Here is a 72,089-nt window from a genome sequence, read left to right as displayed (position 1 = left end):
TAAAAATTATTTTCTTTTCATTATTATTTTTTAGAAAATTAGAAATTATAAAATGATTCATTTTTTGAAAAATTAGTTATAATTCTCGATTTATTATTAAATTTTCTAAAAATTAGGAAATAATGTTAAATTATTATTAATTTTTGTAAAAATAATCTTTTTTTGAAATTATTTACATATTGCTTGGTAAATAAAAATCACAAAGAATTAAAAAGGTAACAGTAAAAAATAAAAATATTTAATTAAAATAAAATAAATAAATTTTTCTTGTAAAAAAACTTGGCGCTGCTAGACCTTGATATTTAATAAAGTACTAAAATTTTGATTGAATTTAATAAAGCATAAAATTTTTGATTGAATAAGAAAGCAAAACATAATTTAGAGAAGTATGCAGCGGGAGTAAAAAAGCAGCGCCAAGTTTTTTTACAAGAAAAATTTATTTATTTTATTTTAATTAAATATTTTTATTTTTTAATGTTATCTCTTTAATTCTTTGTGATTAAAATGATTCTTTGTAATATTATAATTTTGTTAAAAAGAATTAAAGCTTGGGTTGGAATGAGAAGACCCTTGAATGGGAATACAAAGATACGTACTACTTGAGTTTTATTTTTTTAAAGTAGTTGCGCAACAATTATTTTTTAAAGCAATATATATATATATTGCTTTAAAATGGAATGCCCCATATATATATATATATATATATATATATATATATATATGGGGCATTCCATGTGCCAATTCGCGAGGGGTCAAACCTCGACCTTTTTATTTTTAAAGGCGGTTCGTTTTTTAGCAGGTCTTTACGAGTACTAAACCCATGTAAGAGCGTTTCTATAATAAATGTAGCGTTTCCGAAATAGAGCCTGCGCAAAATGAGGACTGCAAGATTTTCAATGAATTTTTTCGCCTATTAGACAACGTCTAAGAAAAAAATTTATTGAACATAAAATACGCTATTTCGATCATATTTTTTAAAAAAATTACTAAAAAATTTTATAATAATATTGTTAAACAACTAGAGTAAAAAAACACAAAAAATTTGATTATCTTAAAAACCCCATTTTCTATTTTTTGCTTCCTCATAGAGGAAGCTTTGTTTTCGTCAAAGAATTTTTTTTTCAAGTATCTTTAGCAAAGTGTTTAGAATGTTCTAAAACGTCGAAAAATCACTTTTGTATAAAATGTGTATGTGTATGTGGTATGTATGTGTGTGTGTGTGTATGTATGTAACGCTTCTGTTGTCCGTTAATGCTCTAACTTCCGTAATTTTTTAGATATCGGGATGTTTTTTTTTTAATCGATAGAGTATCATTCAAGGAAGGTTGGTATTGAATTTGGCGATGATCGGTAAAGGGGTTTCTTTTTTTTAAACTTTGAATTTTTTTAGAAATGTTCGTGGTTGCTCTAACTTCCGCAAATTTGGAGATATCGATCTATTTCTAATTTTATTATATTTTTCAGTCTTTTCTACCCCTATTTCATATATAATTTTTTAAGATTTGGTTGATTAGACCCAGTTTTATACGCGATCAAAGGTCCATAATTTTGCTCGCATATAAAGCTAAGTCTAATCAACCGAATTTAAAAGAAATATATATATGAAATAGGGGTAGAAAAGACCAAAGTAAAAATTGTTTTTTGAGTTTTCGATGACAATGTGTTGCTTATGTTCGAAAACGTCGAAAAATCGTAGAGTATCATTAAAGATAGGTTGGTGTTGAATTATCTTTTTTTTTGTTTATGGTATAACGTTTGTAATTTTTTAGATATCGGGATGTTTTTTTTTAATCGATAGAGTATCCTGTAAAGAAGGTTGGGATTGAATTTGGCGATGATCGGTAAAGCGGTTCTTTTTTCAGAAAATTTTGAATTTTTGTAGAAATGTTTGTGGTTGCTCTAACTTCCGCAAATTTGAAGATATTGGGCTGTTTCTAATTTTAGTTTATTCTTCAGTCTTTTCTACCCCTATTTTATATATAATTCTTTAAGATTTGGTTGATTAGATCCAGCTTTATACGCGATCAAAGCTTCATAATTTTTTTAGAAATGCCTGTAATAGCTTTAACTTCCGCAAATTTTATGATATCGGGCTGTTTCTTATTTTATATTCTTCAATCTTTTCTCTATTCCTCTTTCATATATAATTCTTTAAGATTTGGTAACTTCTAACAAAAAACCAAAATAAATCGATGTTGACTTTGAGAGTTCAGGCTACATGGTCCATATATAGACTTCGCATATGGACCTTTAATCGCATATAAAGTTGGGTCGAATCAACCAAATCTTAAAGAATTATATATGAAACAAGGGTAGAAAAAACTGAAAAATTTAATAGAATTATAAATAGCCCAATATCTCAAAATTGGCGGAAGTTAGAGCAACCACAAAAACAATTTATAAATTTTTATCAAAATGAGAGTAAATAAAAGAATTGTACTACCTTACTTGAGTGAAAAATACAACGCGATACAAAATTAGAAAAAATAATTTAAAAGTGTGCAAATTAGAAAGTTGCACATTACTTCCGTGGAAGAATTAACTAACCGATTGAACCAAATAGAAATAAAAAATATCCGCAATTAGCAGAGATCATTTTAGTAAAAACATTAATTATTTAATTGATTTTTGTAATAGTATATCATAAATTAGTATAACAGATATTAGTTACAATAAAACTTATCACAATAAAAAAATGGTGCAAGTAGAAACTTGCACATTGCTTCCTCATAGTTTTTAAGTGTGCACATAGAAACTTGCACATTGCTTTCTTACAATTTTTAAGTGTGCAAGTAGATACATGCACATTGCTTCCTCATAGTTTTTAAGTGTGCAAGAGAAATCTGCACATTGCTTACTTATAGTTTTTAAGTGTGCAAGTAGAAACCTTCGCTCACAAAGCTTCCTCTATGAGGAAGCCAAAACAAATAAATAAATACTAATAATTATGCATCGAATAAAATAAAAGCTTCCTCATAGAGGAGCTTTGTGAGCGAAGGTTTCTACTTGCACACTTAAAAACTATAAGTAACCAATGTGTAGATTTCTACTTGCACACTTAAAAACTATGAAACAATGTGCAAAATAATTTGCATACTTAAAAATTGTAAGGAAGTAATGTGCAAGTTTTTACTTGCCCACTTAAAAACTAAAGCAATGTGCAGGTTTCTACTTGCACACTTAAAAACTGTGAGGAAACAATGTGCATGTATCTACTTGCACACTTAAAAATTGTAAGGAAGCAATGTGCAAGTTTTTTGAAATTTATAAAGAATATTCTGGGGAGTATTAGAAAAATTTTAAGACCGATCCGAAGTTGCGCAGAAAATTTGGGAATTTTTTATAGATTTTTTTGTAAAGCAGACAGAGGTACCGTTCGCACGGACTTGCGCGCGGCCTCGAGCAGATTCGTGCTTCAACACAGTATAACCAGTAAGTCAACTTGACTAATTATTCTGCTTTGCGCCGATCTATACTGCGCATCGACATGTTGGGTAACCGTCATTTCGGTTTCCGGAACAAATCTCCCCATCAAAAAATCTCCCCCAGAAAAAAACTCTCCAAAAAAATTTCTCCATCTAAAAATCCAAAACTATTTTTGGTTTTAACCACACACACACACACACACACACACAAACACACACACACGTGTGTGGGTGGTCCACCCACGCAACAAATGGGTTGGGTTAAGGGGTAAGTTAGTTTTTTTTGTGGAACCTCCCGCAGGGGGGCGGAACCCACTGCAACCACGCATATACTTTTCCATACAATACTTTACATCTATCTCTACTATAAAACTTTTAATCATTTTTTTCTGACTTGGCTCCACTACCGTTAAAGTATTCCACATTAGTGTGGAATAAACCTCGCTTCGCCTTGCAAACCTATTTTCTTAGAGGGAATGGAACCTACTACCTCCACGCATACACTTTCCACGTAAAACGAGGTTCCACATGGGTTTACGACTTTCCACGCGTGTAAACCCCATGCATGTACTTTGCAAGGCACACTATGTGTCTAGTTTAACGGTAGTAAAGCGCCACAAATAATGCCACACAATTTAAAATACAGTATTACTGTGTTTTTGGATGGGGAGATTTTTTCCGGGGGAATTTTTCCGGGGAGATTTTTGGATGGGGAGATTTTTTCCGGATAGATTTTCCCAGGAGCTCATTTCCGGGGAGGATATTTCCGGAGAGATTTCTTCCTAGGACCACATGTTGTTGGGCACGCCAATCGGAGGATTTTTGTATGTGTAATAGTGCAAAGTCGGTGTAACGCCACAGTAGATTTTCGTACGTTTTAGGTCAAATAATGGAAAACTCTGTGAAATCAGTGACGTGAAAAGACGCTAAGTAATTTTGTACGGGTATTTATACTTTGCGACCCGTTTTCCTTCGGTCTCGCTAGCCGAAGGGGCGCTGCCGCAAATTAACTGCCAATAGACGGTAGCTCCGCGATATTATTGGGTGTACAACTTAGTTCGGTCCACTTTCAAAAGATGGCTCTAGGTGCTATAAATGGTTGACGGCGACAGCTGATTTTTGCTGTATCGTGAAGTGTCAACATCTGTCAACCAAATATTGTTTACAAGCCTTTGAGTTTTGCACAACAAGTTTAATTTTTACTGCGTTGAAAATGTCGAGTTTCGTTCCAAATAAGCACCATTTGCGGGAAGTTTTGATTTTCTGTTTCAATTGGAAGAAAAGTGCAGCTGAAGCGCATCGAATGCTTGTGGAAGTGTATGGTGAATCTGCACCATCGGATAAATCTTGCAGAGAATGGTTTCGACGATTTAAAAGTGGTGATTTTAGTGTTGAAGACAAAGAGCGTTTGGGTCAACCGAAAAAGTTTGAAGATGAAGAATTAAAAACATTACTCGATCAAGATTCGTGTCAAACGCAAGAAGAGCTCGCAAAAACATTGGAAGTTACTCAACAAGCTATTTCGAAACGACTCAAAGCCGCGGGATACATCCAAAAGCAAGGAAATTGCCCAGTGAGAAATACCTCATCAAAACGATATCAAATTGACGTCAAATAGATGAAATTCTCATTTATTTGACGTCAATTTGATATCGTTTTGATGAGGTATTTCTCACTGGGTGGGTCCCATATGAATTGAAACCGAGAGATATCGAACGACGATTTTGCATGTCCGAAATGTTGCTTAAACGGTACAAAAAGAAGTCTTTTCTGCATCGAATCATTACCGGGGACGAAAAATGGATTCACTACGACAACCCGAAACGCAAAAAATCGTATGTAAAGCCCGGCCAACCGGGAACATCAACGCCGAAGCCGAATATCCATGGTGCCAAGGTAATGCTCTGTATTTGGTGGGATCAGAAGGGTGTGATCCACTATGAGCTGCTAAAACCTGGTCAAACCATCACGGGAGACTTCTACAGGCAACAATTGATCCGTTTAAAGCGAGCTATAGCCGAAAAACGTCCAGAATATGTGACCAGACACGAATCCATAATCTTTCACCATGACAACGCTCGGCCTCATGTTGCTGTTCCGGTTAAAAACTATTTGGAAAATATCGGATGGGAAGTTCTGGCTCACCCGCCTTATAGCCCAGACCTTGCCCCTTCCGACTACCATTTGTTTCGATCGATGCAGAACGCTTTGACTGGAATACGCTTCACTTCAGAACAGGGTATCAAAAATTGGCTCGATTCATTCTTGGCTTCAAAAGATGAACGCTTCTTCCGCGACGGAATCCATAAATTGCCAGAAAGATGGGAAAAAGTAGTGGCTAGCGATGGACAGTACTTTGAATAAGGTATTAATTCATTTTATCGTTCAAATAAATGCGTTTTTCAAGCAAAAAAACGGACTGAATTAAGTTGTACACCCAATACTTTCTCGACGAAACTCGATTCCCGGCCCACACGCATGTAGATATCACGTGAACGCTAACTCAGGGTGTCGGTTACGGAAGGAAGGGGGAGGGCGCAGCGCAATCAACACAGATAAAATAATAAAAATGATAATAGTATATTTCAGATAGAGTCCTGTGGGAACGTCATACATCCTACTCGCGAAACCGTGACTCTCGATAATCACGCATCTCACACTCTAAATGGGTGCCAGGTGCGATTATGCGCATCACGTTTCAACAGATTACACACGATGTTGGCGGCGGCTTCCACGCGGCCGCAACAACGCAATACTTCCGCGAGATTCCCGTCCGAGCGAGCGCGACGACATTAGCCCGCCCGAATAACGACTCAAAACATACGCGAGACTTCCAACACGCAATAATACACAATAAGACGAGTACAACGCAATATCTCACTCGATACGTCCGCGAGATTCCCCATCGAGCGAGTGCGACGATACTTGCCCGCACGATAACGACGCAAAGTATCCGCGAGGCTCTGCACGAGTACACGCAATATCTCACTCGATACGTCCGCGAGATTCCCCGTCGAGCGAGCGCGACGATACTTGCCCGCACGATAACGACGCAAAGTATCCGCGAGGCTTTGCACGAGTACACGCAATGTCTCCCGCAACGTACCGCCCGCGACACGCTTCCATTCGCGACACGCATCAACACTTATCCCGACAAATTCTCACCAACGCATACGATACACGCAACAATACCCGATAAACACGACATACGATACACGCAACAATACACGATAAACACGAATTGACTGTCGGCCGCATAAGAGTTTCCGAGGAGGGCTTTCTAATAAACTTCCGGGCTCTATCTCGGCCGACCCCGCAACCACACGTTCTACCAAAATGCAAAGTAATCGGCATTCGCAAAAACGGGAATCGGTAGCCACACGCAGAAGATAATCTAATCGATACAAACGATAATCCAATCGATATCTGCAATCATCAATATCGGGTCTTGGCCGAAATCGAGCCTTAATTACCGCGGTAGTACCGGAGTGGAGATCTTACAAATTGCTGCCCGCTGCTGCGTCGGCTGCGTCGGCTGCGTCGGGACACTTTTCCGGGGGTGGCTCCTCGACGACGGCTGGTTCGACAGTGACGAGTGGCCGGCCCGGCGCCGCGGCGGGACCACGCTGGGCCCCAAGCTCGCAGTTTTCCGCCCCGCCGATTGATCGCGCGTGCCGCCCTGCTCGCGGCGCCGCTCACAATGTCCGCCGCTTTTCCGCGGCACTTTCAATCGGCTGTCACGTATGTGGGCCCATCTCAGTTTTAGCCAGGTTGGCCAGGCCATGGCTATGCTGCTCGGCGCCCTTGGTACCGTCGGAGAAGGCGTCCGGGGTCGCCCACCCGCTCTGCATCGCGGTGTCGCACCCCTCGTTGTGCTGCGGCGGGGCCAGGGATGTGCCGTGCGAGACATTCCATGCGCTTCCGCGGCGGCGGGTTCCGGTGACCCGCCCGTCGGCCAACCACTCCGTCCAGCGTCCCCCAAGCGTCCTTCCTTCCCTCGTTGCGACACACCCTAGCGAAAATAGAAAGTTTCATAAGCGTTTGTTAAGCGTTTACGTGAGCGTTTGCGGAAGTTTGTTGAGCGTTTAGAATCGGTCAGTAAAACGTTTAAAAAGCAGAAATTGCAACGCTTTAGCGTTTGAAAGACGTTTGTAAAGCGTTTTGAAAGTTTGCACAGCATTTTCATAGCGTTTGCACAGCGTTTACGGGAGTTTGTTGAGCGTTTGAAAACGGCCAGTAATCCGTTTGAAAAGCGTTTGAAAAGCGGAAATTGTATCGCTTTAGGGTTCTTCTTGCGGTCGAAGAATAATTAACTGTGATTGGCCAATTCTTACGACTTACGACCTACAATACATCCATTGTAGACCGGGCCTAAAACATTTAGAGATCCTCTGTTAATAAGTCGAAAGCGTTTGCTTTCATCATTGGAAACTGCGTGCAGCCTCTATTAAGCGTTTAACAGGCGTTTACTCTTGTCGTTAGAAGAAACGGCGGAAAGAGCGTTAAATGTTAAAATCTGCTTTTCGCCTCGCAGAGGGTCTGCTTATATACGCGGCTGGATGTATTTTAAATGCGAGAAAGATGCGCCGCCTAGCGGCATTGTTAGAAGAACGTTTGTTGAACGGAAGGAAAACGCTTGTCTTACGGCGCCAGATAAAGCGTTTCTTAAGCGTTCTCAAACCGTTTGCACAAACGCCCTACAATTCGCCGCATTAAAAGAGCATTTGCTGAGCAAAGGGAAAACGCTTGTCTTACGGCGTTGGGAAAAGCGTTTGATAAACGTTTGTAAAGTCTGACAGCAAACTCTCTATACAAAGTTGTATCAGCGTTCACTAAGCGTTCTCTGAAAAGCGTTGGCTTAGCATTACAGAATTTTCACGAAACGTTTTATACAGCGTTTGATAAGCGTTCCGAAAGCGTTTACAACCCAACAGCGTTGTGTAAGTGTTCTTACAACGTTTGAAAGCGTATAAACGCTCAGAAAACCCTCACCAAACGTTTGTCAACGCTCTATAAGGCTTCTTATTTTCGCCAGGGCAGGTCGTTACATTTTCGTGTCGTCGCCAATCACACGCTCCGGCACCACCTGGCGTACCTACGAAATCTAACTTACAAGTAATTAACGCAAATAGCCCTCCCCCACTCACGTCGAGGCGCCATCCCCGACTTTCCCCTCGGCCGAGCTACCGTCTGGGCGGTGGACGCGACATTGTCACGTCACAACTTATAGGCCCTTCCTAGTAAGAATGTGAATAAAACCGGGACCATAGCGCGCCCAACATGTCAATGCGCAGTACGGCGCAAAGCAGAATAATTAGTCACGTTGACTTACTGGTTATACTGTGTTGAAGCTCGAGTCCGCTCGAGGCCGTGCGCAAGTCCGTGCGAAGCCACGGTACCTCTGTCTGCCTTACAAAAAAATTTATAAAAAATTCTTAAATTTTCTGCGCAACTTCGGACCGGTCTTAAAATTTTTCTAATACTCCGCAGAATCTATATATATGTATAAGTATCGTCGTCTGTATGTATGTATGTCTGACCGCGAACTACTCATTCGTTAGTGGACCAAATTTTTACCAAAAGTATATGAAGTAGGGGTAGAATTTCCCGGGGAGTGCCATAAAGTGTATAGTTTTTCGTTACCGATTTTCTGGAAACCGGTTTTTTTAATTCTTCCAATTTTTCGGGAAATAATTGACCGAATCTTAAAGAATTATATATGAAGTAGGGGTAGAAATTTCCGGAGAGTGCTATAATCAAGCGGAGAAAGAACTTCAAAAGCAAGCAAAGAAAGAGAAAGAGTATAGTGATGGAATAGAGGCTGAAAAAAGTATTTATATATTACATACAATGTTGATGTAATGATTGTATACATTTTTTACTTTATATATTTAGTAACCTATGAAAAGAATCAAACGGAGAAAAAACTTCAAAAACAAGCAGAGAAAGAGTGTAGTAATGGGATAGAGATTGAGAATAGCAAGCAAAAAGAAGACAAGAATGAGGCTGGAAAAAGTAATAAACGTAAAGGAAACGATGAAAAAGATAAAGACAACAAAAAGAATAAAATACAAAAAATGTGAAGACAGATTAACATTTATTATATCTTATATACAAAAATATTGTAAATTGTTTTGCTTTTAGTTTATATCGTTAATTTAAAAGAATTTGTTTTTATAGAAAATAAATGTAACGTACAATAAAAAAGTGATGATTTTAATGGTTCGTCGTTTCAATATTATCATCAGCTATTGCATATGAATGCGCAATCTATCTACGTAAGTCTATAGATAAAAATATATTCGACACCAGAACGTCTCTGCTACATAAGTTTATTTTAATTTTCGACAAAAACATTTCGATACAATAATTACATCGTTAATTTCAGATATTTTCAATAGAAAATTGACAATATTTTACGAGATATTGCATCAAATAATAATGTGAGTGTATCGCGACGATATAATGTATGTATGTATGTATGAAAGAGATGGAGAGATGGAAAGAATTTAAGATACATACCTTTTTTCGTTGTCTCTCTCTCTCTCTCTCTCTCTCTCTCTCTCTCTCTCTCTCTCTCTCTCTCTCTCTCTCTCTCTCTCTCTGAGTATCATTGCTTGTCTATTCTCTTTGCTCCTGCTTTAAGTGAATCTGTTTTCTGCCGTAAGCCGCCTTCGGGCCATTTTGTTGCAGGTATTAGCAGGTTTTTTTGTTGCTTGTCACGTGCTATCATTATCTTTCTGGTGCTTGCTACCTAATTAGAAGCATTTCTGTGCCAAATATCAACGCTTGTTCTAACCTAATTGTCGGCTGTCTTGTGGAAGACGTTGATCTCAGCTGCGCATGCGCCTATCGTTGCCGATCTTCCCTATCTACATGCTATTTTCTGAACACGTGCTATCTAAGTGACTGCTGACTCTGCGATATTTCTTGTGATCTATACGGAACACTCTGATCGCGGATCGATACTACAGAACTCTACTTTTAAGTGATTAAGCGATTGTAGATAACTCATGCAGCGTACGTGTGTTAAGTGTACTAAGCAGATTGCTGGTAAATCTGCTTCATGTGTTGAGTGTCATAGAGCATTTCATCCGGGTTGTGTCAAAGCTTACGTCGGTACGAAGTCTGCTAGTGCTTGTTGTAAATTACAATTTTTAAATATGCCTCTGAGTGAGGATCGCCGTGTACTTTCCTCAGATTATTGTGATAAAGTATCTAACATTGTTGATGCCTCACTCGGCGGTGCACGTACGCATTCCACTACGCATGACACTGTGCATGACACTGCACATGACTCTACCAATGATCTTTTGCCAAAATCAGTGACTGATGACACGACGAATGCGCTTTTGCGTCAGCTTGTAGAGCAGATGAAGTTGTCCGAAGCCCGATCTGAGGCGCGATTTTCCTCTCTAGACGACAAACTCAATCAACTAAATAACCTAGCTAATAGTGTCGACCGCAACAGTCAGCGTATCGCGGAATTGGAGCACCGGTGTGCTGCTCTCGAGAATGAGGTGCGCGATTTAAAGAACGGTTTAAAGAGCGACCTAAAGAATGAATTGAGGAGTGAATTGGAAGGCGACCGGAGTAGTTCTCGTCCTCCGCGATCTCCTTCGTCTCGAGTCTCACGCACTTCCGATATTATCATTTTCGGGATACCAGGTTCTCTAACCGATACATCCGAACAGCTCGTTACTAGTGTTTTTCGCGCGCTGGGTACACCACAGCTTGTTTCTGATGTTCTTGAGGCTCGAGAGGTGGGGGTTAGCAACGTGTCTGCGATGCACGATGTGGCGCCTAGCACTGTCTCCGCCTCTGATCGTGCTGCTAAACCACGATCAATTATAGTTATACTTAAGTCGCGAGAGATTCGTGACTACATTCTTGGTGCTATGCGCCGTAAGCGTCGACTGACTGTCTGCGATGTTTTCTCTAGAGATGTCCCCGGGCACATTTATATTAATGAGCTACTTCCTACGGATATTTATAATTTGTTGCGCCGGACTCGCGAAAGGGCTAAACTGTTATCTTTTAAGCACGTATGGTGCAAAGATGGCCAGATCTTTGTCCGCAAAGACCATGGTCAATCTCCAATTCTTATCACTACTGAGACTGATTTGGCCAAGCTTCAGTGACTTGTTGATTCTGTCCCTATTCCGTCTGCTTCGCATGACTGTCTCGAAATTGCTTACTTCAATGCTAGCTCCCTATTCAAGCCTTCTTATCGTTCAAATTTTTTCATATTATCTCGATTACTAGTTCTTACTTGAGAGCACGACTGAATTCCGTTGATTTTTACAGTACAAAATTACCTTTTTCAAAAAAGGTAAAAAAAAGGGCGCCAAGTACACGCGTGGTTGTTACCTCGGAAAAAAATCAAGTGGTAGTATCATTAATTTTAAATGCAAAAAAAATAAAATTTATTCTAACCTAGGTGATAGTAGCTTTAATTTTTCTTAACAAAATTATTACATTACAAAATTGTTACTTTGTTCTACCCAACTGGCCTAATAATTAATATATTTAAACTCACAACGTTTTGAAAAATTATCTCACAAAATTGTCTCACAAAAGTTGTCTCACAAAATTGTCTGACAAAAATTGTCTCACAAAATTGTCTCACAAAAATTGTCTCACTTAATTGTCTCACAAAAATTGTCTCATAAAATTGTCTCACAAAAATTGTCTCACAAAATTATTAAATTACAAAATTGTTACTTTATTCAATCCAAGTGATATCTACCTCGAAAAAACCTAAATAACAAGTGGTATCTATTTAAAAAAAAATATGTGAAATCTTTTAATACTGCGCCAATTACAAAGAGAGAAATATACCTTAACAAAATTATTATTATATCACGAAATTGCGTTACCAAAATCAATCCAAGTGATATATATATATACCTTAACAAAATTATTATTATATCACAAAATTGCGTTACCAAACTCAATCCAAGTGATACGTACCAATAACCTAAGTGGTAGTAGCCTTATTTCTCCTTAACAAAATTATATCACAAAATTGCGTTACCTAACTCAACCTAAGTGATATGTTATTTCAAAAAAATATATGAAATCTTTAAATTGCGCCAACTATAAAGAGAATATATATATTGCTTTGAAAAATAATTGTAGTGCAACTACTCTTAAAAAATAAAACAAAATTGTGTTACCTAACTCAACCCAAGTGGTATGTATCTTTGTATTCCTGAGGATCTTTCTATCAACCCAAGTGGTAGTAGTTTTAATTCTCCTTGATAAAATTATAATATTACAAAGAATCATTTAATTATTTTAATCACAAAGAATTAAAGAGGTAACATTATAAAATAAAAATATTTAATTAAAATAAAATAAATAAATTTTTCTTGTAAAAAACTTGGCGCTGCTTTTTTAAGGTTAATCCAGACAAACTTGCATAGGTGCATAAGCATATGCATAAAGAGATGGATTGGTCTATTTCTTTTTGCACATATATATGAACCAATCAATTTCTTACGCTTATGTTTATGCGCGATGCAAATTTGTCTGGATAGACTTTAAAAAAGCAGCGCCAAGTTTTTTACAAGAAAAATTTATTTATTTTATTTTAATTAAATATTTTTATTTTATAATGTTACCTCTTTAATTCTTTGTGATTAAAATAATTAAATGATTCTTTGTAATATTATAATTTTATCAAGGAGAATTAAAACTACTACCACTTGGGTTGATAGAAAGATCCTCAGGAATACAAAGATACATACCACTTGGGTTGAGTTAGGTAACACAATTTTGTTTTATTTTTTAAGAGTAGTTGCACTACAATTATTTTTCAAAGCAATATATATATTCTCTTTATAGTTGGCGCAATTTAAAGATTTCATATATTTTTTTGAAATAACATATCACTTAGGTTGAGTTAGGTAACGCAATTTTGTGATATAATTTTGTTAAGGAGAAATAAGGCTACTACCACTTAGGTTATTGGTACGTATCACTTGGATTGAGTTTGGTAACGCAATTTTGTGATATAATAATAATTTTGTTAAGGTATATATATATATCACTTGGATTGATTTTGGTAACGCAATTTCGTGATATAATAATAATTTTGTTAAGGTATATTTCTCTCTTTGTAATTGGCGCAGTATTAAAAGATTTCACATATTTTTTTTTAAATAGATACCACTTGTTATTTAGGTTTTTTCGAGGTAGATATCACTTGGATTGAATAAAGTAACAATTTTGTAATTTAATAATTTTGTGAGACAATTTTTGTGAGACAATTTTGTGAGACAATTTTTGTGAGACAATTAAGTGAGACAATTTTTGTGAGACAATTTTGTGAGACAATTTTTGTCAGACAATTTTGTGAGACAACTTTTGTGAGACAATTTTGTGAGATAATTTTTCAAAACGTTGTGAGTTTAAATATATTAATTATTAGGCCAGTTGGGTCGAACAAAAACGACTTCTGTTTTTAATAATTTTGTTAAGAAAAATTAAAGCTACTATCACCTAGGTTAGAATAAATTTTATTTTTTTTGCATTTAAAATTAATGATACTACCACTTGATTTTTTTCCGAGGTAACAACCACGCGTGTACTTGGCGCCCTTTTTTTTACCTTTTTTGAAAAAGGTAATTTTGTACTGATATCATGCATTTTGTAGTGTTACGCATCCTCTTCTAAAAAGGGCATGTCATCCATACTCGAATCTATCGAAATATTATTGTCGCTTTTCCGCAATGCGGATTGGTTCTCTTGTGCTTACTTCATGACCGGCTATCATGGCATATTTTGACAGTTGTGTGGTTAATAGTGTAATAGTAACAGTGAAATATTAAAGTTAAATAGCGCGCGTGCATGTCTATATAATACAAGAAAAATTTATTTATTTTATTTTAATTAAATATTTTTATTTTATAATGTTACCTCTTTAATTTTTTTTGATTAAAATGATTCTTTGTAATATTATAATTTTATCAAGAAGAATTAAAACTACTACCACTTGGGTTGATAGAAAGACCCTTATTAGGAATACAAAGATACATACCACTTGGGTTAAGTTAGGTAACACAATTTTGTTTTATTTTTTAAGAGTAGTTGCACTACAATTATTTTTCAAAGCAATATATATATTCTCTTTATAGTTGGCGTAATTTAAAGATTTCATATATTTTTTTGAAATAACATATCACTTAGGTTGAGTTAGGTAACGCAATTTTGTGATATAATTTTGTTAAGGAGAAATAAGACTACTACCACTTAGGTTGGTACGTATCACTTGGATTGAGTTTGGTAACGCAATTTTGTGATATAATAATAATTTTGTTAAGGTATATATGTATATATATACCTATATATATTCTCTCTTTGTAATTGGCGCAGTATTAAAAGATTTCACATATTTTTTTTAAATAGATTCCACTTGTTATTTAAGTTTTTTGAGGTAGATATCACTTGGATTGAATAAAGTAACAATTTTGTAATGTAATAATTTTGTTAAGAAAAATTAAAGCTACTACCACCTAGGTTAGAATAGATTTTATTTATTTTTTAATTTAAAATTAATGATACTACCACTTGGTTTTTTTCGAGGTAACAACCACGCGTGTACTTGGCGCCTTTTTTTTACCTTTTTTGAAAAAGGTAATTTTGTACTGATATCATGCATTTTGTAGTGTTACGCATCCTCTTCTAACTAGTCTTATAAAGAATATATCTTACAAACAGTATGTACAGATTGTAAAGCTAAAGGTGTTACAGACTATTATTTCTAAGAAAATAGATTTTTTTAAATAACATGTAGACATGATACAAATAAAATAAATTTATTCTTTATGTTTTTTTGTACTTTTAAGTACTCTGCATTTAAAAATAATTTACATTATTTTCATCCATTTGTATCATGTCTATTTGTTATTTTAAAAAATTTGGCAATTATACCGTTCAATAAAGCAAAGTTTCAGCTTTAAGAATCTGTTTTTTGAATTGCAATACGATGATTTTTAAGGAAGTTATGAGCAATCAAAGTCAAAATGCTCATTTCTTATTCAATCCACGATAAAAACTTTCAAAAGTAGAGATTTCAAGCTTTAAAATCCTTTTTTTAAATTTAAATTTTGTTCATTTTTAACAAAGTTACAGCTGCTTGAATTTTGCCTATTTTTAAAGACAAATTTAGTGTTCTTTTAAAATACCTGACACATTGAAGATAATGAAAGTGCTTCTAGCATGCTCGGATTTTAGATTTCGAATATGCAACAAAATCAATATGTAAGTATTTCTTCAGAAAAATGCATCAACATTGGTTAGCGCTTAAACGTTAAATTTTCTTTTCCTGCGTTAAAAACTAAAGTTACGATTTATTTAAACATTATTGGTGCAATAACTAGGTAAAACATTAATTTAAACATACATGTGTAGTTTAGACAGGATATAAATCCAGGTCAGAATTACAAATTTCTTGAATGTACCAGCATTTAATTATACAGTAAATAATATATTTATTTACAGTTACAATAGATTATACATATTAAATAAAACTTGATTTGGTAAGTATGAAGTAAATAACAACAATATAATAGTTTTATTAAATGTTTATTTAGCAATTATGTTTTCATGTATGTATAAGAAACGTAGCATATTCACATATTCACTTTGTATGTGTGTGTTCATATGTGTATGGTCAGAGGTACGAATATATAATACTGACGGGTTATATTACTGCTTAAAAATACGGCTTAAAAATAATTATGTTACTGTCTCGGTCTTCTGCCTCGTCTACCCCAATGGTAGTTAGCTGACGACATCTTTCTTCTTGTCGTCGTATCCCCGCGGCTCTGCCTCTTGGTCTTCGAACTGTAAATATGCTCATGTACCATAGCGTTTGGTCCAAAGCGTTTGGTCTGCACTATGCGATCGTGTTCTTCTCTATTTTAAAAAAGGTAATTTTGTACGAATATCACGCCTTTTTGTAGTATTACGCATTTTATAAACAGTATGTACAGGGTGTTATTTCGAGGTATAATACTACCACTTTGTTTTTTTTTTTTCGAGTATTATTGACAATGCGATCAAGTGCGATTTTTTGCGCATTTTTATTACAGACGTTCATCATTACATTAACATAACAAAGTCTATACTTTCAAGGTACATGATGATCGTTTTAAAATGGTATCTACCTGTGAGATCTTTAAGGATTATGCGCAGTGTTCAAGCTCCCGCACGGAGCACATTAAGCTAAATTAGTCTTCGTTATTTTATTTTTATCTTGCAAATTGTCTTTATTTGTTCTCTCTCTCGCGAGCTTACCGATTATTAATATCGAGTCGCCGGCGCCGCAAGCGCTTGGACACTTCGATAAGATTAAAGCGATCACAGACAGAGGCATTCCGGTAAACGAAACGCCGCGAACACCCCAATAAATACAGAGGCTAATACTTCTTTTTTTTTAAGGATTTCTAATGATATCCGTACCGCACGTAGGGCGTTCCCGTCGTTGCGAAACCGTTTCACGACTCGGAGGCTGCAAATGTAGCGAGTCGAGTTTGTAACGCAAGCTCCGTGTCCCAATTCGTTCTAGATACGCTTCTCTCTACCTAATGTAATACATTACTCGCGTAAAGTATCGCGCAATTGTAATTGTACGTTATAATAAATGTAGTACAAATAGAGAATATACCGCGCGCGCGCGTGATGTAAAATTGTAAGAGTAGACCTAAAAGGTAGTAAAATCGTAAAACGTAAATATCGTAGAAAAGTTTCGCGAAAAAGCAAAGGCTCGTTCCAAAACAATAGCGGAAGGCTTATGAAATAGAATAAAAAGAAAATATGATAAAAAATTTCCTCATACACATTCTCCGTTAAGCTCTGATATTTGTATGATTCTTCGTCCTTATGTTAGTTCGTCTATCGATTATTGTCAGTAAGAAAGCATTTATACTTCTAGTAGACCGTCGTGTTATAATTCTGAAGGCACTGTTCAAAAGTTTATTACATTTCTTGGAATAACGGGTCTTCGCAAAACACCTCTTCGAATGGTGCGACAAGGAGAGTCGTTATAAACATCGACATGACCATTGCACACGCCTCCTTCGGTCTATATCACAAAATTCAAAATAGAGTAGTCTCAACTTGACAGCCTGTGCCACAATGCCAATGCCGTATTTGTCGGGTCTGTGATCGGTTAGGAATTATCGTGAGCTAGCAAAAATCGATGGTCAGAATTCAGGCTTATGATACGCAATGGCCGGTGCATTTCCATTAATTATGTCATATCAATATCGTATCATTATATTACACAAACGCTTATTAATTTAGAGGCACATTGCTAAGGGTCTCGGTTTTTTTTCTTTTCATGTTGCTCCCTACATTAATGAACTTATGACAATTAGCTAATTACGATTATTCAATATGAATATGAAAAGATACATGTACAATAAACATGATTAATCTAATTCAATATCATCCTCACTTCCTTTTGCTCTTTACTTTCATTCGTTTTCTCACTCCAATAGACTGTTCTGCGTTGTCATCTTCGTTGCCACCACCGCGTCTTCGTTTACCCGACTTTTTGTTCTCTTCAATGTTTTTCATGTCCTAGGGTGTTACAATATCCTGAAAATAATTTTAAGTAATATAACAAAAGCCTAAAAGTTAAACCTATGGTTAAAATAATATATGGAATTTTAAGTAAAAATGCATTCAAATTTATATATCTAAAATCTACTTACACGTAGGAGTTGATAATAATCTCGTTGATTGGAATGTGGCTTGGATCAGTCAACTCGCGAAACTGTAATATAATAATAAATTGATTCAAATTTTCGGATACATCACTTCATACGATTCTTTCACACGATGACGGTTAATGTTAATTTCCTTACCTTATTATTATGTTTCGCGTGTTCTATACTTGTCGTCATAACGAAACATCTGACCGAGACATTGCGCTTCTTGGCTACCTGTATCTCTTTCTCGAAACTGGATCGGGATTGGTATTGTCTATAACTATACTTTTTCCTTGATTCAAGTATATTGTTGGACTGCGGCAATGCACTTCTGCCAGCTGCCTAAAGTGTCTCTGTTGACGTATCCGTATTCCTTCAGATAATTCTTTGCAAAATGCGATTTTTCGGAGTCTGGACTGCCGATCATAAGTACCACCTGTTAATGGATATCTATAAGCACGAGGAAAGAGCGGGCCTCTGTTCACATTTGACGTTCACAATGATATTCGTGTTATGCACGATGCTTCTGTCGAAATCGAGGAATCACATGCCGGAAAAGTTTTACTTAGGTATTTATCATTAAAAGAATACTTTGTATAATTCTCTTTTATGTTATTTTTTTATTTTTTCTCATTAGATCATGGTACCAGAGGAACAAACACATTTTTCCAGCGAGTAGATGGGAACCTTTTGATCCAACGAAAAGTTACGACAAGTATACAGTGTCGGATAAAAATAGGAAGAAAGATAAAATCTGATAAACTTAGATTCAACGAATTGTCCAATTTCGTTTAAAAGATTCAGATTCAAAGGACTGTAAATATTAATAACCAGATAAATAACTTTGTTTCATCGTACAATTGATTCATTGTTCAACAGATTGTAATATATATATATATATATATATATATATATATATATATATATACGCGTATATATATATAGCTACATTGTATTTTTAAGGACTGTGATTTTAATTCATTTAGTTAAGTGATAATATTTAATTCATTTACTCGATTATGTAGCTCTACTAAATTACAGTCCTTTGAATCTGAATCCTTTAAACGAAATTAGACAATTCGTTGAATCTAAGTTTATCAGATTTTGTCTTTCTTCCTATTTTTATCCGACACTGTATACTTGTCGTAACTTTTCGTTGGATCAAAAAGTTCCCATCTACTCGCTGGAAAAATGTGTTTGTTCCTCTCGTATCATGATCTAATGAGAAATAACATAAAAGAGAATTATACAAAGTATTCTTTTAATGATAAATACCTAAGTAAAATTTTTCCGGCATGTGATTCCTCGGTTTCGACAGAAGCATCGTGCATAACACGAATATCATCGTAAACGTCAAATGTGAACAGAGGTTCGCTTTTTTCCTCGTGCCTAATCGCAATATTACATACATTAAAATAACATGCCAACATTGTGATATTGCTTCATAAGTTTTATCATTTAGTATCTTTACCTTAGTTACAATAAAATCGTAAAACGTATAATGGTGCGGTAATATAAGAAAGATCCTCCTTGACATACATTAACTGATCTGCCATTACTGTTTTAAGCTCGCTGAATTCACGCCTCAAAACTTCTAAACATCTCTGAAGAAGCTGATAGATAGAATTACCTGTATGTGAAAATTTAATAATTTATGCAGTAGAACATTATATATCACGCCAATGTTACTCCAAAAGTGACACTGGAGTATTTTAATAAATCACTAAGACATTCACCTTTCTTCATTATAACACTCCGACGATGGCCAGATCCATCCCAATAACTGAATGTGATCTCAATTTCTTCTTCCTTCAACGCGTTCTGCTTTCTAGCCCATTCTTGGCCTCAATTCTTCCTTAAGTTTATTTTCCTCCTCCTCCCTTTCCCTATCTGGCAAGAAACTTGTATCTACATCTGGATTTTTCTTAATCTTCTTAATCGCGGGGCCATCAGATTGCACATTTTCTGACTGCAGGGCATTTTTCGGCATTGTCTTCGTCAGAAGACATCTCAGCTACATCTTCGGCTTCGTCCAGATTAAAAGACAAAGCTTGAATCTGTCTCTTCTGTTTGTTCTTTTCTGTCTGCTTCGCCGCTAACGTTCTTTCCTTTTCCTGCTCTTTTTCACGTTCCTTCTATCTATATCAAAGCATAAAACACTGGGCAAAAATCACATAACATTTAGAGCACTGGGCAGAAATCACACACATATATATGTATATACATTTAGGAAAATTATTTCATATAGACGTTAAACTTACATACATAGGGAGCTTTCCAGCAAGTGACACAAGCCGACACAAACGTCGTTCTATCTTTCTTTTTTGGCATTTTGGAGTAACAAAGACAAAACGATACCTGTGTCGACTTGTGTCGCTTGCTGGAAAGCTCTCATAAATGAATCTCGCGTTTTATGTAAAATCGCGTTTTATGTTAAATTTGTAAGAAATCGGTAATCTAACCTATACTATGTTTACGCGAGCGTTACTTAATTCTGTAGTAACTTACGAACGATACGATAATTCCTCCGCATAAACTGGAGATTTTATAGTAACTACGATGATATCGTTCGTATAAGTTACTACAGAAGTAATACTCACGTAAACGTAAACTATTACAATTCCTGTCACATGCACTTAGTCGCGTAAAAGAGTCACGGTGCGGTCACGCTTCGCGTCGTATAATAATAGGATAATTATATGTAAATAAAACAATTACCTTGAATCAGAAAAAATATTAATCGTCGCGTCGCGTAAAGAGTCACGGTCGGTCTCGCTCCGGCTCACTACCGTGTCTCTCGATAGGTTAACTGAACTGACAGTGACAGCGCACTGAACGCACTATCTGCACTGCGCGCAGTACACACACGTATTAACTGAACTGACTGTGACAGCGCGCTGGCGAAAGCGCCGCCAGTGTCGAAAAAGTGAAAAGGACGCGATTCCAGCCAATGAAATGATGGCATGGCATGGCATGAGAGACGGTCGACGTAGAAGAAGAAGTATCTTAAAAATAAATTTTCACATTTGGACTTTGCGTCGCAATATCTCCGCTCGTAGGGCACATAGCGGAAATATTATAAGAGAAACCCCCCCCTAATTCGACCCCAAGCTATCAATCAAGCCTACTTAGAACTTGATCCGTTCACTCGTTATCGAGATCTCAACATCTTGAGTACTTGCAACCCGTCGCGTCGCGTAAAAGAGTCACGGTCGGTCTCGCTCCGCGTATACTTGGCGCGAGACACTACCGTGTCCACTTTATATACTTCTTTTGTATTCTTTCACATTCTTCTCTCTCTCTCCATCTCCAAATCTGTGCCTCATAGCCTTTGTCTGTATATACAAACTTTTTCTTCCAAGTCTGTTATACATTTTTTTAGGAACATTTAAAATTTTTTGATACAGCATTTTTTTAAAAAAAGATTTCAAAATTTTAAATATATTTATTTTTGGATGAGATTTAGGATGTGAGAAATACCTTAACAAATTAATGATGCACGGGCATATCGTTTGTTTAACCGTTCGAGAAAACTGTTTAACATTTTATATGATTGTGGACCATTCGTAGGCTGGACTGCTACAAAAGACAGTATTTTAAAGCTACATGCTGCGGATGATATCATCTCTCGTTTGCAGATTGAAAATGTTCAATGTTATATTATGAAAATCTTGCACGCTTATAAAAACATACAAGAAATCTGCCAAAGAAATAGTGCTAAGAATTTATGTGCAATAAAACACACATACACAAGGAAATGTAAAAAATTGATTTTTTATTATTACAATGATTTCAATATTGAAATTATTTTGTACTATTTGCTACCTAATGGTTGTATATAATTACTAACAAAATATTAATAACAAATAATAAATTAACAATTCCTTGCATTTCCTTCCTGACGGAAAAGACCACCACCTTCTCGCGGTTTCCGTTGAGCAACAGTATGCACGTTGTATATAAATACAAAATAAAGTAAATAAGTAAAAATACAAGCTACAAGCTATAATTTTTTATTCAGAATTAATATTTAATTTTATTATTTACATTTAGATAATATTATCATGTTAAAGTTAATGTTGGTTTGTTATGTAAGAAATTTAAAAAAAAAACAGCGTGCATATTGGCCAAGAGTGGATTTTTATACATTGTTAGATTTGCAAAGTTCAACTTTAATCAAAACAAATATTTCAAGGTCTGCAAATTAAAAAAAAACGGAGAATTTTTTTAACTTTTTATGTTTATAAAGATTTATGTCATTGCATTTGGTAATTTTTATATTTTTAGACATTTTATTTACATATTATTCACAATTGAAATTGATTATACATATATCAGTGAATAACGACAGAATGATTGACATATATCTCGATATTTTATAAGAAAAGATTAAGTTTACAATAAATAACGTCGCCCATCGATTTGCCAACTCGAGATTCGGAGAATCGCGAGATCTGAAATATGTGCCGGCATAGCCGGCACTGGCATAGCGACGTCATAGCACAAGAGAGAAGGAGACAACGATCGTGTTCTGTCCTTCTTTGCGCCGAGCGTACACGGACAGAGGAGCGTGGCATTAGTGTGCGTGGCTATGCCTTGCGCAGCCTTGCCGGCGCATCCCTTCCACACGCTGTAGCATGCTGGTCGGTCTGCACAGCGGCATCACTGGTCCCGAGGTGAGCTTGCGATCTTCCGCGATGATCGATGTATCGACAAGTCGCGAGTAGCCGGTCGAGCCGATCTCTGATTGGTCGGCTCGAGGCAATGGCCGCTCGAGAATCGGAATCGGATAATTTTCGAACAGTTAGCATTTGCTGAAATGCATTATAATATCATATATTTATAATTATAACGTAAAAATTATATAATCTAACGAATAGAAATTAATCACATGTCCCAAACGGTCCACTCAAATTTTTGTGTTAATTTAACATAAAATATGGATGTATTAAATGGTAACACCGATACTATGTAAAATATTTCAACAGAAAGGAAATGTAATTCTGATCGTAATTTGAGGTTAATTATGTGTACAATTAACATAACTTTTATATTGAAGTTAAGATTGTAAGAACACTCTTTTTCTGTAAATTTTAAATTTTTATTCCCACTTCTGTTATAGAGTAAAACCAACACTCTACTTTTTCTGTAAATTTTAACACATTTACCCAGGTAGCCAAGCATTCCTTGGCATAAAAAGGAAATAGTGTTTGGCATAAGTTTCTCTTCAGTTGTCATCATATTGCTGTCACCGGACAACAGTAATTTCGTTTAGAGCAACTTAAAAGCATTATGCAGACAACGATTACCTTACGCAAACAAGCGGAAAGCTCGTAGCATACTTATTGCCATAAAAGTTGCCACAATCTGTTGGCAACCATTTTGGTGGCAATAAAAGTCGGCAATCCAATAGGCAAAATCGGAAGCCGCTTTCCTCAATATTGAAGGCAATTTAGCAGAGCAGTTTTAAGCAAATTGACAGCAATCTGCGGACAACGTGCTTGTAATGAATACGTACAAATTGTGTTACTTTAACATATTTTTTTTTAATTATTTTAATAATTTTACATTTTAAATTTGTTAAGTTCAATTAACACAGCAGACATATGTTAAATCTACACATGTATAATGTGTTGATTATTTTACACAAAAATGTTACATGGACCTTTTTTAACAAAAATACACAAAATTTTTTACTGTGTACACTTCTGAGTATAACTAAAATTTTTCGAAGTGTATTTTTTCATTTATTTAATGTATCTTTTATCTCATTATTTGATACAGGTTATAGCAATCTAACAATACCCAGCGAGAAATGACCCATCGAATCGACGTCTAATTGACGTCGAAATCATCGATATTACATCATATCGAAATAATGCTCGAAATTTGAAGCTTATTTCGATGTTTGTGCTATATGACATTTTTTTAAAGAAGAGATTATATTTGTGACATACATTTATCGCGCCAGACTGCAAACAGGCAAATTATGTATTTTCTATTAAGACATCGATATTTTATCATTTCGATATCGATTCGAAGTTTTTTTGATTTGCCTGTCAAATATATAATAACATTGCCTGAGAGAAAGGGGAATAAGGGAAGGGTTGGTGAGGAGAACGGAGGAGATTCTAAGGGAGACGAGAAGCAGGGTAAGGGTAGGAGACGGAATAGGAGAAGAGTTCTGGACGGGAAGAGGGGTAAGGCAGGGGTGCCCATTGAGCCCGCTATTATTTAACGTGTTATTGGCGGATATGGAACAGGAAATGGGCAGAGTTAAATGGGGAGGAGTGATGCTAGGAGGTAAGAGGGTGTATACTTTGGCCTACGCGGATGATGTAGTGCTAATGGCAAAGGACGAGGACCAAATGAGGAGCATGTTGGAAAGACTGGAAGGGTATTTAAGCAGGAAGAGGTTGGAACTGAACGTGGGAAAGACAAAAATAATGAGATTTAGGAAAGGAGGGGGAAGGGACAGTAAGAGAAGATGGAGATGGGAAGGAAAAGAATTAGGAGAGGTGAAGGAATTTCGATATCTAGGATACATGTTTCAAAGGAATGGAGGACAGGAAGCCCAGGTAAGGGAAAGGATCAAGAAGGCAGCGGCAGTGATGGGGAGGATCTGGGGGATAGGGAAGAGGAGATTTGGGAGAGACTGGGGAAAAAGATTATGGCTGTTTGATAGACTGGTGTGGACGGTAATGGGATATGGAGCGGAAATATGGGGATGGAAAGAAAGGGAAGGAATGGAAAGGTTGGAAGAAAGGTATATCAGATGGGTATTGGGAGTGGATGGGAGAACGCCGTGGTATCTCGTTAGGGAGGAGTTGCAAAGAGATAAGTTGAGAGGGAGAGCAGGGATGAGGGCATGGAGATTTGAGAGAAAACTGGAGGAGGGTAGAGGAAGTGAATTGGCAAGACTATGTTGGGAGGAGCTGAAGAGAAAGGAGAAAGAAGGGAAAGTTAGTTCAAGCTGGGAGAGAGAAAGAGGAAAGTTCTTTGAAGACAGAGGAATTGAATTGAAGGATCTAGGAAGGCTGAGAGAAGACGGGGACGGATAGTTTCACAAATTATTCGGAGGGGACAAGGAAAAACAAAGGAGAGAGAGATGGGAAAGGATCGAGGGAGCAGATTATAATAAATGGTACAGGCTAGTAAAAGGAGAGGGTATACCGGGATATTTGAAGAAAGGATGGGGAGAGAGTAGATGGAACAGGGTGGTGAGACATAGATTAGGAAATGAAATGAGAGAGAGCAGATACTGGGAAACGGAGGAGAAAAATAAATGTAGGTTATGTGGACATAGGGAGGAAACGTGGGAGCATGTGTGGGAGGAATGTAGGAGTTGGGAATTAGGAGATGGTAGTTGGCAAGAAGCGGTGGGATGGGTATTGGATGAGGAAGGAGGCGGAGAGGATTGGATGATAGAACTAGAGGGGGAAAGAATGGGAGGAAAAGGGGAGTTAGAGGAGTTAGAGGAGGGAAGAGATGAAGAGGGAAGGGGAAAAGGAGGAGAGGGAGGAGCGGGAGAGGAAGGCTGAGTAAAGGAGAGGGGAGTAATTAAAGCTCATGTTACAGATCACCCAGGATGGAGAGTGAGGGGAGAAAAATTACAGAGGCGGTGAACAGGATCGCGGAGGAGAAAGTAAGGAAGCTACTGAAGGAGAGGAAAGAGGACGATAGAAGGAAGGATGAGAGGATGGAGGAGATGGAGGAAAAAATAAGGAGATTGGAGAGAAAGGTGGAAAGCTTAGAACGAAGTGGAGGTAAAAGAAAGAGGGAGGAGAGTGAGGAGAGCGGGGCAGGGAAGAAGAAATGGTGGGCAGGCGAGAGCGAAAAGAATGAGGACGAGCTAAGAAAGAGGAATGTGATTCTGAGGGTCGAGAAGGCGAAATGGGGAAGCAAGGAGTCTAGTTGGGAGAAGGTGAAGGAGCTCTTCACGGAAGGGCTGAGGGTGAAGGTGGTGGTAAGGGACAGAGGGGTGAATGGCTTACGATTTTGGTGAAGTTGAGGGATGAGGAGGAGAAATGGCGGATCCTGGAGGCGAGGAGAAGGACAGGGAACGACATAGGAGTAAAGATTCATGAGGACAAGTCAGTGGAAAGGAGGGATGGGGAGAGGGAGGAGAGAGAAGGGAGAATGGAAAGGAGACTGGAGGGGCATAGGAGTACAGGGAGAACGGAGGAGGACGAAATAACAAAAGGGATGGAGGAGAAACTCTTCATGGAGTCGGACGAGGAATTGGGGGATAAGGGAAAGAGAGAATGGGCCAAATAGAGGAGAGCCGTAACGAGAAGGAAGGAGGACGAAAGACGAAGCCCAGGGAGAAGATGATGAAGAAGAGGGGGAGGGAGGGTAATAAATTGTAAGGTTATGGCCAGGCACGTGGGAGCTATATTTTGCTGTTTGTTTTTATTACTTGGTTTGAATTTAAGTTTTAATTCTGTGTTTTTTTTTTATATCTGTTCTGAGTTCGGAGTTTGTAAGAGGTTTGGGAACGTTCCTCATTTAAAAAAAAAACGCCTTGTAAACCCTGTGGGAAAGCACAATAAATACACATACATACACATACATATATAATAACATTGCCATTATATAGAATGCAATATGAATAAAAAATTATATTGGCAGACATGGATAATGTAAATATTTTATGATTTGAGCATTATAATAATTGCGTTACAATATTAATTTTTTTAGGCTTCCATTTCCATTAAATAGTTAATTTATAACTGTAAAAGTCACAACAAAATTCCTGTTTGTAATTTGACAATTTTGAAAATTAAAATATTATATAATAGGTACATTTTCAGTACTGCATCCACTTATTTATTAAACAAGAAGTTAAATTAAGCAACTAATTAAATTATTAATATTAAATATTAATACAATAAGATATTTGTATTTACATTTATCAAAATAAAAAATACGTTCAATTATGAAAATAAATATTAATAATTGGACTTATTAAAAATTAAATAATTTGTTCAGATATTGCGGTCGAATTCTTTTCGCGTTTTACAACGCCCGATCGTTTCACATTAGATGGCGCGACGCGCGAGTCGCCACTCTCAAAGAGCCCCCGCCTCCTTCCTCACTCGTTAGGTGTCATGGCCGCACTTGCTTGCGTTTCTTTGAATGTGTCGAGTCCGTTACCTCTTTCTTGACGGATTGATCGTTGCGGCGCGTGTTCTGGAGACCAACCGAGCGAAAGTCGGATCACCAGGGAGAGCTCACCGCCAGGAAATGTAGAGTTGCGGCAGCTAGCGTCCGAGAGGGAGGATCGAGGCGAGGAGTCCGGTCCAGCGAGCGGGGCCCTTAAGAGATTCTCATTGGAACGCCATATTTGAAGACAGACATTAGTCAAAAAAGTACAAGGGCCTCTGCTAGAGTTTATATTCGTCTTGAGATCTGAGAATTACACTGAGAGAAAAGTTATACTAATGGTAACAAAAAAATATAGTTGTTCACAGATAATAAATAATTTTGTTACGATAGCAAAATGTAATAATTTTTTGGTTGACAAAGCAAAATTTGGTAAATTTTTTGAGTTAAGGTGATGCTGGAGCCGTCTGTATAACCGACAAAATTACCATTTTCTATATGTTATCGACTATATCTGTCCTTGTATAGACAAAGATATAGACAAGGATAGCACGCTACATTGCACGCACACATACGCACGATGCACACCGACATCATACTTTTATATTACGCTTCCAAATCTTGATTTGGGGGGTTTATCAATGTTTTTCTTGTTGTGCAATTCAGGGAAGCTTGTTTTCGCGTTCGTATCAATGGTATATCTTTTATATGAAACACATCTTGTGATGAGCTGACAGCTCGCCGCAACTCGAGACGCCATATTAGGATAAAAGTAGATAAGGAAATCTGTACTTCCGTAATTTTTTCTCGTTTTCTATGTAAAATCGAAGTTTCCCTGAATCATTGATGTATGTATTGCAATTCTGGAAAAGAAATTTTAATTCTGTCAAATTAATACGGCGCTACGTGACGGCAAAAAATGCCGGTAAAACAGACGACTCCAGCATCACCTTAACTAAACAATATTATTTGGTTACTCATTTGGTTGTAGTAATTATAAAGTTTGATTGTAGTTACAAAGCAATACGGAACGGTATGATACCTGCAGTTAACCTAACAATTTCTTAGCTCTCCCCTTACGAAAAAGTAGTACTAGCAATCAGTACTCAGTACTGAGTGATCAGTACTCGTAGTATTGAGAGTATTAGTATGTTAATACTCATGAATACTGCAGAATGGTCAGTACTGTGTCTGTCAGTGCTTACAGTACTGGCAGTACTACAAGCAATAATACTCATTAGTACTTCAAAGTATTGAAGTGGTCAGTACTTTATCAGATTAATTTTCGGAGTACTATCATGATAGTACTGCCAGTACTGTAAGAAACTAATAGGCACAGTACTGACCATTCTGCAATATTCATGTGTATTAACATACTAATAGTGTCAATACTACGAGTATATACTGATCACTCAGTACTGAGTACTGAATGCTAGTACTACTTTTTCGTAACGTATCTTGGACATAATAAATTAATAAAATACTAAATTAACACACTAAACTATCAATATGACGTTATTTTGATATCATCTTGACTTTTTTGTTCTACTTGGATAGTACTGCGTAAGTAGGGGAGAGTGGGCTCCCTTGAGCCACGGGGTCCAATGTGACAGTGCGAGTTTTCTGTATTAACGTTCTGCAAAATAGTGACGGTGGGTATGAAAACTTTCGTTTTCAAAACATATAACTTCCATCAAAAAATTATGCCGAAATAAGCATATATACTTTAGTTAAAGGCAGATGGGTAATTGGAGCCTTGCAAAGTAAATTTTTACTTGTCATAACTTTTTGATATGTATGGATTTCTAGGGATTCTACAGTTAAAAAAAAATTCATAAGACGTTCGTCGGGATCTAGGTTCAATACCAACGTGCGCAAAAAACGTTTAATTGTTCTGTATCTGAAATATTTACGATAAATAATATCGATGTTCAGTGGGGTCCAATGTGACGCAGATTGGTGGGGTCCTCTGTGCCACGCTTACAGAACTATCTAACCTACCTACGTGACAGCGCGAGTTTCCGTAGTGTGTTCCGATCGCGGAATAGTAAATGTTAGTGCCTAAATTTTCCTATAAAATGAAATAATTTCCATCGATAATTAATCATATCCACACTTTCATTTTCTCTTTTTTTCACCCTTTAGTTACAGATCACATGTAATCGAGTCGCTGTGAGGCAATATTCGTTGTTCTCTGCTAGGTTACAACAAAAAGTGAGGTTATAGGACTTTGTTTTCAGTTTTCAATTTCTTAGGTCATCTGATAAAACAAATATGACACGATTATTGATAAATTGGTTCTCTAGCGTCTTGGTTTTTCAATTGACCAAAGATTTGTAATAAACAGGATTTAAACAGATCTCTTCTACGCGTCACAGGGTACCCTACCTTTCACATTACATGTCACAGTGTACCCTACGCTATGGCTCAATCGACCCCACGCGTGGGGTCCACTGTGACAAACGCAGCATTTTAAAATATCATTATTTTTGCAAAATATTTCTGAAAATTTACTTCTTAAATCATTTACAAACAAAGTTTATTATATTAAACATCGAATAGTCTCATTTATATTATAATGAAGTTATTAAAAATCATTTTTAATGTGATTTGAAAAAACGTGGTTCAAGGGTGCCCACTCTCCCCTACTGCGCCTTACCACACGTTAATATCCCACGATTATTCGATAAGTACTAAAAGAGTACTAGAGGGAGTACTGGAGGGAGTACTGGGGGGAGTACTGGAGGGAGTACTGGGGGAAGTACTGGAGGGAGTACACACTAGAGGAAGTACTGAAGGGAATACTGAATGAGTATTGGATGAGTACTGGGAAGGAGTACTGACGGAGTCAGTATGGTCGAATTTAGTAGTACTTTAAGTACTTATGTCTCCAGTACTTTCACCAATATTTTTTCCAGTATTAAAACTAGTACTACTTTTTCATAAGGGTCCGTTTGACCGTCACCAGCGTTCGAGCCAAAACAACATCTGCTCGTAAAATTTGCAAGCCCGCCAAGAAATATTAAATAAACGATGTTTATCGAAATGACTATATATAAAATTGTTATCTACAATGTTAACACACAGATGTTTTATGAATTTTTTAAGATTTTCTAAAATACTTTAAGGTTATGGGAAAATAATGTCAAAGACGACAGATCCACGTTATCAATCGAAAGATCCCAAATAACGTTGTCAGACGGAAGGTTAATATATATATATATATATATATATATATATATATACATATATAATATGCATGCATCACCACTCAAAATCAGCTACACAAACAGTGGTCAAATCTGGCCGTATTGTCCTCTGAAAAGAGGCAAGAGCCAATATAAATAGAAAAAGAAGAAGAAGCAGTCACATGCATGTGATGCATGCATGAATGCGTCGAACCATCAAAACTATAATTTGTACAAAATATTTAGTAATATATGTATAGTAATACTAACCAACTTATATATATATAAGTTGGTTATAGTATTACTATATACTAAATATGTAGTAATATATGTATAGTAATACTAACCAACTTATATATATAAGTTGGTTATAGTATTACTGTTAACTTTAGCACGATAATTTATTAGCTCGAGAGCAAGAAAGAAGTCAAGGAAAGAATTTGCCACTATACTTTGAATATATTTGCGTAAAGGTAAGTTTTACAAAATGGAACGTGTTTCTCGCACAGCGGATTGAGTTCAACTAACGAGCGCTGTTCATGCGTTTCCGGTGACGCGCTTCACTCTGGTCGAACCGAAATTGTCTACAGTAGCGCCACACAATGCGCGTGTTTCAAAACAAGTGTTGAAACATTTTCTCCAACACTTCCGCCGTTTCACAACTCGTCTTACTTCTCGCAAAGTCCAATACTCGTGCACATTCTTTTGAACAAGTCTCTTGCGAGAGCCTTTGTAAATACATCAGCTCGTTGACATTCCGACCTTACATACTCCACAACGATTTCGCTATCTTCTACTTTCTCTCGTATGTAATGGTATCGAACATCTATATGTTTAGTCCTCTTATGATACTGAGGGTTTTTGACTAGGCGAATTGTACTTTGATTATCGACATGTAATACAGTTAGTTTTACACATCGATGTCCGATACCATCTAACAGACTTCTCAGCCACATAGATTCTCTAGCTGCGCATGACGCGGCTATGTATTCTGACTCAGTCGTACTCATGGACACCAATTTCTGTCGTTGAGACGACCACGTTACCGCTCCGTTCGCTAACATAAACACGTAGCCCGTCGTCGACCTTCGCGTCTCTACGTCTCCTGCGTAGTCGGCATCTGAAAAACCTACTAACTCTAGTTTGTCATCAGAGGCGCTATACTCTATACCTACATTTACAGTAGTGACTAGATACGCGAAAATGCGTTTCACAGCCTGCCAGTGGCTCCTGCTATGTCGATTCAGGTACTTACTAACAGTATTGACGGCGTACGCTATGTCAGGGCGAGACACGATAGCCAAAAACATCAAAGACCCTACGGCCTCGAGATACGGCACGCTTTTCTCTAATTCCTTATCTGATTCTACAGGATATAATACTACATTAGGATCGGCCGGTACCGATACACCTTTTGAATCTTTCATCCCGAATTTCTCAATCACAGACTCTACGTACGCGCGCTGATGAATAAACATCGATCTGTTACTCCTATCTCTACATATTTGTAGCCCGACAAAGCAGCTGCAATCACCCACGGTAATATCAAAAACTTTGCTCAACGAATTTACAATTGATTGAAGCACTGCCCTTGACTTCGCAGCAATCACACCATCATCGACAAACAACGCTAAATAGACCAGAATTCCTTTGTAAATACCGACAAATATGCACTTGTCTGCGTCGGTTTCTTTTAGGTTAAATTTGGTTAGAACACTTGAGAACTTCTCGTTCCAGCACCAAGGTGCTTGTTTTAACCCATACAGGGATTTATTTAATTTGCACACGGACCCGACACTCTCACTATCTTCTTTACCGTCGAAGAGTCCCTCTGGAATCTTCATATGGATGTCCTCTTGCAGTTCTCCGTACAGGAATGCCGTCCGGACGTCGAACTGCACGAACTCGAGATCGTCTTGCGTGATGACCGCCAGAAGAACACGTAGTGAATCGTACCTCACCACGGGAGAAAATGTCTCCGTGTAATCTATCCCTTCTCTTTGAAGAAATCCACGCGCACAAAGGCGCGCCTTGAAGCGTAGCACGCTTCCGTCAGTGTCCCTTATGATCTTGAACACCCATTTCGTATCTATTGTCTTTTTCTTCGAGACTCTTGACACGATCGTCCACGTACGATTGTCTTCGTGCGCCTTGAGCTTTTCTTTGATGGCTTCACACCATTTCGATGCATCTGACCCCGTCATTGCTTCCCTGAAAGTTGTCGGAATATTATATTCGACAAAATTCGCCTGACGCTGCTTAGAACTTGCAGCATCACTTCGATATCTCTGCGGTCGCTCGATAGTCGTTCTATCTCTTAGCGAACGAGCCTCGGTTACCGACTGTGGTGTAGATCCTTTGGTAGGAGTTTTCACAACCCTGGCCTTGGCGTGACCTGCCTTCTCGGCAGCTGTTCTCGCCCCACCTGCATTACCATTTGCTTCTCCACTGGTACCTGCTGTACCGACTGCTGCGTCACCGAAGTCTTCGTTCTCGATTACTATATCATCGAGCTCGTCCTCGATCGACGTCTCGTCGAGATCCTCGTTGTCGTCTGTGACTTCGTCGTCCTCCGCATTGTCCGCCTTGAGTAATTTGATCGTTACCTCCGACACTGGTTCTTGGAAGTCATTGATACCCACGAACTCGTGGAATACAACATCTCTGGAAACAGATACAGTCTTTTTCTCTGTATCATACAACCTGTAATTGTTGGAGTCCCCTTGGTATCCCACCAGGATCATCTTCCTCAACCTCGCGTCGAATTTCTTCACGAGTTGCTTTGGAGTGTGAACATAGGCCTCCGACCCGAAGATCTTCATGTGATTCAGGTTCGGCTTCTTGCCCATCCATCCCTCGTACGGCGTGCCACTTCCGCCCTGTCCCGACTGTCCAGCTCTATTCAACGTGTACACTGCGGCACCTACGGCTTCCGCCCACAGACTCAAGGGTAACTTCTTCGATTGAAGCATGGTTCTCGCGCACTCGACAATCGTGCGGTTGTCCCTCTCCGCTCGACCGTTTTGAGCTGGGGTGTACGGAGCTGTATTCTCCATCACTATACCTTTGGACGCCAAGTACTCGCGCATCTTTTTATTACAGTATTCGGTGCCATTGTCCGCGCGAAGTATTTTTACCGGCCGATTGAATTTATTCACGAGCATCCGCTCGTACTCCATGAACCGGTTACACGACAATTTCCCGAAAAAGTAGAGGGGATAACGTTGGTACCAACGAAAATCCCTAAGGGCGTCGTAATAATTTCTACGGGTTTGTAACACTGTTCCAGTAGTGTGTATAGCTCGTAGTCGGACATGTGCGTGCATATGTGTCAAACTGTCAAATAATAAATATTGTGTATAAGTAAAGAAGTAAATGGAGATCAGACAAATACATATCAGATAAGTAGCTAATAAGTGCTTTCCATTTACATCAAAATTCAGATAAATCTCACTTCTGTCTTTCTTCAACATGTTGAAGAAAGATAGAAGTGAGATTTATCTGAGTTTTGATGTAAATGGAAAGCACTTAATATTCTCGTAAAATAAAAGATTATGTATCCTATGTGCTCTTTGTAATTGTAAATGTTGGACCGATTCTTTCCTTGAATTAATTTTCTTGTTCCAGCTTCCCACCCAACCATTCGCTTGCAGAATGTTAACAGCCGGAGAACAATTCCCTGCCGAGTGAGGCTGCCAAATTCTGAGCCTACTGTGTTCTGGAGTGTGCCCAAATTGTAAGCAAAAGTTGAAATGACATTGTAAAGCGTCGTCTACAATACACGGAGTAAGCGTGGAGTAAGGAGTAAGAGTAGGCAGGAATAAGCATCACAGCCTGTCAACACAACATGCTAATGCTTACTCCTGCCTACTCTTACTCGTTACTCTACGCTTACTCCGTGTATTGTAGACGACTCTTAACATCGAGCAGATCTATCATTAACAATACGACGACAGATTGACGCGACAAACCAAGAGTAGGTTTGTCAAAGCTGCTGTACTACGAAGCATATGTGCTGTTTGTACCAGCTATGTACTGACATTGTCTGCACTAGCAAAGGTACTGTGGTGTTTACCGTTAATCTGTCATCAACGCTTTCGACAGACCTGTTCGATATTCATTGCCACTTTGTTATGTAGTCTGCTGACTGGTGTACGTTTCTTATCTTTCAGCAAACAGAATGTGTTGCCCATATTGGCCTCTGCAAGGATGGGGTTTGGGAGTGGAAATGAAGGAATCACAAGTCTAGGAAACAATAATTAAAGTAAGAATAGGGAATATTAAAATAAATTTATGAATTTACTTGAAAATGATAATCGGGAGTAGTAAGTGGGTAGGTATGGGGCGTCAAAACAAACCCCCACCACCGACCCCTCCGGCGCCAGAGGCGTGGCCAGACGGTCTGCCCACGTGACCTCGGAGCGCTCTGATTGGCTGCCGCGTGAGGGGTGGGGGTAACGAGGTAATTAAATGGCGCGTTTTGATTGGATACCCCATACCTACCCAGCGTCTGATTGGCCCTCCCCCCTGAGGTGTCTGGCGGCATTGAGGGGGTAGCGCGTGGTGGGAGATTACAAGTCAAAAATGGCGGCTACAAATGGAGCGTTTTGATTGGATACTCCATACCTACCAAGCGTCTGATTGGCTCTCCCGCGCCTAGGGTGTCTAGTGCCTAGTGACTTTTTGGGACTGCACGTGGTGGACGACTACGAAACAAAAATGTCGGATTCAAAATAGTAACTAAATGGCGCGTTTTGATTGGATATCCCATACCTACCCAGCGTCTGATTGGCTGCCCCCGCCTAAAGTGCCCGGCGTCTTTTTGGGCCTGCACGTGGTGGACGACGCGGAAGTCACGCGGGAAAATAGCGGAAGAGCCGACCAGCGCCATTTTGGTGGGGCACGTGGTAGACGACGCTAAGCTCAAATAAGGATATGATGCTAAGATGCCGAAAACGGAAAGTGGAATTTTTAAGAGTGTCTTGCCACGAAAGGGGAGGGGGAAGGGTGTAAAGACAGAAACGACCTGACCCGTACCGAAACGTGACGCAACCCAACCCTTTTTTGTATCGAAAAGTATTTATGATTTATGACCGTCGTACCGAAACGTGACGCAACCCAACCCTTTTTTGCATCGAAAAGTTTTTATAATTTATGACCGTGTTCTTTTAGGACTTGGGGCTGAACAAAGAGTTTTCAAAATAATCAAATACGCTTGGTTTCTAAGATTTGCCTAGGTAAGACTTATTTCCAGCGGAAATGAGGTTGTAAAACAGGAACGGACAGGTTCGTACGTGACGTGACGAAATTATTCCGTTTTAAATAAAAGTTTTTATTATTTAGCGCATTTGAAAAATTTACGAGGTAGACTTTGACCAATCCTGAAAAAATAAGAGAAAAGGAATTTGTTGCGGAGAACGTGAGGATTGAAGAAAAATAGAAGAAAGTAGAAGTTACAAAAAATGTTTATTGCTACAAATTCTTCTTCATGGGAAAAATACAAATTGTTCAAACAATAATTTTATAAAATTTACAATCCGCGATTCGACAAAATTATACGACGGATTTCGGTAAAGCGCAGCAAAATAAGTTCTAAAAAAAACCATATTAAAATACATATCGAGGAAAGTTAAATCGGTTATTTGCGTAGGTACATTACGCTCGATGTCGTTGTAATTTCCTCTGAGAGTTAATTTCACAATATCTTCATTTATATAACTTTTAGGAAGATTTAACTCTATTTCTTTAATAAGATAACGCGCGCAATTGTTAGCATTATCAGCCACTGATTTTAAATGTGTTAAATGTGCATCGATACATTTCGCAATATTTTTCAGTCCAAGAAATGTAGGCTCCTGCATCACAATTGCCACTGCATATGTTTTTCGTTTCTTCGTCGGTGGACAATTTTCCTCGTCTGTTCGTTGATCCGTCCTGGTGGAAGTATTCTCCTCGTTTTCCTTGTACGCCAGTAATATGGATCTTGCTCCGTAGGCCGAAGTAAAATTGACGGAGATATTGTTAATGGAGATAGAATTCGGCTTCAATTTGTTTTCTCCATTTAAATATTCGCTCACGAGTCCCATGTTCTCTTGAAACTGTTGCCACGATTTCTCGTCGAAATAAACGCCGTCCGCACAGTTGCCGGTTAATTTGACCAGCGGCACGAAAACTCCCTCGGATGTTGCTTGCAAACCCACATGAATTCTCTTCGTATGGGAGCTGTTGAGTCCATATGTTGTCAATAGCAGCATATGTAATTGCTCGTTTCTTCCCTCGAAGTCGCGTCCCTTATCGGGAATCCGTTTATCAGGAATATCGCGAGTGAACATCCGCTTCTCAGAATTATTAGCGTCTTCTCTGTGACTAGCCATTGTTCTTATTTCTTCGTAATATCGGCTGACACACACACACACACTAATCGAAAAGTCAGATGAGAGAGTTATACTTTTTCACTGGCAAACTTGTCGCTTCGAACGATGGGACTCGAATGATTTTGACTTCGTAACGTTAGTCAAAATGTTAACTTCGCTTGTAACGGTTTAGAAAAATTAGTTTGCGCGCGCCGATAAAAAATTAGAAAATTCTAGATTTTTCTAGACTTTTCTAGATTTTGATAGTTTAAACTATAAATTCTGATATATAGGGAGTTTATAGGGAGCTAAGAGAATTTGTTAATAAAGTGATCGGCTAAAAATTTTATACAAAGAGTGTAATAGTTAAAAAATTTTTAAATTTTAAATAAAAATATTTCTAAGAAATAAAGGAACAACAAAAATCTATCCAAGCTCTTTTTATGTCGGGGGGGCAATAAATCAATAAATTTTCCGAGTTGTAGTAGTAATAAATCCTTCTAGTTATATGTTGGTACATGTAACATTAGTAGAAAAATTCAATAGAGGATCTTTTGTAAGTTTTTAGATAAAAAAGATTTTTGTGTAAAATTTAACCGATCTCTTTTTGTGTTGGGAGCAATAAATCAATAAATTTTCCGGATTGTAGTAATAAATCCTTCTAGTTAATGGAATATATAGTATTAGTAGAAAAATTTAATGGAGGATTCTTCGTAAGTTCTTAGATAAAAATATGTTTTTGTGTAAAATTTAACTGATCTCTTTTTATACTAGAAGCAATAAATCAATAAATTTCTGAGATGCGATAATAAATCCTTCTAGTTACATGTTGGAATAAAACATTAATAGAAATTTTGAATAAAGAATTCTTTGTAAGCTTTTAGATAAAAGAATATGTTTTTGTGGACAAGACAGAAAAGGGTTTATGGCATAAGATATCCTTTCTCCGAAAACTTTTCCCTTCCACCGGTAAGGAAGGGCAGAGGAAAGCCTCAAATTTGCTAACCAATGCCTTAGACAATTTTTGTCACGCCATTATTTTAGAAGTTTTTTTTGGAAATATTTTCAACTATAAATAGCCTGTAATACTATAGCTGAGAGTTAGTCCTTACTTGTCCGATCGTACTGGAGTCGTCTTGCACGCTCTTAGTTAGTCAGTCAAGTGAAGTGCTTTAAAAATGTCTCTTCGTATAATTTTGGTGGAATTTTTTAAAGTGAGTTGCAATTTGGTCAAACACTTTAATGGGCAAGTGTTTGTAGAAATGTTTAATGAGCGGGAGTTTGTAGAAGCAGTGACAAACGACGAAGAGGCGAATTATAAACTTTTCAAACGTTTCGCGGCTAAGTGCTCCAGTACCCTGTTATGCGTTATGCATGAACTGGGTTACTGCAGGAGAAACGAAAGACTGGTGAACATTATTTCGGAGATATTAGAAATGCGTGGAGGTTGGAGTCACGAAGAAGAAGATGCAGGAAGAGGCCATATAGCGCGATTCATGCGTCGTAACGGAGGAACAGGTAAGTGTTAGAAATAAAATATGTACCTTAAAATTTTAATATAGCGGAGTTTATTATTAAAATTTAAATTAATTTAATAGTGGGGAACCGTATTGCCGCTGTCCAACCGGTCCGACGAGGACAGAGACGTCGTGCGGAAGAGGACATTGCTGAGGAGGCAGTACCAGCACGTAAGTTGGAAATAATAAAATTAATTAATTATTAAAAATAACGATTATTATAAATATTAAATTTTATAGGAAGAGCTAGAATTGTGGCACCACCACCCGCAGACATCCCCGTCATCGATTTATCTTCTGGTAAGAGACTAATAATAACACGTAAAAGCTAACATTTACAATATTAGTATAATAAAAAAATATAATTTATACTGTTTTAGATGATGATGAAGAAGAAGAAGCAGAACAAGAAGAAGAGGAGGTGAGAATCGTGAGCTCACCCGATTCGGCCGTGTTTACGCCACGTAAGTTTCAAAAAATAAGTTAAGATAAAAATTTAGCAGCGAATAAAAGAAATAACGAAATGTTACATTTTACCAGGAAGGGAAGAATCGCAATTAGATGATGTTTTCACTCCGGGCATCGACGAGGCGATCGACAGAATATTGATGGAATCCGAGGAGGAGGAGGAGGAGGAGGAGGAGGAGGAAGAGGAAGAGGAAGAAGAACAAGAACAAGAAGAAGAAGTTCGAAACGCAGAAGAGTCGCAGGAGGTGATGGACGAGGTGGAGGAGGAGGAGGAGGAGGAGGAGAATGAAAATGATACCGATGACAATGACGACGACGAGAGATACGCACCTAACGATTATGAAGGTAATAATATTTATCTATTATATTTTTATTTCCGTAATTTATTTGTTGTTCTAATCACAAGTAATTATTTCTCATTAGATGTTTCTTACTCCCCGGTTCGACCTTTGTCTCCGGAAAATTAATAAGAGACAAATATTTAAAAAAGAACGTCGACCTACGCTAATAATAAAAGCAACTAAAGATGAGTTACCTTAGTATGCTCTATCGCGGTCGTAAAAAAATTTTAACTCTTTAAACGTAATATAATTCATTATTATATGAGACTAAGTTTTTTTAATTTTTTAGTACAGTCGGGAGGAGGTGGTGCGGACCGTCCTACCGCTGCTGTTGCTCCGAACACTGATGATGATGATGATGATGATTTGCAAACGCAGAGTGCTAGCGAAGAAGAGGAGGAGGAGGAGGAGGGGGAGAATACTGATGCTACCGACGCTGACGGATCTCAATCGCAGAGAGACGAAGAGGTGGAGGGGGAGGAGGAAAATACCCCCGTGGAGAGGGAGCAACAGGAACATCGGGAACAGGCACGTCAGCAGGATCACCATCAGTATCAGCAGCATCACCAGGTCGGGCAATTTAATTTTATCGAATTAGTGGCAGAAAACGCGCGTCAGTTTAGAAATTTCCGAATACTCGGTAGGGATGCCAGTTTTCGAGTACGTCCGATACCCGAAGGCGACGATACCGTGCGTTGGCTAGAAAACGCGTTCCGCGAAATTCACGCGTATGCGTTACGTTCGACTGGGCCGGGAGATTACGTAGGATTATTGTTGGAGTCGGCGGAACTAACGCACGGTCCGGCGGGGTTATCGTTTCGCCCGGCACAAGACTTAACTCCCGAAAACATATGGGATCTCGTGAGCTCGATCGCGCAAAGTAACGGGGGAATACCGCAAGATGCCGGACTTCCTCGCTTCAGCGTGAATTAGCGTTGGAACTAGTGAGGAACGCCGGTGTTACGATACCCGAAGACGGGTGCGGAATTCCCGAGGTCGCACGTTTTCAACATTTTCTCGCAAATGAAAATATAGCCATAATTGTATATAATTCCAGCAACTTTGGTAGCGGCGAGAATCCTTTGTACGACGGTAGTGAATTCCTCGCCTCGTTAAAACGCGAACCTACGTGCCGTTTAAATATAATGTATTACGAGCGTTCGCACCATTACAATCCGATATTAAATTTGAATGCTGCCGCCGGTACTCAAAAAAGATTTTGCGTGTCGTGCAACACTGCGTATCGTAAAGACAGAGGACATCGCTGCTCCAAAAAATGTCCGCGTTGTTACGCCACACCCTCGTGCGAGAATCCCGAAGTGGAAATTGTTAAGTGCGCGACGTGTAATAGTGCGTTTTTCGGAAACTCGTGTTTCGAACGTCATCTCGCGCAAAAATCTTACGACGGTAAATCGCTCGCGAGCGTCTGCAGTTTCGTGAAAATTTGCGAAGGTTGCGGGCGATTCGTCAAGAGAGGTTCGTGACACGAATGCGGCGTTTCGTATTGCAAGACGTGTTGTCCGTTGCAGTCCGATAATCATTTATGTTTTATGCGGCCTCTTAGACGTAATGCCGACGTAAACGAAGACCCGGGCGAGGGTACGAGTACTACGCTGGCACGGGGAGAGGTATCGCTTGGTAACAAAAATGTCGGCGCGGATGCAACGAACAACCGTAACAGCAAAAAAGAACGCGTCGCATTCGTGTTCTATGATTTCGAAACGCGTCAAGACGAGACGCTCGAAGGTACGGAGAACGTGAAAATTCACGTACCGACTCTCTGCGTCGCGCATCAGATTTGCGAAACGTGCGCCGCGATAGACGACATGTCGGAGCGATGCCGTTGGTGCGGAGTGCGCGAATTTATATTTCGTCGTAATCCTGTAAAAGAGTTCGTCGACTTTGCAACGCGAACAACGAAATGTTACAAAAAAATTATTTGCATCGCGCATAATGCGAAAGCGTTTGACGCGCAATTTATCTGAAGTATTTAGTCGAAAATACGGAACAGACCGAAGAGTCACAAGTAATTTTAAACGGAACGAAAATTGTCGTGATGACGGTCGGACATACAAAATTTATCGATAGCTTAAATTATATGCCGATGAAATTATCCGAATTACCTAAAGCTTTCGGGCTGCAGGATACTTCGGATAAAGGCATTTTTCCACATTTGTTTAACACCCGCGAAAATCAAGATTATATCGGTCCGATACCCGACACACGATATTTTTCTCCCGAGCATATGAAACCGGAAAAACGCGAATGGTTTCTTTCGTGGCACGCGGAGATGACGCGTAACAATTTTATTTTTAACTTTCAAAGTGAAATTATTAAATATTGCCGTAACGACGTGAATATTCTTCGACGCGCGTGCATGGCTTTCAGTCCATCGAGGAATGCACGACTATCGCTTTCACGTGCATGAGAGTTTTTCGCAAAAACTTTCTGCGCAAGGAGGAGATAGGAGTCATTCCTGCGAGGGGATATAGATTCGCCGATAATCACTCGCGCAAAGCTCTACAGTGGTTAGTGTGGAAGGAGCGCGAGCTCGGACATCCCATAATTCACGCAGGGCGAGGACGCGAGCATAAAATCGACGGCACGCGCGTTGACGGGTATTACGAGACGCCGACTAATGACGACAACGATAACGAGACGCGACGTCACGTACTACAATTTCACGGTTGTTTTTGGCACGGATGTCCCACATGTTTTCAAGTGAATCGCGATAGAATACCTTCGACCGCGAATCGCGAGGACACGAGCGACGCGCGCTACGAACGAACACTCGCGATGACATGTCGTCTTCGAAGTAGGGGGTACCGCGTGACGGAGATGTGGGAGTGCGCTTTCGACCGTGAGTTGCGTGAAAATAAGGCGATGAAAGATTATCTAGAAAATCATCCATTACTGAAACACGCGCCACTCGATCCTCGCGACGCGTTTTACGGAGGCCGCACGGGGAACATCGCCACCCGACGCGAAATTCGGGGTACGGAAAAAATACGTTACGTGGACGTATGCTCTCTGTATCCGTACGTATTGAAAACCGGTGCTTTTCCGATCGGTCACCCCGATATTTTGATCGGTGAAGAATGTCGAGCGTTAATCGGAACTGCACCGAATTATAATTTTGATTCGCTCGAAGGACCGCGCGATCTTTTTCACCCGGTACTCCCATATCACGTACGCGGAAAATTATTGTTCGCGTTATGCCGTAGTTGCTGCGAAACGTTCTCGCAGGCCGCGTGCACTCACGATAACCCCGCCGATCGTGAATTCGAGGGTACTTGGGTATCCGTCGAATTGAGCAAAGCCGTCGAGAAGGGATATCGCGTGACAAATGTGAGCGAAATATGGCAATATAAAGTTGCGCGATATGACCCCGGTACTCGGCAGGGCGGTTTGTTCGCCGAATACATAAATACATTTTTAAAATTAAAACAAGAAGCTAGTGGGTGGCCGAGCGATTGCCATGATGACGAGACGAAAGAACGATACCTGCGGGAATACGCGGAAACCGAGGGTGTTGTTCTCGAAAAGGACAATATCGTCCGGAATCCTGGCCTGCGCTCGGTCGCGAAACTCTGTTTAAATTCTTTCTGGGGGAAATTCGGCCAGCAAACCAATTTGCCTAAGACCGAGGTCGTGAGATCTTGTCAGCGTTTCATGACTTTGCTCACGAGTCCCGAGCACGAGATAATCGACATATTACCCGTCAACGACGAAGTGATATATGCTTCGTGGCGGCTACGAGAAGAGGCCGTCGTGGCTTCCCCGTTGACAAATGTCGTGATCGCGGCGTACACGACTGCACAAACGCGCCTAAAATTATACGAATATTTAGAAGCATTAGATAGGCGCGTTTTATATTACGATACCAACTCTTGTATATATTTAAGTACAGGCGATCCGAACGAGTACGAACCGCGAACGGGTAACTTCCTCGGCGACATGACGGGCGAACTCGAGAGCTATGGTCGCGGAAGCTATATCGAGTCGTTCGTGTCGGGTGGGCCAAAATTCTACGCTTATATTGTTCGTACGCCGGACGGACGCACTGTCGAGTCGTGTAAAGTAAAAGGTATTACTCTAAATTATAAGAATTCTTTACTTGTTAATTTCAATAGTATTAAAAACTTAATAATACAAAGAGAGAGAGAGAGGGTAGAGGAGAGGAAGAGGGAGCGTCGTCGGCGGGGACGGCAATAAATCTGCGTTTCAGTGCAATTCGGCGTACCGCGTTTCACGAAATTATAACTCGCGAAGAAACGAAAACGTGTGCACCGGTATTGGTAAAACGTAGATTTATCAATAATTGTTATTCACTTTCGTACGGTTACGTGGAGTGAATAACTTTTTTTCCTTCTTCTTATTTAATGTTAAGTTAGGCTAACGAGTTTTCTGCCACGTTAGGGTAAAAAAAATGTTCTCATATTATATTGTAAATAGTTTTTTAATTTTGTAAAAATAGTTGTAAGTGTAAAAAGATTTTTGTACATATGTAACTAAAAATATAATGTAGCAATATGTAAATATATTCTCTGCGTTTAAATATAAAATTTTTAAAAATTTATGCTTTCTTTCCTCAGAAAATTTCTGAAAAAATAAAATATTTTTACATTTAAAGCGTAAATAGTTGTGTATCATATAATTTTTCCCCACCTTTTCCCCGCACTTATTTTTCCGTCACACTTTTTATCCTCCGCTCGGAGCATCGCGTACAAGCTCGTCGATCGCGATGCTCTTGCTGCGGATTCGTAATAAGCTCAGACATGGGTGATAAGCTTATGCCCACCGCGGCGCGCGAATCAGCTGATCAACGGCCGCGGTGATGTTCGCTCGCGCGAGCGTTTGCGGGGGTACGCTGGTGCGCGCGTTCGCCGCCGCCGCCGCCGCTGTTGATTACCTTATTACCCCCTCCCGCCCTCTACTCTTCAAATTATTTTTTTTGAAGTCACGCGCGGAATTCGAGTCAATCATTTCGCAAAATGGACTTGCGCTGGAAACATCCCTGGACGTCGATCGTGTGTGGACCCACCGGTTGCGGGAAGACAATCTTCGTGAAAACCTTTCTCCGACAATTATCTCACATGTCCGACGTACGTTTCGAGAGAGTTTTGTTTTATTACGCGGAGTGGCAGGAGGCTTATCGTCAATTACAATACGACGCGCGCGAGGAAGCATCGACGAAGAAAAATATAATTGAATTTCGCGAGGGATTGCCACGTCCGGAAGATTATTCCGCCGATCCGCTTTCCCCTAAACTGGTGATAATCGACGATCTTATGAGAGAATCGTCATCGAGCGACGCGATCGTGGATCTCTTTACCAAAGGCAGTCATCATAAGAATCTCAGCGTAATTCTCATCTCGCAAAATCTTTTTCATCAAAGACGCGGGCAACGCAATATATCGCTCAATGCAAATTACATCGTGGTTTTCAAGAATCCTCGCGATCGTGCGCAAATTCGTCATTTAGCGCGTCAAGTCTTTCCCAACGATCCAAAGTTTCTGGAAGAGGCATACTACGACGCCACGTCGAGGCCGCACGGATATCTATTATTCGATCTGAAACAATCGACTCCGGACGAATATCGATTTCGAACGTGCATCTTTCCCGACGATACGGCACATTTCGTCTACGTACCGCGTAGATCATTTTCCAACGGTTACGTATAAAAGACGCGCACTAGCGCTCACGCTGGTCAGTCGTGTAATTTTCTCGCGATGGAAAAGAAAGAAAATAACGCGAAATCAGACAGAGCGACGAAAAACGCCAGACGCTCGATCGGAAAGAAAAATATCTGTCTTCTCGAGGCGTTGTTGTATTTGAACAAAAATCAACGCGCGACCTTCTTACGGACCGCTGACGATAAATTAATACGGTGTATCTGCGAATGTGTGTTCAACACGCTCAAAGGTAACGTGCAGCTCGAGCGACGTGAAAAAAATCGATTGAGCAAATACAAAGCGACACTGCGACGCATCGCGTCAAAATGCAGTAATTTGAAGACTAAAAGAAAGCTGTTGGTATAACGAGGCGGATTCTTACCCTATATTATCGGACCTATATTAGCCGCTTTACTGTCGCGGATTATCGGCGGCGGTAGAGATTAAAACGCGCGTTATGGAAAGGGCAAAGAAGATGGTTTTGATCACTACGGAAAATCTCGAAAGAATGCAACGCCAATTATCGCAACAATCGCTCCCCACTGCGTTCGCCGTCGTCGGTAGCGAACGAACGATTGAAAACAGCGAAAATTCGGAGAACGCCAAAATTTCCGTGCGTACACCTGGAACACCTCTATCGCGACTCGATGCGGAGATGAGTCACATTCTTAATTCACCCTTGTCACTTGACGTCGGGGAGAAATGGAAAAATTATAAAGAGGCACTTTGGCGATATCTTCACTTTGTTCGTGTAGCGCGAAAGCGAAATCGGGACGCGCGCAACGATGAAGAGGACGAAAATGTGGAGAACGATATTCGCCGTGACGACAACGACGACGACGTCGACTACGAAACGACGACAACGCGCAATCTCGAATCGGCTTCACACTCTAGCGGTATTATGGCGAAAAATGACGTCACTGCCGTCACGTCGAACGAGCGTAATTTTGATATGTCGAAAAGCGCTAAAAGAATACTGGATGGCGTACCAAAAACTTATCGCGCGAATGCTCGCTTACTGTTAAAGTATTTGTTCGATAAAGCAAATCCGAGTAGAATTAGCTGGAACGAAGATGGAGTCGTGACTATAGACGGCAGCGTTATAAAAGATTCGAATATCGACGACCTGATAAACGAGGCTATGCGCGAAAGAAAAACCGTGAAAGCAACGAGGAGACTTCAGTTCGCACGATTACTTCGCGTCTTAAACGTCCCCTCGGCACTAGTAAGAAATAAGAAATTATTAGCCGCTAGTTCTTTGAATATCGCGACATTTCAGCCTCCCAGGAGTTCCACACCGACAGAGACACCGAAAAGTACCGTTGATTCGCAGCAGGCGACGAAAAGACGCTTACTCGATTGGAGTAAACAGAAATGACGGAACTTGAAAAATTCTACTACGATCCGCGACATTACGCGGGCTATTCGGCAACGGATAATCTGACGCGCGCCGCTAAACCGAATTTCTCCCGTAACGAAGTCACGCGTTGGCTCGAAACGCAAGACGCTTACACGTTGCATCGTCCATCGCGCAGAAAATTTTCACGGTTGCATTACACCGTGACGAATATCGACGATCTGTGGGAGGCCGATTTGATCGAACTCCGAAATCTCAAAAGTTACAACGACGGATATTCGTATCTTCTGGTGATTATAGACGTACTTAGTAAGTATGCCTGGGTAGAACCGCTACGAGACAAAACGAGTAATCACGCGACGACGGCTTTCCAGCGCGTGCTCTCGAAAAGCGACGGGCGCGTACCGGTATACTTACAAACGGACAAAGGTAAAGAATTTATCGGGCGTCCGTTGCAAAAGTTTCTGGAAGAAAACGACATTCGTTTTCGCGTAGCCCGTAATCCGGATGTCAAAGCTGCCGTCGTCGAGCGCTTCAACAGAACGTTGAAGGAGCGAATGTGGCGCTATTTTACGCATAAAAATACGCGGCGCTACGTCGATGTTTTGCAGGATATCGTAAGCGCTTACAACCACACCCGTCATTCCTCCATCAGAATGCAGCCGGCTGTCGTTACGAGAGAAAACGCTCGTGTCGCGCGCGAAAATATAGTTCGACGATGGAGGAAGAGCGAAAAAATGAAACGTGCACGAAAAGCTAAATACAGCGTCGGAGATCTCGTTCGCGTCAGTAGAACAAAAGCTACCTTCGAGAAAGGATACGAGGCGAGGTGGAGTGAAGAGATATTTCGAATTCACCGCGTTCTCGAGTGGCGTAAACCACGCGTGTACGAACTGAGCGATTTAGCGGATGAGGTCATAGACGGTATTTTTTACGAACAGAAATTAGCTAGAGTTGAGAAAAACTTGCGGGAAGAAAAGTTTATCGTCGATCGCGTGATAAAGACCAGGGGACGTGGAGCTAATAAACAGGCATTAGTTAGCTGGCGCGGTTATCCCAGCAAGTTCGACTCTTGGATCCCCGCTTCGAATTTAACTTCTCTTCTTCAAGATAAGGGACGACCAATTTCTCATGGTTCTTCCGAGCAATAGCAGCATGCGCTATTTCCCAGAAAATAGAACCTCGTCATTCGTTACGGAATTACCTCAAAATGTACACTTACACGGCGAATGGGAAGTAGCGCTTAGCGAGAATCAATTTCCCAGTACTCTTTCACACTTACGCTATCATGAAAATGAAATCTTCTTCTTCGATACTAAACCGGGGGAGAAAGAAGCACAGCTGGTGAGGAAAGGCACAATATGGTACGGTCTTTACAAAAATACCAGAGAACTTATCTCGGCGATTAATACCGCGTGCAAACAAGCTGACTCGCACTTTTATTTGGATCAGCAAGAGAAGACTGGAGGAAAAATCCTCATCAGCATTACCTGTAACGCAAGCGAATGCGATCTGATACATCATATGAGCGTTTCCGATACTCTTCTACAAATACTCGGTTTAGGTCATGCTCTTCTCAATAATCCCGAATACTATGGCGAATTTTCTGTCAGACGCGACGCAATTTATCCTATTTCCAAAAAACCGTTTACTGCAAATTATATTAAACTTGGTCATATTACCGAAAATAGAGGTGTGCGCGAAACAGCTTTCTATAGTCGTGAACCTTGTAGTTTGCAGCGCGGTATTCCAGATAAAATGTTCGTTTATTGCGATATTTGCGAGCCTTATGTAACAGGTGACGTGCAAACACCTCTTCTCCGAATAGTGCCGGTCGAGACATACCGCTATAATCACGTGGACGTTTACGGAACGAATCAGGTGAAACATTTCTCTCCGCTGCATTATATACCATTACGCAAAACAAATTTCCGCACGATTGAAATAGATATAAAAGATCAACTCGGAAAAAATATACCATTCGAATCCGGGACGCTGACGGTGACATTGCACTTTAGACGTTTCCAGTAACAACGCGGTGTATCGTCGTCGAAAAAAATAAAAATTAAATTCAGAGCCATGGACTACGAATATTACGATTCACATCAGAGTGGACGAGGCGGAGGAATTCCACGAGTTTTCGTCGGAGCATCCTATCAACGAGGTCATGGAATCGGTAGTTTTCTCGGAGGATTATTCAGAAAGGTGCTGCCTTTCCTAAGTAGAGGCGCGCGAGCGGTCGGTAAAGAAGCTTTACGCGCGGGTATCAATGTGATGCAAGATGTCGAAAATGATACGCCGTTGAAGGAGGCGCTCAAAACTCGCCTCAAGGAATCGAGTGGAAATCTTAAAAGAAAAGCCCAGGAGAAGATAAGCAGCATGATGAAGGGATCGGGGTATAAAGTAACCGCAAGAAATCCAGCGTTTCAGTTTCCCTTCGGCAACCACGACAGTCGCGTCGCAGTTCGTAAACGTCGTCGTCCTCAAACGGACAAAAGAAAATCGTCAAAGAGCAAGAGGAAGAGAATAACGATCAAAAAATCATCGAAGAAGAAGAAGAAGACTCGTGCTGTAAACAGAAAGTCATCTACCACTACGAGACAGCGTCATCGTCGAGTTAGCGTCAAGAAAGGCAGCGTATCCGACATATTCTCTTAATCGTCGCGCGCGCACGAACCAAGAATTCAAGGAGCGGAGGAGGAGGATAAGCATGTCTTTTCTGCACACGCACTCGAGTGAGTGTTTAAAGAGCGAACTCGATTTCTTCTTATTACCGCCCACTCAAACTAGTATCGAGAGCTCGCAATGGATCTATTACAAGCCCATAACTTCCCTCGGGGACGACGCGCCTATAGAATTCGTCATACCCGGTCACGGGGACCTGGACCTCACGCACACCATGTTGAGTCTTCGCATACGCGTAGAAACTTCTCCCCTAGCAGGCGGCGGTGGCGACGGCCAAACAAGTACACCAGGCGGACCTGCGTTCAAAGTAGGCCCTGTAAATCATTTACTGCATTCCATGTTCAATCAAATCGACGTATATTTCAATCAAAAGCTCGTCTCGCCCCCAAACAACGCCTACGCGTACCGCGCGTACATAGAGGCGTTGTTAAATTATTCTTCACCCGCAAAAACTTCCCGTCTGACCTCGTGTCTGTGGGACATGGATACCCCCGGACTCATGGACGCACTCGTAGATTCAGAAACACCAAATCCGGCTCTCGTGAGACGCGCTCGTTACATTCACGAGGGACACGCGCTAGATCTCATAGGTCATCTTCATTGCGACGTTTTCAATCAAGATAAATTTTTAATTAACGGTGTGGAGGTTAGAATGAGACTCGTTCGTTCGAAGGATTCGTTCTGCCTTATGGAAAATACTTCGACGTCGAAAATACGCATTCTAGACGCCAGTCTTCTCGTGAGAAGAGCAAAAATAAGCCCTGGCATTTTACTCGCGCATGCGAGAATGTTGAGCAAAACTACCGCCAAATATCCCCTTACGAGAGTCGAAGTTAACACATTTACGATTCACGCTGGTCTCGTAGGAGAATCGATAGACAATGTAATACTCGGTCAACTGCCGAAACGGTTAATAGTCGGTTTTGTCGATAACAGAGCGTTTAATGGCGATAGAAAATTAAACCCGTTTAATTTCAAAAACTATGGTATAAATTTCTTTTCGCTGTACGCCGACGGTATACAAATTCCCAGTAGACCGTTACAGCCAAGCTTCTCGAGAGACGAGCCACTCTACGTCGAAGCTTATCACACTCTCTTTTCGGGAACCGGCATACACTTTTTAAACGAGGGTAATTCCATAAGCAGAGAAGATTACGCCGAAGGATTCACACTTTTCGCCTTTGATCTTACACCCGACTTATCCGCCAATGGTGCCGGCCATTGGAATCTTGTGAAACATGGCAGTTTACGATTAGAAGTGCGATTTGAAAAAGCACTTACCACTACCGTTAATTGTATCGTTTACGCCGAGTTCGATAATGTTCTAGAAATCGACTCCTCTCGTCAAATCATCGTCGACTTTGCCGGTTAACTTTATTTTTATCCCACCACTATATATTTTACCCATCGCCATTTTCCTGCGTAAAGTCTTGTGAAAAGAGAGAGATTCAGTTTCACTCGAGACACAGACGTCGACGCTTCGCTTGAAAAAATAGAGAGTGCATTTTGAACTATGGATCTGACCATCGACATACAAGGTTTCCGTGATGTCAACGGAAAGTTTATTCCGAAAGAAGTCGCAGTTGTCGCGATTAACGCGGCGATCGCCGGACACTGGATTATCTCGCCACCCTATCCATTTGACGATCTACCCGAAAAGTCAAGACGTGAGAATAACTGGCTTTCGCGAAATTATCATGGAATCGAGTGGTTCGATGGTGAAACCGATCTCAAATGTTTCACGCTACATCTGCGAGAAATTACGCGACAAGTGCGCTACATCTACTGCAGAGGCGTGGAAAAGGCTCGTTACTTGAGTCAACTACTTTCCAGAAACATATATAATCTGGAAGAAATTTCTCCACCGTTCAAAAGTTTACTGGAGGCCCGAGAGTACAGACAACGCTGCACACATCACGGATTTCGTGTTTCGACTACGGACAAAATTGCTTGTGCGTTACGTAACGCTTTTAAATTGAAACGCTGGCTAGTCTTGCGAGACAACAGCGAATGCAGCAGCAGCAGCAGCAGCAGCAGCATCAGTAGTAGTAGCAGCAACAGCATCGACTCGAGCTACGATACTAATCTCTCTCACGTAAATTTGGAGACAAGCGACGACGACGACGAAGGTGAAAAAACCGACGGTGACATCGCTATAAAAAAAATAAAGCAGTGGCAAAAAAATAACGAGACAGAAGAGAAAGAGGAAGGAGAAGTAGCAAAAGCCTATTATTCAATAGCGGGTGTAAGAAAAGAATACATCTTCAATAACTTGCCGATACGCCCGTCACCAACCAAGAACACTAGTGCGACAACTCCGAAAAAGGTAAACTCCGAAATTATACAAATAATTCCTCTCGTGCGATCACCACCTCGCTGTGTAAAAAATGAACTCGCTAGAAATCTTACAAGCGTTGCATCATCTCAGTGTCAGATATGCGGGTGTCTATCCTGCCGACAGACTGCCGAGGGTGTGGACGAGGTCGACAGCCATCGTCGCTAACACGGACGATCACGATCGACCTGGGCAACATTGAGTCGCCTTTTACACCGACGAGCAAGGAGCAGGAACGTATTTCGATAGCTACGGGCTACCGCCTTTGGACTCCAGATTCCTCTTACGCCTTCGTCGGAATTCCACTACGCATCGATGGAACACCGCGACGCTACAAGGAACGCTCTCTCAAACTTGCGGACAATACTGCTGTGTATTTTTATATTTCATGTGTAGCGGTTATAATCTCAGCCAGTTTCTTAATCTGTTTAGTGACAATTGCGAGCGCAATGATCGTTTGATTGTAAAATTATTTCGTAACATTTTTCTTCATAATAAAAGCGTATGCGTAAAACCTCACGCTGAATGCTGTTAAAAGTACATGTTCAGGCATGTACTTTTAAGAATAATTAAAAAATACTTATTCCCTCGTATCAATGTATTATTTTATGTAATAAACATTGTTTGTATCTTCAACCCCCTCCCGACTATTTATTCATTCCTTTTTCTTTTACGTTAAAATAATTGCATCACGTCACAAAGCGAACCTGTCCGTTCCTATTTTACAGCCTCATTTCCGCTGGAAATAAGTCTTACCTAGGCAAATCTTAGAAACCAAGCGTATTTGATTATTTTGAAAACTCTTTGTTCAGCCCCAAGTCCTAAAAGAACACGGTCATAAATTATAAAAACTTTTCGATGCAAAAAAGAATTGGGTTGCGTCACGTTTCGGTACGACGGTCATAAATCATAAATACTTTTCGATACAAAAAAGGGTTGGGTTGCGTCACATTTCGGTACGGGTCAAGTCGTTTCTGTCTTTACACCCTTCCCCCTCCCCTTTCGTGGCAAGACACTCTTAAAAATTCCACTTTCCGTTTTCGGCATCTTAGCATCATATCCTTATTTGAGCTTAGCGTCGTCTACCACGTGCCCCACCAAAATGGCGCTGGTCGGCTCTTCCGCTATTTTCCCGCGTGACTTCCGCGTCGTCCACCACGTGCAGGCCCAAAAAGACGCCGGGCACTTTAGGCGGGGGCAGCCAATCAGACGCTGGGTAGGTATGGGATATCCAATCAAAACGCGCCATTTAGTTACTATTTTGAATCCGACATTTTTGTTTCGTAGTCGTCCACCACGTGCAGTCCCAAAAAGTCACTAGGCACTAGACACCCTAGGCGCGGGAGAGCCAATCAGACGCTTGGTAGGTATGGAGTATCCAATCAAAACGCTCCATTTGTAGCCGCCATTTTTGACTTGTAATCTCCCACCACGCGCTACCCTCTCAATGCCGCCAGACACCTCAGGGGGGAGGGCCAATCAGACGCTGGGTAGGTATGGGGTATCCAATCAAAACGCGCCATTTAATTACCTCGTTACCCCCACCCCTCACGCGGCAGCCAATCAGAGCGCTCCGAGGTCACGTGGGCAGACCGTCTGGCCACGCCTCTGGCGCCGGAGGGGTCGGTGGTGGGGGTTTGTTTTGACGCCCCATACCTACCCACTTACTACTATCGGGAAAAACAATAGCATAACGATTTTACAATCTAACCGTGTCGCACTATTTATTATATTGTTGTCCAAAGTCGCAGTGCGCACATTTGTTGATATGTCACAAAAAAGAAAGTACAGTTTTGCGAAAATCAAAGAGACAAAAGTAGTGGAATATGAGGGATATCATTTCCATCTCAATAAATCCTATGCAGATACGATGTGAGGAGAAAACACGATACAGACATTTTTTTATTCATTTACACAATCAGCATAAAAGAACATTGAATTATATCTGGTGTATTTAATTGTAAATAATTTTTTCGCAGGTATTACGAATGTAGTTTTCGCAAGAACAAAAATGTGCAGTGCTTAGCACGATTGAAAGTTGTAAATGGTCAATACATTTTAAGTGAAAGACACAAAGAGCACGAAAAACCACTTCAATTGAGTGATATTAAACAAGAAATTGAAGCATCACAATCTTTTGAAACGACAAGAGAAATAAAAAATAGAATTATTTCAAAGTGAGTTAGAAACGATAAAATAGAAATTAATAAGTTGTTGTGATGAAGACTAGCTGCTATGTTTATAATTCGTAATTTGTACATTTATTTCTAGACACGATCATTTACTGAATTTGACAAACATTGCAAACGTGGAAAAAGCAATAGAACGTCATAGAAAGCAAAACATTGGACGGATTCCACAAAATCTCGACGGATTACGTAGTTGCTTGGAAAACGAAAATTGGAAGCAATTGCTGAAGATAGATGAAGCAGATTCATTTCTTGTAGAGTTTGTCATTAAAAATAACGCAACAAAAGCGGTTATTTTTATTGACAAAACTTTGTCAGATTTGATTACAAATGTCAGTAATAAAAAATTGACCATTTTTGTTGATGGGACGTTTGCCACTGTACCCCAACTTAAAATTACTAATTGTCAATTGTGGACAATTGTCATTAGACACGATAATAGAGTAAGCAAAACAATTAGATCATTAGTTTATCCTTTAAGTAATTAGTTCCTTTAATCGCAATAGGCACTCTATATTGTATGTAAGTATATAATTAAATATAATAGCTTTTAAATTTTTCAGACATTTCCAATTGTGTATGCCATAATGGAAGGACGCACTGCACAAAGTTACGTAGATGTGTTAAGGAAAGTCACGAATGTTTTGAAAGTAATACCTGACACAGTAATATCTGACTTTGAAAAAGCCGAACAAAAAGCTTTACAGACAGTTTTCCCCAGGGCTACAATCATTGGCTGCTTCTTCCATTACAGTCAGGTAATAAAAAATAACAATACTTAATTAGCATGAAATGCACGTCAATTTTAATCGTGTTAATTTCTTATTACAGGCGTTAGTACATAAGGCTGACAAATATGGCATACTAAAAGGTGACGATAAAGAATTGGGTTGGGGTGCAACGAAATTACTAATATCTTTGGCTTTTTTACCACACACGTTAATAGAAGAAGGCTTTGAACTGATATCTACAATTATCTTCAACGATTGCACGTATTTGCAGTCATTTTTTCACTATTATAAACAGACATGGATAAACGGCTTTAAGCCCGATTCCTTCTCTGTTTTCCAACAAGTGCACAGAACTAACAATGTCTCCGAAAGACACAACCGAGAACTTCGGTCAAACCTGAGAAAACACGCGACAATTGTAGAATTTTTAGGTATATAGTGAACGCCTCTTTTTGCAAACATTTTTTCCCACACTATTTTTACTATTCTTAAAATACAATATTTTTTACAGTTTACCTTTCTGAGCACCAAAAGCGTATTCGGAGTTTCGCAAAGTATCCGAAATTTTGGGCACGAAGAATACGGAAAACCTTGAAAGATAAAGATGACAGCATATTACAAATTTGGAACGAAATAGAAAGTAATGAAAACTTGGACCTTCTATTAATTTTATATAAATTATCAGGACTAGTGGGAAAATAAAAATTTTCAAGTGAATTCATAAATTTATTTTAATATTCCCTATTCTTACTTTAATTATTGTTTCCTAGACTTGTGATTCCTTCATTTCCACTCCCAAACCCCATCCTTGCAGAGGCCAATATGGGCAACACATTCTGTTTGCTGAAAGATAAGAAACGTACACCAGTCAGCAGACTACATAACAAAGTGGCAATGAATATCGAACAGGTCTGTCGAAAGCGTTGATGACAGATTAACGGTAAACACCACAGTACCTTTGCTAGTGCAGACAATGTCAGTACATAGCTGGTACAAACAGCACATATGCTTCGTAGTACAGCAGCTTTGACAAACCTACTCTTGGTTTGTCGCGTCAATCTGTCGTCGTATTGTTAATGATAGATCTGCTCGATGTTAAGAGTCGTCTACAATACACGGAGTAAGCGTAGAGTAACGAGTAAGAGTAGGCAGGAGTAAGCATTAGCATGTTGTGTTGACAGGCTGTGATGCTTATTCCTGCCTACTCTTACTCCTTACTCCACGCTTACTCCGTGTATTGTAGACGACGCTTTACAATGTCATTTCAACTTTTGCTTACAATTTGGGCACACTCCAGAACACAGTAGGCTCAGAATTTGGCAGCCTCACTCGGCAGGGAATTGTTCTCCGGCTGTTAACATTCTGCAAGCGAATGGTTGGGTGGGAAGCTGGAACAAGAAAATTAATTCAAGGAAAGAATCGGTCCAACATTTACAATTACAAAGAGCACATAGGATACATAATCTTTTATTTTACGAGAATATTAAGTGCTTTCCATTTACATCAAAACTCAGATAAATCTCACTTCTATCTTTCTTCAACATTCATGTTGAAGAAAGACAGAAGTGAGATTTATCTGAATTTTGATGTAAATGGAAAGCACTTATTAGCTACTTATCTGATATGTATTTGTCTGATCTCCATTTACTTCTTTACTTATACACAATATTTATTATTTGACAGTTTGACACATATGCACGCACATGTCCGACTACGAGCTATCAAGAGACACGGTAGTGTCTCGCGCCAAGTACACGCGGAGCGAGACCGACCGTGACTCTTTTACGCGACGCGACGAGTTGCGAGTACTCGAGATGTTGAGATCTCATATAACGAGTGAACGGATCAAGTTTTAAGTAGGCTTGATCGATATCTTGGGTCGATTTGGGGGGGGTTTCTCTTATAATATTCCGCTACGTGCCCTACGAGCGGAAATATTGCGACGCAAAGTCCAAATGTGAAAATTTATTTTTAAGATACTACTTCTACTTCTACGTCGACCGTCTCTCATGCCATGCCATCATTTCATTGGCTGGAGTCGCGTCCTTTTCACTTTTTCGACACCAGGGCGGTGCTAGTATCGCCAGTTTCGATATGCACATTATACGTGTGTGTACACTGTGTACTGCGCGAGTGCAGATAGTGCGTTTAGCGCGCTGTCACACATCAGTCAGTTAACCTATCTCGAGAGATACGGTAGTACGCGCGGAGCGAGACCGACCGTGACTCTTTACGCGACGCGACGATTAATTCAAGGTAATTGTTTTATGTAATTATCCTATAATTATCTTATTCTATATATTACTGTTACTTATTTTATACTGTTTACTTTACTACGTTTACGTGAGTGTTTACATACAGGTTAACCTATATTATATATTGACGGCAGGGAGCTGATACTGAGATCAAGGAGCCTGTTCACACGAGGCGTTTCTGCAGCGTGATTGCGGCCGCGCGTTAACGTTTGCACGAGCCGCACGCTGTCGCGAGGTAAGGTGCGACAACGCGCGCATACGCGCGTACGCGAAACGGCAGTAACACCGTAATCGTGCCGGCGATATACTGAATTTGAATTGCTTTCTGGAGATTTCGTATCCCTACATCGTGTTACCACCGCTGCCGGAAAAGAAGGTTCTCTACGCTTGGCAGAAAGTGACGACTGACACGTTCGATCCCGACTTCGTTGATCGCAGAAGAGCTGGACTCGAGGTACGTTTCCGATTTGCAATTATAACAGTATCGTGCGATGAATGTTGTACTAACCTCAAAGTCGGAGCATCCTTGCTCACCGCTACGGGATCGACGTAAAGTTTTAGCGGATTTTAATCTTCCGAATTAGCGTCGCAACAATATTAGTCTTCCATTATCTATTGCCTCACAACTTTTCGATTTTAATATTCTGTAGCTGTATAGTTATTTGTACACAATCGTGATATTTATTAATATACATCAGATTGTTCATGTTTTTGTGCTGTTACAGTTCTATGATTTAGAGGAACTGTTTCGTAACGGTGGCCCCGTGCCAGATACAAATTACATATTCCTGGGAGATTTTGTCGATCGGGGCTACTATAGCTTAGAAACGTTTACTCGTCTGCTCACACTTAAAGCTAAATGGTCCGACAGGATAACGTTACTACGCGGTAATCACGAATCTAGACAAATCACGCACGTTTATGGATTTTACGGTAAGTGCGCAACGATACTTTCTTTTCTGGGCTTTTTTTTACATTTGTGTATAATGAAGCTTTGATTTCATTGGTCTCTTCATTTTCTGTTCTAGATGAATGCCAAAACAAGTACGGCAATGCTAATGCGTGGAAGTACTGTTGTAGGGTATTTGACTTGCTCACAGTTGCTGCCGTGAGTATTTGTATAAAAGATTTTTTATAACTTCACTTTTGATTACGCTCGAATAAAATTCTGTTTTAGTTAATTGATGAACAGGTTCTTTGTGTACACGGTGGATTGTCTCCAGCTATTAGAACACTAGATCAAATTAGAACGATTGAACGGAATCAAGAGATTCCACACAAAGGTATTAATTGTATAAAGTGATATGTCATTGCAAAAGTTACATAATAATTTAAAAGTTACATGACTGGATATTTACTGTTATTGTACAATAATAATAAAATATCGTTGCTTAATTGCCATATTACAGGTGCTTTCTGTGATTTGGTCTGGTCAGATCCAGAAGATGTAGAAACATGGACAGAGTCCGCGTGGTGCAGGCTGGCTGTTTGGCAGCAAAGTGACTTACATGTTCATGGAAGTGAATGATCTTAAACTCATCTGTAGGGCGCACCAATTAATTCAGGAAGGTATGTCTTTGCTCAAATATTTCTGTCGTAGATTTTTTTAATCTCGGAAGTATGTATTGATGACGCATATTTTTATCATGCAGGTTATAGGTACATGTTTAATGAAAAACTCGTCACAGTGTGGTCGGCCCCAAATTATTGTTATCGATGTGGTAACATAGACTAGTATCATGCAGTTCACGACAGTGGATCAGAGATCACCCGTGCTGTTCCAGGCAGTGCCTGATTCCGAGAGAGTAATCCCACCTCTAACGCCCACTCCGTACTTTTTGTGATCTATCTTAGTGGCTCTTCTGTACGGATGCGGAAGAGAAATGTCTGTGTCTAGACTCTACGGAATCACATGATTTGATCGGCCGGATCCAGGCTGGTACCATGACAGACCCACACATTCATGAGAATATATCACTGATTATACATATTACTCTAGAAAATTTTGATTCCCTTAAAAGAAATTATTTGATGCGTTCTACGATTAAAGTACGATACTTAGAGAGGACTGAATTGTCGTGTGATTGATCTTATTCAGGGAATGTTCTTTAGATTTTTTAAGAACTTTATCAGGTTTTACATGTTGTAAAGCTAACTTTTATATATCTACATAGTATCTGCCATTGCATCAGCCTGATTTTTGTAGCTCGAAAAAAAAAGAAAACGATATTTTGCATCAGAGCGAATGTGAACATTCTGTGGTCTAGACGCTTTTGCTGTCTACTATGTACATTCTGTAGAGCATTCATATCTCAGAGCAGCATTCTGGACTTTAATGTTCAAAAGACTAAGAGCTTTTAAATAATTTATGAGCGCGAATAACGCAAATAGTCCAGTGCTGTGTGTGAATATAAAAAGAAAATATATCACGTTTAAACATTCCGGCAAAAAGTACACTCTCTGAGTACAGTGAATGCTTCTCTGACATTACAATCGTTGTGCGTAGAATTCAGATTTATTAAAGCGTGAGCATATATAGTACTGTTAAGGTCTTCTTGAACATATAAATGATCTGTTGCTGGTTTAGGTACTGTGTGTGCTGCGTACCGTTCTTTTTTCTTCTAAATCTTCTAAATGCGCAATCGGTGTCCTTAGCAAGAATCGTAAATTCGGCTCTTTTTCGCCGAAGTACAAATAGCGTGTAGCAGTAGCCAAAGTTTTCCTGCTTAGGTAAGGAAATCCGGGATCGTTATAGCATCTGTAGAGAGTTGTCTTATTATTTTTATGTACATGACATTTTTTTACGCTTAATTTTAAGAAATTCCGAGCTCAAATATTGTCTTTAAACTACCTTGACACACATTGATGTTCTTTTCAAGAAAGATATCCACCGTTCGTTCGTCACACACACTTCTCTCTTCTATATATATATATATATATATATATATAGAATATACATATATATATATATATATATATATATATGTACAAAGCAATATTTTCAAATACTATTGCATCCTCCGAATCTTTGTACAATTTCCAATATCGTATGGCAAATCGCTGTCGTATTGAATAATCGTAATTAGCTAATTGTCATAAGTTCATTAATGTAGGGAGCAACTTGAAAAGAAAAAAAACCGAGACCCTTAGCAATGTGCCTCTAAATTAATAAGCGTTTGTGTAATATTATAATGATACGATATTGATATGACATAATTAATGGAAATGCACCGGCCATTGCGTATCATAAGCCTGAATTCTGACCATCGATTTTTGCTAGCTCACGATAATTCCTAACCGATCACAGACCCGACAAATACGGCATTGGCATTGTGGCACAGGCTGTCAAGTTGAGACTACTCTATTTTGAATTTTGTGATATAGACCGAAGGAGGCGTGTGCAATGGTCATGTCGATGTTTATAACGACTCTCCTTGTCGCACCATTCGAAGAGGTGTTTTGCGAAGACCCGTTATTCCAAGAAATGTAATAAACTTTTGAACAGTGCCTTCAGAACTATAACACGACGGTCTACTAGAAGTATAAATGCTTTCTTACTGACAGATAATCGATAGACGAACTAACATAAGGACGAAGAATCATACAAATATCAGAGCTTAACGGAGAATGTGTATGAGAAATTTTTTATCATCTTTTCTTTTTATTCTATTTCATAAGCCTTCCGCTATTGTTTTGGAACGAGCCTTTGCTTTTTCGCGAAACTTTTCTACGATATTTACGTTTTACGATTTTACTACCTTTTAGGTCTACTCTTACAATTTTACATCACGCGCGCGCGGTATATTCTCTATTTGTACTACATTTATTATAACGTACAATTACAATTGCGCGATACTTTACGCGAGTAATGTATTACATTAGGTAGAGAGGAGCGCATCTAGAACGAATTGGGACACGGAGCTTGCGTTACAAACTCGACTCGCTACATTTGCAGCCTCCGAGTCGTGAAACGGTTTCGCAATGACGGGAATGCCCTACGTGCGGTACGGATATCATTAGAAATCCTTAAAAAAAAAGAAAAGAAGTATTAGCCTCTGTATCTATTGGGGTGTTCGCGGCGTTTCGTTTACCGGAATGCTTCTGTCTGTGATCGCTTTAATCTTATCGAAGTGTCCAAGCGCTTGCAGCGACTCGATATTAATAATCGGTAAGCTCGCGAGAGATACAATGAAGTACTCTAACGGACAGTACATTAGGTAGTGCAATAAACAATACAATAAAAGTATTTCTTACTGAAATATTGACGTCTTTTATTCGTGCTATTTTATTTTATTAATTACAGCTAATCTCTCACTCTCTGTGTCTCACCCCACACTCTCACACTTCTCACGTTCTCGCACGCGCCGTTCAAAAGAAGTAAATCTACGACGTACACACACACACACACACACACACACACACACACAATATATCTTTCGAAAGTAGAGGTTTTAAGCTTTAAATTTAAACTTCGTTCATTTTTAACAAAGTTACAGCTGCTTGAATTTTGTTTTTAAAGATAAATTTAGTGTTCCTTTAATTTTTGTGAGAAATGTATAATTTACTTTTACTTAAATATTATTAATTTTTGTAAATAGTAAATTTATGTAAATAGTAATTTTTTGTAACGAATTACTAATTTGCTAATTCAATAAAAATTTAATTTGTTGTTATTGCTAATTTCGTGAATAATTAAAAAATAAAAAATAAAAATTTTTTATAGATCCTTGCTTAACACTAAAAAATGGGTGATATCAGTACAAAATTACCTTTTTCAAAAAAGGTAAAAAAAGGCGCCAAGTACACGCAATGTATTTTGTAAATTCAAAAATCCAATCTAAATGATAGCTTTATTTCTTCTTCACAAAATTATGTTACCTAACTTAACTCAAGTAACATGTATTTAAAAAAAAATGTGTAATATTTAATTTCTCCTTCACAAAATTATATTACCTAACTTAACTCAAGTGACATGTATTTCAAAAAAAGATATGAAATCTTTAAATTAAATTGCGCCAATTGCAAAGAGATTATTATATCACAAAATTGCGTTACCAAACTCAATCCAAGTGATACGTACCAACCTAAGTGGTAGTAGCCTTATTTCTCCTTAACAAAATTATATCACAAAATTGCGTTACCTAACTCAACCTAAATAAATAAATAAATTTTTCTTGTAAAAAACTTGGCGCTGCTTTTTTAAGGTCAATCCAGACAAATTTGCATAGCGCATAAACATAAGCGTAAGAAATTGATTGATTCATATATATGTGCAAAAGGAAATAGACCAATCTATCTCTTTATGCATATGCTTATGCACATGCAAGTTTGTCTGGATTGACCTTAAAAAAGCAGCGCCAAGTTTTTTACAAGAAAAATTTATTTATTTATTTAGGTTGAGTTAGGTAACGCAATTTTGTGATATAATTTTGTTAAGGAGAAATAAGGCTACTACCACTTAGGTTGGTACGTATCACTTGGATTGAGTTTGGTAACGCAATTTTGTGATATAATAATCTCTTTGCAATTGGCGCAATTTAATTTAAAGATTTCATATCTTTTTTTGAAATACATGTCACTTGAGTTAAGTTAGGTAATATAATTTTGTGAAGGAGAAATTAAATATTACACATTTTTTTTTAAATACATGTTACTTGAGTTAAGTTAGGTAACATAATTTTGTGAAGAAGAAATAAAGCTATCATTTAGATTGGATTTTTGAATTTACAAAATACATTGCGTGTACTTGGCGCCTTTTTTTACCTTTTTTGAAAAAGGTAATTTTGTACTGTACACACTACTGGAACAGTGTTACAAACCCGTAGAAATTATTACGACGCCCTTAGGGATTTTCGTTGGTACCAACGTTATCCCCTCTACTTTTTCGGGAAATTGTCGTGTAACCCATGAACCTGTCAAGAACATCTGCTTTGTGCCTCATGAAGAACACATGACGAAACCCCGTGGCATCGTCCTTGAAAGTCACGAAGTATTCCGCACCACCGAGAGATCGCGTCTGCATAGGCCCGCACACGTCACTGTGCACGAACTCGCCCGGTTTCCTTGCTACCTTTACTACCGGCCTGTCAAACGGTAGCTTGTGCGATTTTCCCAGATGACAGGCCTCGCAGAAAAGCTCCGAGTAGTCTTTCACGGTTACACCTTCTATGACACCGTTTCTCACTAATTCACTCAGTGACTTTCCGTTTATGTGGCCGAGTCGCTCGTGCCACACTTTGATTGTCTTTTCCGAAACGTTCAATTCTTTACGCACTTTTGGTACTCGCAAAAACAACCGGTAAATTTGGTTCGTTTGTCTCACTCTCGTTGTCGTGATCTCTCCGTCACGTTTAATCTTGACACTTGAGTCCTCAAAATTCACCGCAAAGCCTTTCACTGTGCACGCGCCGACAGAGAATTAGTTCTTTTTCACATTCGGTACTAGGAGAACATCGTTAATTGTCCCTTCCTCCCAGACGCCATCCACGAGCCTCTCGATTCTTATAGTTCCGACTCCTGTCACCTCACACACACCGTTGTCGCCTAGCGAGACACTGTCTCCCCGCGTTTGACGAAACTCTACAAACCAATCCTCTCGAAAGGTAATGTGTGCTGACGCGCCACTGTCGAGGAACCAGACATCTCTTACATCGGCACGCATCAACTGCTGCTCCTGGTCTCGTGTGGGATCTGTATACCGACTGTCACTCGCTGTTCGCGACTTACCATCCGTCGCGGACGTCGCTGCCACATACGCGCACGAACTTTTCGTCTGTCCTTGTCCATCGTTCGGCTTGTCCTTCGTTGGACACTCACTCGCGAAATGCCCTTTTTCTTGGCATCGATAGCACACTATGTTCTTTTTAGAACGCCGCTTTTTCTGATTGTCTTCGCCCTTCGTACCGGTGCCCTTTTTCTGCGCACTTTTTCTCGTAGCTGCTAACGCACTAACACTTTCACTCTCTACGTTTAGCCGAGATTCTTCGCGAATCAGCCTCTCTAACAGGTTGTCTACAGTCTGTCGCGCGGGATCCACACTATCTCACGCCGTAATGAGTGTGTTGTACTTGGTCGTTAGGCTCGCGAGAATTTTCGCCATTATTGTCAGATCGGACACTGCCTCACCGACATCGTTGAGTTGCCGCGCCATATTCTGCACCTTCGTCACGTGTTGCACGACCGAATCTGTCGGACTCATCTTGTACTCGTGGAATCGCTTCGTGAGAATCAGCTTGTTGGTTTCTGACTTCTGTTCGTGGACTTGACACAGCTTCACCCACATCTCGCGGGCGGTGGTACACATGATTACGCAGTCCAGCTGAGCGCTCTCTAGAGATGCTGCAATGATCGCCTTTGCTTTCGCGTTGTCTTTATTCCAGGCTTTCATTGTTACTGCGTTCGCTCCCTGTGCGTCTTCAGGTTTCACCTTCGTGCCATCTACTACGTCGAAAACTTCCGTCGCCTCCAGCACAGACTGAACGTGGAATTTCCACCCTTGGAAATTCGTCCCATCGAGTTTCCTCACATTTCTCGCGAGTTCGTCCGACATTTTCGCACTTGATTCTCTGTACGTTACCAGAGAACACTGCCACGCTTCCACGACGCTTTGCGGAAAATATGGCCGCCTTCACACAACCGCGTGCGCCACGGAAAAAATCCGCTCACGCTCCCTCGTTCACCTTTTCAGTCTTTTCACGCTGCTTCTACCTTGCGAGCTCTATTACGCGCAGGTAGGGTGTCTGGGCCCATAACCTGTTAACTTTAGCACGATAATTTATTAGCTCGAGAGCAAGGAAGAAGTCAAGGAAAGAATTTGCCACTATACTTTGAATATATTTGCGTAAAGGTAAGTTTTACAAAATGGAACGTGTTTCTCGCACAGCGGATCGAGTTCAACTAACGAGCGCTGTTCATGCGTTTCCGGTGACGCGCTTCACTCTGGTCGAACCGAAATTGTCTACAGTAGCGCCACACAATGCGCGTGTTTATACATATATTACTAAATATTTTGTACAAATTATAGTTCTGATGGTTCGACGCATTCATGCATGCATTACATGCATGTAACTGCGTGTTAATGTATTACGATGATAGGAAGTGTCCAGAAGCTTGTAATATAACATATTGCAATAATTTGAAGAGATGCTGATGTCTGTTAAGTTAGCACTCCCTCCACAAAAAATCAGAATAACACATATGCAGAAATTAAGTGCTTCTTATACCTATGCTAATTATGTGCTCTATTCACGATTTTTGTGCTTGAGCGGTTTCACGGGAAATCGCAATTGAAAGTAAGGGTGCTGGCTTAACGTAAGCTAGCACCCCCATTTATTAAAATTACATATAAAATAAAAAACTCAATATGCTAGAATTATGTGCTTTTTATGTGCTTTCAAATGCCTCAAACAAAATTAGTCTATTTGTAATAGTTTAAAAAATATATACCAAAAAAGATCTATATACTACTGATATAAGAGCAAAGTACCAGTTAAAATACAGATAGCGAATTGGTTTTAATCTTATAATGTTCCTCAATTTATGTGCTTTCGAAATATGCACAATGAGATTTCCGTGCTCATCCCTTTCGGCAAACCTGAACGTGAGCACCCCATACGTACAAGAGTAAAGTACCAGTTAAAATACAGATAGTGAATTGGTTTTAGTCTTAAAATGTTCCTCAATTTATGTGGTCCTGAAATATGCACAATGAGATTTCCATGCTCATCCCCTTCGGCCGACCCGAACATGAGCATCCCATACGTACAAGTGTAAAGTACCAGTTAAAATACAGATAGCGATTTGGTTTTTGTCTGAAAATGTTCCTTAATTCATATGCTTTCGAAATATGCACAATGATATTTTTGTGCTCATCTTTTTTGACTAATAAATCTCCCCTTATGAAAAAGTATTACTGGTTTTAATACTGGAAAAAGTATTGGTGAAAGTACTGGAGACATAAGTACTCAAAGTACTACTAAATTCGACCATACTGACTTCGTCGGTACTCCTTCCCAGTACTCATCCAATACTCATTCAGTACTCCCTCCAGTACTCCCCCAGTACTCCCACCAGTACTCCCTCCAGTACTCCCTCCAGTACTCTTTTAGTACTTATCAAATAATCGTGAGATACTAACGTATGGTATAGGCGCAGTAGGGGAGAGTGGGCACCCTTGAACCACGTTTTTTCAAATCACATTAAAAATGTGAATTTAAAAATTTTAATAACTTCATTATAATATAAATGAGACTATTCGATGTTTAATATAATAAACTTTGTTTGTAAATGATTTTAGAAGAAAATTTTCAGAAATATTTTGCAAAAATAATGATATTTCGAAATGCTGCGTTTGTCACAGTGGACCCCACGCGTGGGGTCGATTGAGCCATAGCGTAGGGTACACTGTGACATGTAATGTGAAAGGTAGGGTACCCTGTGACACGTAGAAGAGATCTGTTTAAATCCTGTTTATTACAAATCTTTGGTCAATTGAAAAACCAAGACTGTGCTAGAGAACCAATTTATCAATAATCTGTGCCTATTAGTTTCTTACAGTACTGGCAGTACTATCGTGATAGTACTCCGAATATTAATCTGATAAAGTACTGACCACTTCAATACTTTGGAGTACTAATGAGTATTATTGCTTGTAGTACTGCCAGTACTGTAAGCACTGACAGACACAGTACCGACCATTCTGCAGTATTCATGAGTATTAACATACTAATACTCTCAATACTACGAGTACTGTTCACTCAGTACTGAGTACTGATTGCTAGTACTACTTTTTCGTAAGGGTAACTACACATAATACAGACAAAATTGACTTCAAAGGAACTCTCTTTCTGTCGCTCACCTATCTAAGAGTTCTAGACAAACCTGCTGTGTTTGCCATTACTTTTTAAACATAATTAAATTAAATAAAAAAATTAAATAATTAAAAATAAATATTAAAGACAGAAAGTAATAAAGTTTTTATATATATAGGCACCTATATACAGGCATTATACTAATTATAATTGTATTCAGCAAAAAGCTGCTTTCCAACTGCAGTTGTCAAATTCGTGAATTTGATTGTTGTATTACTCTTAGTTTCGGCCAAAATTAAAAGCATACAAAATTCGACCATACTGACTTCGTCAGTACTCCTTCCCAGTACTCATCCAATACTCATTCAGTACTCCCTCCAGTACTTTCTCTAGTGTACTCCCTCCAGTACTCCCTCCAGTACTCCCCCCCAGTACTCCCCCCCAGTACTCCCCCCAGTGTACTCCCTCCAGTACTCTCCCCAGTACTCCCTCCAGTACTCTTTTAGTACTTATCGAATACTCGTGGGATACTAACGTGTGGTACAGGCGCAGTAGGGGAGAGTGGGCACCCTTGAACCACGTTTTTTCAAATCACATTAAAAATGGTTTTTAATAACTTCATTATAATATAAATGAGACTATTCGATGTTTAATATAATAAACTTTGTTTGTAAATGATTTAAGAAATAAATTTTCAGAAATATTTTGCAAAAATAATGATATTTCAAAATGCTGCGTTTGTGACAGTGAGGCTCTCTACACCGCGACCGTTTGATACGCGTACCAAGTACTATATCCGTATCAAATCCGTATCAAATCTCGGGTTATCCCGATGTAAACCGAAATTTGATACGAATTTGATACGGATACAGTACTTGGTACGCGTATCAAACGGTCGGTGTAAACTAGGCCAGTGGACCCCACGCGTGGGGTCGATTGAGCCATAGCGTAGGGTACACTGTGACATGTAATGTGAAAGGTAGGGTACCCTGTGACATGTAATATGAAAGGTAGGGTACCCTGTGACATGTAATGTAAAAGGTAGGGTACCCTGTGACACGTAGTCTATTAACTCTTCTCTCTACAAAAAGGAAAAACCAAGACTGTGCTACCCTTATGGAAAAATACACTCAACTTTTGGTGTTAACCGTTAAAAAAACACCATAGAAAAACCCTTAAAGTTGGGTGTGATTTCGGACCGTCAATTGAAGGTTAACCATCATTTGAAGGTTAATCTTCAATTGGCGGTCCAAAATCACACCCAAACTTTAAGGGTTTTTCTTTGGATGATGGTTAACCTTCAAGAGTGATAGTTAACCTTCAATTAATGGTTAATCCTTAAAAATGACGGTATAAACGCTAAAAATATAAACCCTCGAATGAAAGTAACAAATATGGCGTCCCAATAAGAATCTCTTAAGGGCTCCGCTCGCTGAACCGGACTCCTCGCCTCAATCCTCCCTCTCGGACGCTAGCTGCCGCAGCTCTCCCTTTCCTGGCGGTGAGCTCTCCCTGGTAATCCGACTCTCGCTCGGTTGGTCTCCAGAACACGCGCCGCAACGATGAATCCGTCAAGAAAAAGATAACGGACTCGACATGTTCGAAGAAACGCAAGCAAGTGCGGCCATGACACCTAACGAGGCTCTTTGAGAGTAGCGACTCGCGCGTCGCGCCATCTAATGTGAAACGATCGGGCGTTGTACATCTAACAATGAGGATCAATCTCCAACCTACACTAAACATTGAGGCTTAATCCCCAACCTACACTTATCATTGAGAATAAACTCCCAATCACTACACTCCCAATCACTAAACACTCATCATTGAGGATTAAACCCACAATTTACCTAAACCTTAATGGTCAGCACTCAATCTACACCTAAATTTAAGTGTTGACACTTAACTTTGATGACAAACACTAAACATACGCCCAAATTTGAGTGTTAACTCTCAATTTGGGTGTTAACCATCAAAGTTGAGTGTACTTTTTCATAAGGGTAGAGAACCAATTTATCAATAATCGTGTCATATTTGTTTCATCAGATGACCTAAGAAATTGAAAACTGAAAACAAAGTCCTATAACCTCACTTTTTGTCGTAACCTAGCAGAGATCAACGAATATTGCCTCACAGCGACTCGATTACATGTGATCTGTAACTAAAAAGAGAAAATAAAAGTGTGGATATGATTGATGGAAATTATTTCATTTTATAGGAAAATTTAGGCACTAACATTTACTATTCCGCGATCGAAACACACTACGGAAACTCGCGCTGTCACGTAGGTAGATTAGGTAGTTCTGTAAGCGTGGCACAGAGGACCCCATCAACCTGCGTCACATTGGACCCCACTGAACATCGATATTATTTATCGTAAATATTTCAGATACAGAACAATTAAACGTTTTTGTGCGCACGTTGGTATTGAACCTAGATCCCGACAAACGTCTTATGAATTTTTTTAACTGTAGAATCCCTAGAAATCCATATTATAGGGGAGACCGGGGCTAGACCGCTAACGGGGTAAATCCGCCAAATCAAATATCTCGGAACCTGTATATTGTGCGAACTCGCTATTAACATTGTAAACGCTGCTTATGGTACCCATGTGACCAACGGAGTTTCGGCAGGTTACCTGCCGTGTTATGATTTTTACGAGGGCAAACGTGTTTTCGGAAGGTGAAAGTTACATTTTCTGCGCGTGGAAATTTTGTAATATCTGCTATAATATTTGCTCTCCAAATCTCGAGGTACGTGATTATAAAGAGTAATGCATGCTGAACACGAATCCAGTGTAGTTTTTTCATTATCGTTGATGTCTAATATTTCGTGGGCGATCAAACCTGAAACTTAAGTTTGGGGTTAATCCGTTAGTAAGCAGTCCGGGTGCATTTCCAAGGCATTTCCGGGCATTTCCAGGCTCACTGCATATGGAATATGGATGAGACGGGAATTACAACCATTCAGACACCGAATAGAGTCATCGGACGTCGAGGAGTGAAACAAGTCGGGCGAGTGACTTCTGCGGAAAGAGGAACCCTCGTAACTATTTTTTAATAACGTTTTGCATAAAAATTTTAAATAAATTTTTATATTTTTCTCTTAAAAAACAATTATTAAGATGTATTCTATCATTTTTCAGGATTAGATGTACGTATATGTATTGAAAATGCAGTGTAACGGTTAAACCCCGGCATTTTTGAGATTTCAATTTTTGCACCGTTGTCGTTTTTGCTCTATACCGGTTAAACAAAGCGACGTAGATAAAAATTTCCTGTATAAATTTTGTAGCTAAAGGTTCACTCTTTACAGTGGTATACCACATTTAACTACAATTATTTATTTTGTTGTTAAAAATCGGCACCGAAAAAAAACTAACGGTCTAGCCCCGGTCTCCCCTACATATCAAAAAGTTATGACAAGTAAAAATTTACTTTGCAAAGCTCCAATTACATATCTCCCTTTAACTAAAGTATATATGCTTATTTCGGCATAATTTTTTGATGGAAGTTATATGTTTTGAAAACTTTCGTTTTCATACCCACCGTCACTATTTTGCAGAACGTTAATACAGAAAACTCGTACTGTCACATTGGACCCCGTGGCTCAAGGGAGCCCACTCTCCCCTACTTGGGCAGTACTATCCAAGTAGAACAAAAAGTCAAGATGATATCAAAATAACGTCATATTGATAGTTTACCCACTCGGCATGTAATATTTCAGAAACATTTCTGCAAAATTCCATTTGAAATATTACACCTTTCATCAATATTTCAGAAATATTTCACGACCGTTTCTGCAACATTTCTGCAATGTTTCAATCGGCATAATTATTTTAAATGCAACTTTGCTGAAAGATTTCGGCAATATTTCTGAAATATTTCTGAAATATATCTACGAAATATTGCAGAAACACTTCAGAAATATTTCAAATACATTTTACACTGAGAAAAATGTTTTGTATTAGCAAACAAAATTTTGTTACTGACGCAAAAACTATTTGTTGATATGTGAAAAATGAAATAATTTGTTACCGGAACAAAAAAAATATATTAAGCTATGTGCGTATAGCCGCCGCGCATTTGTCCGAAGAAATCCGCTCTCTCAGCCGGTCACCCATCCAAGTAGTATACCGGCGCCTTGTTGCTTGACATCGATGATCGAACAGGGTAGTGGTGATCCTCTGACTCTGACGCTTCTTTCTTTCTTATACTTGCTTATTTTGGTGAGCATAAAGCTATCGCATAACAATATTAACAATACAGATATACGAATAAATCTTTTTTGCCAGTCAGCGTCGAATATTATTTTATATTAAATATTATTAAATATTTTATATTTTATATTAAAAATGCCATATGACAAAATTTGGAATATTAGAAAATTCTTAATAAAAGAGAAAAAATGCAATAAAATGCAATATTAAATAATAATAAATTTAATTTTTTATAAGTTCTAAAGTCTGTCAGCAATTTTTCGGAAATATTACAAATGCAATGTTGTATGTGAAACATTCAAAAATATAACGCGTTCAATGTAAACGTAATAATAGTTTTATCATGTATCAGAAATGTTTCTAAACCATTACATCTGCAATATTTCTTCTGCAATATTGTAGAAATTCACTGCCTGCAATTCAATTTTTTATTACCTACGCAATCTTTCAGAAATTTTTCAGAAATATTTTAAATGCAATGTTGCGTTTGATATGTTACAGAAATATTATTTGTGCAATGCAAACAAAATATTACTTTTATAATGTTTCAGAAATATTTCTGAAATATTGCATCTGCTACATTTTTTTGCAATATTACAGAAACTTACAAATATTGTAAACAACTTTCTGAAAGATTTCAGAAATATTGTTAATGCAATATTATAAAAAACATGATGCAGGTACATTTCTGAAATATTTCAGATGCATAGTTACAAATGAAATGTTAACGAAATATTTCTGCACCATTTCCGAATATTTCAATATTTCAGCAACATAACATGCCGAGTGGGTAGTGTGTTAATTTAGTTTTTTATTAATTTAATATTTCCAAGATACGTTACGAAAAAGTAGTACTAGCAATCAGTACTCAGTACTGAGTGATCAGTACTCGTAGTATTGACAGTATTAGTATGTTAATACTCATGAATATTGCAGAATGGTCAGTACTGTGCCTATTAGTTCTTACAGTACTGGCAGGACTATCATCTATCATGATAGTACTCCGAATATTAATCTGATAAAGTACTGACCACTTTAAACTTTGAAGTACTAATGAGTATTATTGCTTGTAGTACTGCCAGTACTGTAAGCACTGACAGACACAGTACTGACCATTCTGCAGTATTCATGAGTATTAACATACTAATACTCTCAATACTACGAGTACTGATCACTCAGTACTGAGTACTGATTGCTAGTACTACTTTTTCGTAAGGGAATTCATCCGTCTTTTCCTCGCAACTTGCAAGTCTATGGATCTCCCCCCCTAGAAAGAGCCGAAGAGTTTAATCGGAGCATCATGTTAATCGGAGACGGTGAATCGGCCCATATCTACAGTGAAGAAATAATAATCAATATCGAGTCGAAATCGATTTATTCTGAGTCGAAAAGTTATCGAAAGTTGTGCCATAAATCAATCGAAATCGATGAATATTTCAATTATTTTTCGAGATACGTTTTTGACGTCAATTCGACGTCGATTCGATGGGTCATTTCTCGCGTACAAAACAGTTTTTTTCCCTGTCCCTCTTGAACATTGCAGCCCTTCATTTTGCACGTACGGACCATTTTAGCTGCATGTCAAAAAATAAAACAGTGGTATAATGTACAATATTCATATGAATTAAAGGACTATAAATTCCAATGTAAATAATCAAAGTAATATACTTAAGGGGATCCTAAAGTCGTCTGTAATACCGACATTTGTTTTGCGCAG

General features: G+C 39.2%; 3 protein-coding genes, 2 long non-coding RNA genes and 3 pseudogenes across 6 annotated transcripts; 6 read left to right on the top strand and 2 right to left on the bottom strand.

The window, feature by feature from the left end:
* Nucleotides 1–16,000: 16,000 nt before the first annotated feature.
* Nucleotides 16,001–21,389, bottom strand: LOC139784846 (uncharacterized). 2 transcript variants are annotated; one of them, XR_011721700.1, is made up of 6 exons: nt 20,867–21,389; nt 19,885–20,307; nt 19,620–19,778; nt 18,305–18,584; nt 18,152–18,213; nt 16,001–18,035 (listed from the first exon to the last, which is right to left on the bottom strand). It is a non-coding gene; the product is annotated as an uncharacterized lncRNA (long non-coding RNA). The 2 variants fall into 2 exon arrangements; XR_011721699.1 differs by having other exon boundaries at nt 19,885–20,287.
* A 1,396-nt stretch (nt 21,390–22,785) lies between these two features.
* LOC139784854 (uncharacterized) lies at nt 22,786–25,689 on the top strand (annotated as a pseudogene).
* Nucleotides 25,690–35,971: 10,282 nt separating this feature from the next.
* On the bottom strand, nt 35,972–36,815 carry LOC139784853 (uncharacterized; annotated as a pseudogene).
* A 7,299-nt stretch (nt 36,816–44,114) lies between these two features.
* Nucleotides 44,115–44,804, top strand: LOC139784852 (uncharacterized). Its single transcript, XM_071724029.1, has one exon. The coding sequence runs from the start codon at nt 44,115–44,117 to the stop codon at nt 44,802–44,804; it is 690 nt and encodes a 229-aa protein (XP_071580130.1).
* A 1,365-nt stretch (nt 44,805–46,169) lies between these two features.
* LOC139784851 (uncharacterized) lies at nt 46,170–47,303 on the top strand. Its single transcript, XM_071724028.1, has one exon. It carries the CDS (start codon nt 46,170–46,172, stop codon nt 47,301–47,303), a length of 1,134 nt encoding a protein of 377 aa, XP_071580129.1.
* Nucleotides 47,304–48,862: 1,559 nt separating this feature from the next.
* On the top strand, nt 48,863–50,209 carry LOC139784849 (uncharacterized protein F54H12.2-like). The gene has a single exon (XM_071724027.1). The coding sequence runs from the start codon at nt 48,863–48,865 to the stop codon at nt 50,207–50,209; it is 1,347 nt and encodes a 448-aa protein (XP_071580128.1).
* Nucleotides 50,210–54,914: 4,705 nt separating this feature from the next.
* LOC139784848 (serine/threonine-protein phosphatase 6 catalytic subunit-like) lies at nt 54,915–59,277 on the top strand (annotated as a pseudogene).
* Nucleotides 59,278–68,648: 9,371 nt separating this feature from the next.
* Nucleotides 68,649–69,551, top strand: LOC139784847 (uncharacterized). Its single transcript, XR_011721701.1, has 3 exons — nt 68,649–68,906; nt 69,031–69,198; nt 69,299–69,551. It is a non-coding gene; the product is annotated as an uncharacterized lncRNA (long non-coding RNA).
* Nucleotides 69,552–72,089: the final 2,538 nt, after the last annotated feature.

The sequence above is a fragment of the Temnothorax nylanderi genome, unplaced genomic scaffold (assembly GCF_030848795.1).
Source record: "Temnothorax nylanderi isolate EJ_2023f unplaced genomic scaffold, tnyl_v1.0 TNYL_tig0690_pilon, whole genome shotgun sequence".
In the NCBI taxonomy this organism is placed as follows: domain Eukaryota; kingdom Metazoa; phylum Arthropoda; class Insecta; order Hymenoptera; family Formicidae; genus Temnothorax; species Temnothorax nylanderi.
The sequence above is the reverse complement of the archived record's forward strand: the minus strand, read 5'-3'. Positions and strand labels throughout refer to the sequence as shown.

Excerpts from the sequence above, each read along its gene's own strand:
- LOC139784852 (XM_071724029.1), top strand. The coding sequence starts at position 44,115 with ATGGACTTGCGCTGGAAACATCCCTGGACGTCGATCGTGTGTGGACCC.
- LOC139784851 (XM_071724028.1), top strand. The coding sequence starts at position 46,170 with ATGACGGAACTTGAAAAATTCTACTACGATCCGCGACATTACGCGGGC.
- LOC139784849 (XM_071724027.1), top strand. The coding sequence starts at position 48,863 with ATGTCTTTTCTGCACACGCACTCGAGTGAGTGTTTAAAGAGCGAACTC.